The sequence below is a fragment of the Xyrauchen texanus genome, chromosome 7 (assembly GCF_025860055.1).
Source record: "Xyrauchen texanus isolate HMW12.3.18 chromosome 7, RBS_HiC_50CHRs, whole genome shotgun sequence".
Lineage (NCBI taxonomy): Eukaryota > Metazoa > Chordata > Actinopteri > Cypriniformes > Catostomidae > Xyrauchen > Xyrauchen texanus.
In genome coordinates, this window is record NC_068282.1 from 6188349 (window position 1) to 6260437 (window position 72089).

The 72089-nt window shown below is 38.9% G+C and overlaps 2 protein-coding genes across 2 annotated transcripts; both read right to left on the bottom strand.

The window, feature by feature from the left end:
* Positions 1-6023: 6023 nt before the first annotated feature.
* Positions 6024-16401, bottom strand: LOC127646700 (growth/differentiation factor 5-like). Its single transcript, XM_052130519.1, has 2 exons — positions 15424-16401; positions 6024-10802 (listed from the first exon to the last, which is right to left on the bottom strand). The coding sequence occupies exons 1-2, from the start codon at positions 16115-16117 to the stop codon at positions 9940-9942; spliced, it is 1557 nt and encodes a 518-aa protein (XP_051986479.1). The 5' UTR covers positions 16118-16401; the 3' UTR covers positions 6024-9939.
* A 15964-nt stretch (positions 16402-32365) lies between these two features.
* On the bottom strand, positions 32366-45002 carry LOC127647067 (syndecan-4-like). Its single transcript, XM_052131142.1, has 4 exons — positions 44808-45002; positions 34699-34899; positions 33907-34105; positions 32366-32835 (listed from the first exon to the last, which is right to left on the bottom strand). The coding sequence occupies exons 1-4, from the start codon at positions 44871-44873 to the stop codon at positions 32675-32677; spliced, it is 627 nt and encodes a 208-aa protein (XP_051987102.1). The 5' UTR covers positions 44874-45002; the 3' UTR covers positions 32366-32674.
* Positions 45003-72089: the final 27087 nt, after the last annotated feature.

Below are 72089 nucleotides of genomic sequence, written 5' to 3' on the forward strand. Positions count from 1 at the left end.
AGGGGTTAAAGGGAAACGAGAACTGGCTTGACAATATTAATTATAGTTTAATATATCTAAATATCGATACAAAAAACAGTGAGTATTTTAACATTTACGGATTGGCCCCGCCCTCCGCCCTGCCACAGGGGCCAATCCGTAAATGTTAAAATACTCACTGTTTTTAAAGTATAGCCACAAGATGGAGACAATATACATGTTAACATGATTTTAGCATGATCAAATCACTTACTAACCACATCTGTAAAGTTATATCCAATTGTCCAAAGCTTTGGTTTCATGACAACTTAACACAATAAACCTTATAACCCTAAAACGAACGCAGAAATTACGATTTAAAGAACATTTCAGCTCAAATACCACTCGAGTTTTAACAGAAGAATCTAAGTGCTTTTATCCATTTATAAACGTTACATTACTGCCTTTAAAACCCTCAACAATTGGCCCCATTCACTTACTTTGTAAGTGCCTGTGACGAGACAGGCGGAGAATGAGGATCTAGACGCAGCGGTTTATTCAAAAACATAAAGAAAAACTCAGAAATAAGCAAACAGGGGAGACCTGGCACAGAGCCTCAAAACATGCAAGAACTAACACAGGAGACAGGGAAACCAAGGACTTAAATACAGAAAGGAACAAACAAGGAAATAAGGAACACCTGGATGAAATAATCAGGGAATGAGAACTAATCAGGGGAAAACCAATCATAAAATGAAACTACAAAGTACTACAAAAACCAAACAGGAAACAGGAACTAAACTAAACTTCAAAATAACAGCACAAAAACAAAAGACAACAGAGAACATGACAGAGCCCCCGCTTTGAGCGGATTCCAGATGCTCCAAAAAGCACAAAAAAACAAACAAACAAATTGTCCAAGGGGGCACAAGGGGCAAACATGCAGTTCAAGGGGGCACAAGGGGAAAACAGGCAGTCCAAGGGGGCACAAGGGGAAAACAGGCAGTCCAAGGGGGTCCAAGGGGGCACAAGGGGCAGACAGGCAGTCCAAGGGGGCACAAGGGGCTGGGAGGCGGCCACAGGACAGGAACTGGGTCAGGGGGCCTGGGAGGAGGCCACAGGACGGGGACTGGGTCAGGGGACCTGGGAGGAGGCCACAGGACAGGGACCGGGTCAGGAGGCCTGGGAGGAGGCCACAGGTCGGGAACAGGGTCAGGGGGCCTGGGAGGAGGCCACAGGACTGGAATGGGGTCAGGAGGCCTGGGAGGAGGCCACAGGACTGGAACAGGGTCAGGGGGCCTGGGAGGAGGCCACAGGACTGGAACAGGGTCAGGAGGCCTGGGAGGAGGCCACAGGACAGGGACCGGGTCAGGAGGCCTGGGAGGAGGCCACAGGACAGGGGCCGGGTCAGGGGGCCTGGGAGGAGGACACAGGACAGAGGCCGGGTCAGGGGGACTGGGAGGAGGCCACAGGTCAGGAACAGGGTCAGGGGGCCTGGGAGGCGGAACCGTGGAAGGCCCTGGAGGCGGAGCCGTGGGGGGCTCGGGAGGCGGAGCCGTGGGGGCTCGGGAGGCGGAGCCGTGGTAGGCTCGGGAGGCGGAGGCTCGGGAGGCGGAGCCGTGGGAGGCTCGGGAGGCAGAGCTGAGGGAGGTGGCGCCGTGGGAGGCTCGGGAGGCAGAGCTGAGGGAGGTGGCGCCGTAGGAGGCTCTAGAAGCGGAGCCCAGGAAGGCTCGGGAGGCGGAGCTGAGGGAGGTGGTGCCGTAGGAGGCTCTAGAGGCGGAGCCATGGAAGGCTCGGGGGGCGGAGCTGAGGGAGGTGGCACCGTAGGAGGCTCTAGAAGCAGAGCCCTGGAAGGCTCTGGAGGTGGAGCCGTAGGAGGTGGAGCCGTGGAAGGCTCAGGAATTGAAGCCATGGGAGGCTTGAGGGGCGAAGCCCTGGGATGCTCAAGGGGTGGAGCCCTGGGAGGTAGAGCCATGGAAGGCTCTAGAGGCGGAGCCCTGGAAGGCTCAGGAGACAGAGCCGAGGGAGGCAGAGCTGTGGGAGGCTCGGGAGGAGGAGCCCTGGAAGACTCGAGAGACTTGAGAGGCGGAGCCCTGGAAGGCTCGAGAGGCGGAGCCCTGGAAGGCTCGAGAGGCTCGAGAGGAGGAGCCCAGGAAGGCTCGAGAGGCTCGAGAGGAGGAGCCCTGGGAGGCTCGAGAGACTTGGGAGGCGGAGCCCTGGAAGGCTCGGGAGGCTCGAGAGGCGGAGCCCTGGGAGGCTCGGGAGGCGCTGGCTCTTGGACAGTCGAGGCTACAGGCGCTGGCTCTGGGACAGTCGAGGCGTAGGCTCTGGCTCGCTGATCGTGGCAGGCGTAGGCTCTGGCTCGCTGACCGTGGCAGGCGTAGGCTCTGGCTCGCTGACCGTGGCAGGCGTAGGCTCTGGCTCGCTGACCGTGGCAGGCGTAGGCTCTGGCTCGCTGACCGTGGCAGGCGTAGGCTCTGGCTCGCTGACCGTGGCAGGCGGAGACTGGGAAGCAGAAGTTTTTCCTCTTCTCCTCCTCCTCCTCCTCCGAGCGAATGGAGCTGGCAATGCTGGCTCGGTGGCCGTGGGCTCTGGCTCGCTGACCGTGGCAGGCGTGGGCGTTGGCTCGTTGGCCGTGGCAGGCATAGGGGGACGAGCCATGGAAGTCTGGGGGGTGACCTCAGTGGGAGGAGATGATAAACCCTCCTCCTCTACACCCACAGTGAACGGCGAACCGCTCACTCGTAGAGTCTCCTCCACAAACTCAAGGAGCGTCCAGTGGGGTTCCGCCGGAGGCAACAGCTCCTTTAGTGAACTACAGAGACCTGCTCTGAAGAAAACCACCAAGGAAAATTCTGGGTAGTCCACTAAATTTGCCAGATCTAAAAACTCACAAACGTGAACCTCAATTGGACGGTCCTCTTGCCTGAGGAGGAGAATTCTGACAGCTGCTAGACCCATAATGGTTGGTTAGTTCTTCTGTGATGAGACAGGTGGAGAATGAGGATCTAGACGCAGCGGTTTATTCAAAAACATAAAGAAAAACTCAGAAACAAGCAAACAGGGGAAACCTGGCACAGAGCATCAAAACATGCAAGAACTAACACAGGAGACAGGGAAACCAAGGACTTAAATACAGAAAGGAACAAACAAGGGACTAAGGAACACCTGGGTGAAATAATCAGGGAATGAGAACTAATCAGGGGAAAACCAATCATAAAATGAAACTACAAAGGACTACAAAAACCAAACAGGAAACAGGAACTAAACTAAACTTCAAAATAACAGCACAAAAACAAAAGACAACAGAGAACATGACAGTGCCTCACTGTAACCTTGATTTTGGCTTTTTTTTAAAGAAAAGGAGGGACGAGTCAAAATACTTTTTGTGGTAATCAACATTATACCACAAATGCTATCGATTGAGCTCAACTTGTATTGAGCCAAGAATATTCCTTTAATTGGCTATTTTAAACATACAATTACCTGGCTAGTTCCATTTTATTATTTGTATTCATCATTGTGTTACCTCCTGTCCACAACCCAGTCAAAACAGATCTGAGACCTACCAGTTAAGAACCACAGCTTGGAACATCCTCTCTCAGTCTTGTACCATGAGCAGATGTGTGCTAAAGCCTGAAGTATCGCCGCTAATTTGTCTAGTCATGACAGATCTCTGCATGGTGTTCCGATGTCATTTAGTTATAGAAAATAGGAGGAGGCAGATAAAATCATCTCCTTCTGATGGAATGCATTGTTGCATGGAACCAGCTGCCAAATCTAGTGATGGAAGTCATGCAAATATGCATGCTATTGATCTATCAGGCTCTTCATGTATTCTCAAAACCAGATCTCTACGATGGGGGGAGGGGAGGGGGAGAGGTATCGTCCAATCTGCAGAATATCAGCACTGCAATGTGCAGACAATGTGTGTGGTTACAGATCGACATAGGTAGATTTTTGCCCATTACCCTGATTTTGTGTTGCATGTAAAGAGAGACGTAGCAAGGTAATCTGGGCCCCCCTGACTATATATTGCTCTGGGCCACTTTCCTATTTAAAAATACAGTTTAGAATTTGTTGTGGGGCCCCCTATACCTTTGGGAGCCTAGAATCGTTACCGCTTTTCACCCCACTTGCCATGGCCCTGCATGTAAACACCTTACCGGTGTCCTTACTGGCTTATCCAATGTGTGCAAGAGTTGTCACAGACAACAGGCATGCCTCTTCACTGGTTGACTTCAGAAACAGAGAATAACTTGATTATTTCAAATCTCATGTAAATGCGTTTCTCTTGCTTTGTCTAATTTTTGTAATCAGCTAATTTTTGGGAGTTATTGTCTGCATATTGGTGTGCATGTGTATTGGCTCATTGAATCATGCCCGCTAATAGGGACATCTATTTAGAATTTTTGTCTAAATTACCACGCGATTTAGGGATTCGTATACAAATTTGCTATAACAAAGCGATTTAATTGTAAGTACGCTTGACAACACCACACATCTGAATATGTGCCCAGTTAAAACGCTCTTCTCCACCATTTGAAGTATTTCTACTGCCATTATCACTAGAAACATCCCTTTTAAATTAAATACATTAAAGAGTTTTCTGCCAGCCTTCGTTCAGGGGTAATAGCGCAAAGTTAAGCGCTGACATTTTTTAATCCTGTGCATTCTATGAGACTGATTTGCATAGAAAGAAGGCCTGTTTACCCAGAAACGACTGAAAATGACTTCATTTAAATAGCACTATATGGCTCATTCTGTATAGCATCTGTTTAAGTGAGAGATGAAAAAGACGAGGGGTTTTGCACTGAAGTACTGTGCGTTAAAGTAGCACAAGTGTTGATTTCGCCCCTCTGTGTGTTCACTTAGGTCCTGTAAAGCAAGTATTTCCTCCTAGTAACACGGTAGGATGTCAGGAAGTAGTTTGGGTCGTGAACTTGCTGAGAAAATAACTTTTTATGGTACTGAAATCAATAGTATCCTATATTGGATTCGAATAGAACATTTTTGAGAATGTGCAGTTCACAAGCTCCAGAATTCGTGTGTGTCAGTGTTAACTTTCCCTCTTGAGTTTTATAACCTTGTTAAACTTATCATTTTCCCCCCATCTAGAACAAATTGATCCTAAAATCATTGTTTTTCCTTGATCACTACTTTCCTGTTGTCCTTACATCTTTAATTTCTTTTTCCAATACATATTAGCCAGCTATATGATAGAATTGCAAAGACATCTGTCAAGGAAATATAAGATTGCGTTTGGTCAAAGTCAAGGTTTCCTTGCCAGAGCTGATAACAAGCCAACAAAAATGTTAAGCCTGAAAGACAGAGGGAAAGGAAAGATTATGGTTTAGGAAACACGCTCTCCGTACTAAGCCACAGGAACTCTATAAAAGTGAGAGAGTGTAAAAGACGTTGTGAGTGACTATTGGCCAGTGTTAATACAGACATGTTTTTGTCAGTTTTCCCAAAGTATCATTGTGAAATCTGCACAGGGTAATGGGTGGGCAATTAAAGTTGTATTCAATTAGCTCCACGGGTTAAAACTACCCCGGAATCCAAGCGAGCAGGTGGTTCTGCTTACATGTGGAAACACAACACGTCTCTGTATAACTGTGTGATCCTGTACAATCTGATCTAGTTTGACACTTTGCCACAAACCAGGGCCATGTACAGTGACAACCGAAACCTAATCCTACAAACAGTTCATGTTTCTGCTTAGACAGACATTTTAATATTATGAAAGAAGAAATTCCATACAGTTCATGGTTTAAGCAATAAGGCATGAGAGGCCGTGCTATATTGAGGATATAATCAAAGAACAGTGTTAGACAGGACACATAATGGACCTCTTCAGCCGTGATAAAATTCACAATATCAAGTCCTTATTGCTTTCAATTAAGAGACTACATATTAAGAATTTTACAGACTTAATATTTCATTAAAACAATGTTTTATTAAGTCAGTTTTACACTTTAAATAGTGTAAAATTATATTAATGTTTGACAACACATACTGTATATAGTATCACTGGTCATATAGTATACTAGTCCATACAGTGATATTTAAATATTTTTACCCAATATGATATAAACATTATTTGGCAAACATATCAAATTTAAAAGTTATATTTCCTTATTTAAATCAAACACTCAATTACATAATTTAGAGATAGAGAATATAGGCTAACAATGTGAACTATACCTTTTATAGTTTTCTGCACATTACATACTGTAGACCACATCTAAAGCATATTTGTGTCAGTATTTGGATGCTGTTTTCAATTGTTTTCTGTGTAAACATGCGCTAGACGGACTACTTTGACTGTTGCTTATTGTCGCAATGTTTTTATGTTAGGGTCATGCACAAAAGCAGCATGTTTTAGGCGCATGTCAAGAAAATTTTAACTTTTAAAAACGTATTTTGAGACACATGCGTTCTGTTCTTATAGTTGTGCTGCTTCTATCTTTTTAGCGCAATAATGCGGCGTTCGGTCAGAATTCTGACAAAATCAACGAATTATCATCATCGCCATTTCTCATTGTCTCGCGGGCCTTGGCACATTTATTCCAATTATGTGTTCGGACACTTTTAACTCTTGAACAACCAGTGTTTGGTAAGTTACTCTAAAAAAGTTATTAATTACTAACTACTAATTACATCCTCTACAGTGCAATTCGATTACTGTACTAAAGTAATGCCTTACTCTGAAAAGTAATTGCATTACTTATTATTAATTACTTTCTAAAACCCTGATCAACCTCAACCAGATGAAAAATGTAAGGATAGACATGAAACTGTTCTTTTAATTCTTTCAAATAAATCAAATCAATTCAAAAAAATGCATTCAATTGGAAAACATATATTTTAACAGTAGATGTTAAATTAAAATTTGTAAATACTCACTGTTTGTTCTAGAGTCTATGCAGTATTTTACACAATTACATCAGATGTAACTGTAATTAAATTACTAAAAAATTAAGAGTAACCCTTACCTTACTTTTTTCAATGAAAACGTAATTAAATTACAGTAATTCATTACTTAGTAATGCATTACACCCAACACTGTGAACAACTAAAGAATTAACCTGAAAAGTTTAGACATAAATCGTCAAAATTGCTTTAAATCATGTTTAAAAATCAACTGGGATTTTGTAATGTGTATTTTAAGCTTTAATACCTCAAACAACACCCAGATACGAGATTCTAACTTTAGTGCCTTACCTCACATAAGCAAACTTTAGTGCCTTACCTCACATAAAGCACATAGCAAGAGCTCCTTCTAATCATGTGCGCGAAGATGCAGGTGCACACAGACACAACCAATCACACACATTCATGACATCATGTAAAACCATGCACAATTATGAATAATGCATCACACATATAACTCCCATAAGAACTCCCAGAACTGAACATTCAATTATATCAACACATCATTCTGTAAATAAAACAATCATGCGATAAATGTCTTATTTTGCATTTCCATCAAATTGTAAAATCTGTAAATACTTTTCTTATGCATAGAAATTAATTGTAAACTCTCCAAATGACTCTTTAAATGCACAGAAAAAAAAAAAAATCCAACATAATACACAGTGATATTCACAATATATAGTATGCACGTCTGGAATGCTGCATTAACCAATCAGCATCCAGGACTGAAACGATACATTTCATAAAATCTAATTGAGATGGGGTGCAGTGAATCATATGCATGTGCGATATTCAAGTTCTTCAGTTGCATAAAATCAAACAGAGAAACAGTTTTAAAAGTAATTTCACCATATTTTTATTTAAGAAAATGTTTGATACTTTAACTGACGAATTTCAAGAAGTTCTGCTTAGAAGTTTGGTTGTCGAATACCTCAAAATAGCATAAGTAAACCAGATTGAGCAGCGCTACTCCTTCATGCACTGTAACACCACATTCCAACCAGCCGAGATAAGAACAAATTTCAGGCGACAAAGCTAAAATCTATAACATGTTAATCTATTTTTGCCCTTACCAAGTGTGACAAGAGACAAGACATTTTGTATGTCACTAAGTTTCTATTTCTGTGGCGTTGCTCCGAGTAGCTCCGCCCACAGTTAAATGTCATTAGTCCAAAATTCTACTCCATATAACTGTACAATAAACATCAAATAAGTTCTAATTAGCTGTGCTTTTGTCACATGACACCACATTTTTCTTGTCAGTTGGAGAGATAAAATACTACTACTTGTTGCATCATGCCTGGTTAGGACAATGTGTAATGTCTCTTCACAAAAGCACCATTATACAAGCAAAGCCTAAATTTGCAGTCATTTTAATTTTATGCAAAGAAAAATCATTGCTTTTCTGGGTCCATTTGTTTATAGTGAGTATTGACTGCCAGTAGCTAACATTGCAAAGATTCTTAGGTTTAAAGCTTATTTTTATTTACAAGTAAATTATCTCTGAAAGTGCTGACATAATCAAATGTGCTATAGCTGTTGAATTACACATGCACCATTTAAATGCCAGGAAATGGCCATTTACATTTCAATAACTGTTCTACTGTTAACTTATGCAACCTAAAGGGAGTAACCTTGAACTGGATCATCACAGAAAATACAGATGTTCGCTAGCCTTCATTCCAACAGTTAAAGTCAACATGAAAGGGCATTCGCAACCCTGGACTTGATTTTATCCATGGGGAAATTATTGGAGGGTGAAATGGAGGAAATAGAAATGGAGCCAGAAGTGAATGCATTTGAAACACCACTGGCATCCACTTTTGGCTTTTTGACCGTACATGGAGGCTAAAGATCAAGTTCAACCTCGAGAGAATTTCAATGTATACCAATTGTAACACTTCTTTAAATCTATCATTATTTGCTATCATTGAAGTAACCTTTAATATAAGTAAATTCAAAGATTTAAGAGATTCATTTCAAATAGGGAGCAAGTTATTACATTATGATGAAAGATGATGAAGAGAAACAGCTGTTTTTTCTTTGGCATAATGTGCACTAATGGGTCACGCACAATAAGGCAGGACCATGCATTAATAAATCAATTGGTTACTTTAAAGGTAGAGTTCAAATTCATTAGATGATCAAATTGTATGGCCGTTCAACCAATAGCAACATTTAAAACAAAAAGGAAAAACTAAATATAAACATACAGTATTTACTTAGCATTGAACTACATGACATTTAGCTCAATAAAGACAACAATAACACATATTCATATATCGACAAGACATTTTAAATCAAGTTCTGTTAACACTTAGAAAACAAGAATATGCTTCTGTTTAGCAGCTAATAATTTGAGGACATTATAAAATCATGTAACTGTTCACCTCTAGTGATGAGTAACGGTGTACTTTCATCAGCAATAGTTCACAAATCTCTCATTTTTTGCCTCCAGACATCTCAAGATAAGGGATTTCAGGAGCCATTAACTAATCTGTGGTTTACATGAATTTTTGAAGAACAAGACATCTATATTTTCATTGGCACATCGACACAGGTTTGTTTAAACAAAGAGATAAAAATGCAATGTCAAAGCAACAGTGTCTGTACATTTGCTCAGAGTCATTTTATGAACCTCCAGAGGTTAATGAGAAAGCGACATGGCTTCTCTAAGCTGTTTGGAGGTTTCATAGACATTGGTTTTTAATGGACCAACAAACAGGGAGATGTTCCCTTGAGTTTTTGCATTGTCTCTCTAGCTCGTCGAATGTCCTTCGGAATGTTTGACAACAAAGGTCTGGAATTTCTGAGGGCTCCTTTGGAAAGTCAAAGACATCAATGGTTTCTGTTTCAACTTTGTGCTTAAAGCTATGCTTAATTTTTGAAAGTCTGCAGAACTTTTCCTAGTTCGATTTTCTTTTCATGTTCCCGTAGCTCAACTGGAAGACTAGCAACACAAGGTCATGGGTTTGATTCCCAGGAAACACACACGTAATGATAAACTGTTTACCTTCAATGCACTGTGCTGAAAATGTTTCGCTACCTACAACCACAACTCTCAACCACCATGTCCTCATACTGTTTGTAGACCACATTATTGGCTGAGTCAATGTAGAGAATACTGATTGGACTAAGTCTGGTTGGGACACAGCAAGTAGGAGGTGTGGACCTGGGATCCATGGAGTTCATGAGAGTCTGGATGATGGCGTGATTCGTAGGCTCCAAATGGGAACGGATTGGAAAGTCGCAGAGGCCATCACAGTGGAAGGCCTCGTACTCTAGAGGAGCGATGATCCAGTCGTCCCAGCCCATTTCCTTGAAGTTGACATGTAGCTGTTTGCGGTTGCACCGCTGTTTGGGGTTCTTGGGCAATTTTTTGTCACGTGACAACGGTGCTCGACGCATCCTACGTTGAGTAATGAGGTACTCATAGACGGTCTTGTTGTCGTGCCCTGAACGTGCTTTGATCTCATTGTAGAAGAGCCCTTGCTTTTTCGTACGCCCAAACACCACAAAAAAGGCCTTCTCCTTAGTAGTTCTTTCAAACCGACTCAAGCCGAGCAATCTCAAGTCAAGTGGTCGGCCTTGATTGACAGCATCAAGCTCAAAGCAAAGCTGAGAGGTGTTTCTAAAGTTCTTGAACACTTTCCAGATGTCAAACACTTCCCAGTACGGAGCGCTGTGTTGATCAATAGGCCGAGACTGGAGCATTATGGGTCTGTGCTTACCTGTGGCACAGGAGTATAGTTTTAAAAAAGCCACACCCTCTGCAAATGTGTTTTTACGAGAGTCCACAATTTTCTTTCTAAGGATGCGTAGCTCTGCACCCAACAAACCCTCCTTCTCCATGGAGCTGATGTTGAAGAGGTACTTCTGACGTCGCAGTTGGGTCACATGGTCATCTGCAAAAGTCAAGGTCAAAGTTCAATAGGAATAGTCTGTATATTGTGAACTGATGACAATATGATGACAAAATACATTTCTAGTGCTTTATTGGTTAAGCAAATTATTAACCTGCACTTTAATTATTTGAAAAGTAATGTATTACCATGATTTTTAGATTTGATCTGATGATATTTTTTGGACAGGTTACTAAGCTAATATATATATTTTAATATTATTGTAATTAAAAAAAACATTTTTTACAAATGCCAAATGCCATGTTTTTTTTGGACAGGTACTATGGTAAAACCAAGATTTTTGGACATGGTAATCTGTTAACACCATGTTTTTGGACAGGTACCATGTTAATATCATATTTCATGTGCCATGGTAATACCACATATTTGGGCATAGTACCATAGTATTGCCATGCTTTTGAACATACTGTACAACATGGTAATATCATGATGTTTGGACATGTACCATGATAATACCATTTTTTTGGACATAGTACCATGGTAATACAAAGTTTTTTGAACATGCACCATGGTATTACCATGTTTTTGTAAATAATATTGTGGTATTACCATGTTTTCGGACATGGTACCATGGTATTACCAAGTTTTTGGACATTTACCATGGTAAAACCATAATTTTGGGACATGGTGATCTGTTAACACCATGTTTTTGGACAAGTTACTATTCTATTACCATGTTTTTTAAGCAGGTACTGTGGTAATATCATATTTTAAGGACATGTGCCATTTTAATACCACATTTTTGGACATGGTACCATGGTATTAACATGTTTTTTGAACATACTGTATACCATGGTAATACCATGATGTTTGGACATGTACCATGATAATACAATGTTCTTGTACATGGTACCACAGTAAAACCATTAATTTTGGATGTAATATTCTGGTACTACCATGGTACAGTGTTAACGTTTTTGGACAATGTACCATGGTATTACCATATTTTTGACATGTCACCATGGTAATACCATAATGTTCGGAAATGCTTTGGTTTTTGGACATGTTTAACCATGTTTAATCTTGGAGTACCATGTAAATACATTCAGTACCATTGTGTATATCAAAGTACTATAGTATTACCATCTGATACATCACCGTACCATGGTACTGTCACAGTGCTTTTCTGTAAAGGAAGATTTGTGTCATTTTTAAATTGAGTAAAATAAAAAATGTATTCATCACTCTGATCTCTTCTTAAAACAAATCAGCTATACTTTTGCTTTAGGGGTTACAAGGAAAGATCACACATTTTGTTTGTGTGCTTTCTTTCAGCATGCAATGCAATATGAAAGCAGTGCAATGTAAAAATCAAAGGTTTCATTTTATCCAAGAACAGTTTGCTTTCAAAAGTCTATTGAAACCAGACAACCTCGGCCTAGAGACCACAACATACTGTAAACACAGCATTATTATCAACCTGCAGCTATTTACCAGTGGGCCTACCACCATGACATATGGCTTTGACTAACATAGGCTGGAAAAGACCGTCTGAGCTGCATGGAGAGGGGCAGAAAGAGTGCAGTTGATTAGCTGTGTGTTTGTGTGTGTGTGTGTGCGTGCGTGGGTGCATGTGTGCGTGTTTTTGTGATTTCTGAGGACAATTTTGTAAGTTACAAACTGGTAATTACAAGGTTATTATGCTATAAATGTGATTTATGAGGACATTTATAGTGTCCCCATAATTCAAATCGCTTAAAAATCATACTAAACAATGTTTTATTGAAAATGTAAAAATGCAGAAAGTTTTCTGTGATGATTAGGTTTAGGGGTTGTGTTAGGTTTAGAGGATAGAATCTATAGTTTATACAGTATAAAAGTCATTATGTCTATGGAAAGTCCTCATAATGTGTGTGTGTGTACAGATGCGCTGAAGAATTTTGTACTTAGTCCACCCAAAAATGAACAATTCTGTCATCATTTACTCAGCATCACGCCAATTCCAAACCCAAATTACCTTCTTTTTCCGTGGAACACAAAAAGAGATGTTTTGTATGTCCAGGTCTAAACAATGAAGGTGAATAGGTACCGTGACAATCAAGCTCCAAAAAAGGACACTAAAACACCATTAAAGAAGTCTATATGACTCTCAGATCTCATTCGTGCTTGGGAACATTAAAAAAATAATGCCTCAATACACTGCCCCAGGTCAAAAATCTTTGATTCTCAGGTGTCTTGTGACAGATCGCTTTGAATATGCACAACTGAAAATGAGATTGTAGGGCTTCTGTGGAGGATAAGATTATTAATGACCAATGACTTCAATTTCACACACAGCTATTGTATGGCTTTAGAAGACTTGGAATAATGCACACGAGTCACATTGGCTACTTTTACGGTGCTTTTTTGTCATTTTTTGCCCTTGATAGCCCCAGTAACCATTTACTTGAATTTTATCGAAAACAACAGCGTGGACATTCTGCTAAATTTCTCATTTTGTGTTAAAACAGAGTAAAGAAAATAATACAGGTTTGGAATAACATAAGAGTAAAAAAAATCGTCAAATTAAGTATATTTGTGGGTGAACTATTCCTTTGAGTGAGCGAAACATTATATGCATTTCATATAGCTGCCTGCAGATGATGAGGTAACTACAGTACAAATCTGCAAAGAGCATTTTACACAAGGTGCAAATCAAAAAGAGCTAAACATATTAAACCACGCTGTTATAAAACTGATTTATAAAAAAGAAAAAAAGGATGCCAGATGCATTTTGACACAGTTGGTTTGGGATAGAGACCTGGATAAAAACGTTGTTGTGCTGAATAACTAGTGTGTCATGCCTTACTAAACAAGAATAACATGTTTTCCAAATAGATATCCACTGATTTCTCATTTGTATAAACTCAAAAGGACAATTTAATATAAATGTAATACACTTCAAATGCGTGACAGCAGTTTCTTGCAGTGTGATGTTCCAAAGATACTTCATCTCATTTTAGAACCATTGTGTAGTCATTATACATGCAGTTTTTATGACCTCATATTAATTGAGAGACTCAGTGGAATATTTTGACATGACAAAATTAATTTGTCACATTGCAGGAGTTTTTCACTTCAAAATAGCTAAACAATGATGAAAAATGGCGAGTTACAGCACCTGAAATATTCACTTTCAGAAGTTCATACTTACTCATTCTTTATAATTAATATTTTGCACACATTAAAACAAAAGTCAAGTCATCAAAACTATGAAATGACACAAATGGAATATGGGAATTACATGTACAGTATGTAGTAACTGCATTTTTAGTTTTATATAAAATCAAAACCAGGGTCAGAAATGAACAGGGACTTTTGGCAAAAATGCCACTAAAAGTGACAAAAATTCCCCCAAAGTTCAAAACGTGAAAGAAAAAAAAAAAAAATCACATAATGAGATCTTTTGTGTTTTATTTGTAACAGCATATATATTTCCTAATTTCTGATTCTAGGCTCAGGTATAAATGTTAGTGCATATCTTAGATGTTAGATGTTAGATAGGACTATAATTACTCAGATAGAGAATTTAGGTTAATAAATTGATTAAACTGAAGGATTTGACATTATTGATATATTTTATATCACAGGCTTTCATAATGGTAAAAACAAATGCCCTGGAAACTCAAATCAAGGGAGAAAATATTGCCCCAATGTTAATAAATAATTTCATTTTTGACACTGATCAATACGATCTTATAATCACTGAGCACTTTTATTTGTGCAATTATCTAATCAGCCAATTGTGAGGCAGCAGTGCAATGTGTAAAATCATGCAGATACGGATCAGACGCTTCAGTTAATGTTCACATGAACCATCAGAATGGGGAAAAATGTGATCTCAGTGATTTCGACCGTGGCATGATTGTTGGTGCCAGACGGGCTGGTTTGAGTATTTCTGTAACTGTTGATCACCTAGAATTTTCATACACAACAGTCTCAGAATGGTGCCAAAAACAAAAAAGCATTCAGTGAGTGACAGTTCTGTGGCCAGAAACGCCTTGTTGATGAGAGAGAGGTCAACAGAGGATGACCAGACTGGTTCGAGCTGACAGAAATGCTACGGTAACTCAAATAACCGCTCTGTACAATTGTAGTGAGCAGAATAGCATCTCAGAATGCACAACACGTCGAACCTTGAAGTGGATGGGCTACAACAACAGAAGACCGTGATGGGCACTTTATTAGGACAATAGTGTTCCTAATAAAGTGCTTAGTGAGTGTATATTTGACTTTCTTCAGAGTAGCCCCCTTTGATTACAGCTTTGCACACTCTTTTTATTTTCTCTAGCAATTTTATGAGGTGCGTTCTGAGGTGGTTTTCAAACAGTAGGAGTTCCCATATGAGGGGTACTTGTTGGCTGTTTTTCTTCCAACTCATACATATAAAGAAAAATAAAAGGAATGTAAATGTGGAAATTGTAAATAAATTCATACACAGGCACTATTTATATTTATCGAAAAAAGTCATATCAATTCATTAAGCATACTGTGAGCCTTTCCAAAAAAAAAAAAATTATAAATCTGTTGGTTTACTTAAAAATAGCTATGTATGCAACATAGGTCTGACAGTGGTTAATGACTCATGAATAAACACAAATATATAAATACGTTTATACCATACCATGTCCTCTGTCTACAAAACTAGTGATGGTGTTGGCCATCCCAGCCTCGTGCAGGACACTAGTATTGACCTCTCCACTGGTCAGTGACCAGTACAGGGACAGCATGTAGTCATGTGGCGTCACCAAGGGGTGTTTGGGCGCCTCGCTCCCATCCAACTTCACTGGTGCTTTCGCTCTCAGCTGCGCCGGAGCCGGTGCGACAATTTTCATCATCCCTGTTTTGGGTTGTCCTGCCCTTATCGCCGAAAGCACCGCGGATTTTTGCGTAGAACCCGCATTTCCTTTATTGTGTCCTGGTTGGTGTTGGATGCTGGAAGAGGATGCCGCGCCGGGTGCAACCCGCGCCGCATCCTTGGGTTGCCAAGAGCGCAGGGGCTCCCTGGAACCTAAATTGACAGATACCGTGGCACGGCCGCTTTGTGCATTTGTTACTGGTTTGGCCTCTCCCTTAATCGGAGGTGGCCCAGCCCTGATTCGAGAAATCTTCGCGTTGACAGATGGCTTTCCTGGCGTCGTCCCGTTGCGCGCCACCGTTACCCGTGAAGCGCTTGGGTTGAGTTTGTCCGCTCCGGTGTTTCGGTGTCCGGAACGCTGCGCCGCCACTCCGGTAAGAGAGAGCGCTTGCGGAATAAAGTCTAGGTATAAAAGAGTCCAGCAGCCGAATAAAAGAGGGAGACTAGTCAAAACTTTCATCCTCTGATCTTCCTTGGAGTTTTTGTAATGGAGAAATGAACGACAGCTCTACCATGAACGGGTTTGTAGAAGTCAAAATTGAGATTCGGAAATCCCTGATCAATTATTCTGTGCAAACCATTGCTATGAGCCGCGTTCGTCAGAATCATAGTGATCCAGCTTGGTCCGGTGCGCAGATCCAAGAGTGCATTCACAAAAGCTCTGTGGCTCACCTTGATGTCCAGCGGTTCTGCTTGATATCTTATGAGAGACTTGTTTAAATCCAACTTTATCCAAGAGGGAAGGATGGCGTAATGCTCGCTCTCTCTCTCCTCCTCTCTCAGACCTTAAATATCGTCCAGTGAAAACAGCGCGCGCGCACTCACAGAAATGTGCAGGTGCTTGAATTGTGCGCAAACCTGAGCGCAGGAACTGTAAACGGAATTCCAGCACAAAGCAGCTTAATTACTCTCTGATGTCATGCTGTCCAGATTTATTGAAGTGCAATATTTCTTCTTAAAGCATGACTCACTGAATACATAAAACCAGAAAGCTTTTGTATGAGGTCACTTCAATGAAGCTTAGTTAGGGTCCTCGCTATATAAGCCAAGTGTTAGATCTGATATGCTAATTAAATTGTATTTGTTATGCAAATCAAGGGATAGTTCACCCAAAAATGAAAATGCTCTGATCATTTACTCACCCTCATGCCATCACATATGTGTATGACTTTCTTTCTTCTGCTTAACAGAAATGAAGATTTTTATAAGAATATTTTAGCTGTTATTGCTTTCAATGCACGTGAATGGTGGCTAGACCTTTCCGAATGTGAAAGTGAAAGTGGAGATTTATAGTAAGAAAGGATTGAAATATTGATCTGTTTCTCACCCAAAGTGATTGCTTTTTAAGTAATATAGCTCTGGAAAAAATGAAGAGACCACTGCACAATTATCAGTTTTTCTGAATTTACAATTTATAGGTATGTGTTTGAGTAAAATTAAAATTTTTATTTTATTCTAGAAAGTACTGACAACATTTCTCCTAAATTCCAAATATTTTCATTTAGAGCATTTATTTACAGAAAAAGACAACTAGTAAAAATAACAAAAAAAAAAATGCAGTTTTTTCAGATCTCGAATAATGCAAATCAATATTTGGTGGAATAACCCTGATTTTCAATCACAGCTTTCATGCGTCTAGGCATGCACTCCACCAGTCATTCACACTGCTGTTGGTTGACTTTATGCCACTCCTGGCGCAAAAAATTCAAGCAGCTCAGTTTTGTTTGATGGCCATACATTCACTCTTGATCACATTCATGCATTTGGCTGACGCTTTTATCCAAAGTGACTTAAAGTGCACTTATTACAGGGACAATCCCCCTGGAGCAACCTGGAGTTAAGTGCCTTGCTCATGGACACAATAGTGGTGGCTGTGGGGCTCAAACCAGGATCCTTCTGATTACCAGATTACCAGTTATGGTGCTTAGACCACTACACCACCACCACTCCCATGGTTCCAGAGGTTTTTAAAGGGTTCAGTTCTGGAGATTGGGGTGGCCATGACAGGGTCTTCATCTGGTGCACATCCATCCACACCTTGATTGACCTGGCTGTGTGGTATGGAGCATTGCTCTGCTGGAAAACCAATCCTCAGTTGGGGAACATTGTCAGAGCAGAAGAAAGCAAGTTTTCTTCCAGGATAACATTCTACATGGCTTGATTCATGCAATCCTTCACAAAGACGAATTGCCAGATTCCAGCCTTGCTAAAGCACCCCCAGATCATCACCGATCCTCCACAAAATTTCACAGTGGATGCAAGACACTGTGGCTTGAAGGCCTCTCCAGGTCTCCGTCTAAATATTAGATGACCATGTGGAGGATCGGTGATTGATGGGGGTGCTTCACCAAATATTAATTTCTGAACTTTAAAACATAAGTATTGTGTTGTTTAAAAATGAATATAAACTTGTTTTCTTTGCATTATTCGAGGTCTGAAAACACTGGATCTTTATTGCTATTTTGTGGTGGTGGAGTGGTGGTGGCGTTGTGGCTAAAGCACAGGGCTGTTAATCAGAAGGTCGCTGGTCCGAACCCCACGGCCACCACCATTGTGCCCTTGAGCAAGGCACTTAACTCCAGGTTGCACTGTAAGTCGCTTTGCATAAAAGTGTCTGCCAAATGTGTAAATGTAAATTTTGAACAGTTGTCATTTTCTGCAAATAAATGCTCTAAATAAAAATATTTTTATTTGGAATTTAGGAGAAATGTTGTCAGTACTTTATAAAATAAAACAAAAATGTTCATTTTACTCAAACACATACCTATAAATTGTAAATCCAGAAAAACTGATGATGTTGCAGTGGTCTCTCAATTTTTTTCCAGAGCTGTGTATTAAACCACTGTCATATGGATTACATTTGTGCTGCCTTTATGTGCTTTTTGGAGCTTCAAAGTTCTGGCCACCATTCACTTGCATTGTAAGGACCTACAGAGCTGACATATTCTTCTAGAAACATTTCAGATAAAAATAAGTTTATATATAATGTTCAGAATGAATATAAGACATATTTGGACACTTTTTGGATGTCAAATGTTCACAGAACATGTCCATAGTTACTGTGATGAACAACACCTGTGGTTACTCTGCTAAGACACACAAGAGTGAAAAGGTATTGCACAATTATTTTCCAGAGCCACTTGATTTATTATTTTGTACCATTCGCATTGAAATAGCTTAAGGGTCAAAATACTGTATGATGGAGGATATTTTGAGGACATTTTTACTAAATATCAGCACTTTTGTTGCCCCGTTGATCCAGTCAGATTAAATGACCGGTACCGCTGTATAAAACCCATTTGAAATTCAGTTGATATATCATTAAAATATCATCACATCAGTCTAAATTCAGTTTATAACGGACAGATTTGGGGTTTTCTGGACGTAAAAATTGGCAATGCACTCGTTTTCTCCGGAATCTGACCATAGGTTCATATTTAAACCTTCTCCCGTGGAGAAACAGTTTATTTCCACATGTCAAATATATAGACTAATGCTTTGTTAGACTCCCACACAACCCCATTGCCACTGCAAACACCGAATCTGAACATAAAATCCACCTCCGTAGACAAACAGAAAAAGAACGGTAAGTGTTTGTGTGATAAAGAGATGGTTTCTAAGCAGCCTTGAGATGAGTGCTCACATTTTGGACTGCACAGGTGAAATTCAGGACGCACACATAAACATGCTCATCCAAGGGTGAAAACCTCAGTGTTGGCCAGCAAACTGGCACTCTTAACGGTGAACGCAGCACATTTTTTCAACTGTCCGAGATGTATCCTTGCCTCAGGATGTTTTCAGAAGGATGGAGGATCCATGACTTGTGGTTTACCCCACACCTCAGTAGTATGGATCCCACCTGACAGGAAATGGTCTAAAAACTTTGGCTAACGTTATGCAACAACAACACACAAAAAAAACGTTATTGGAACATCACTATACAATTATACAGTAAGTATTCACAAAACATCATGGAGGATCTAAGGGGGTGCTGGTGCCCACCTGGATTTACATTTATGCATTTGGCAGATGCTTTTATCCAAAGCAACTTACAGAGCCCTTATTACAGGGACAATCCCACCGGAGCAACCTGGAGTTAAGAGCCTTGCTCAAGGACACAATGGTGGTAGCCGTGGGGATCGAACCAGCGACCGTCTGAACAGTTCTGATTAACAGAATGTGCTTCAGCCCACTACACCACCACTCTATTTGCCTCGAATCCCCCATAAACCTCTGATGCCCCCACGCTGACTGACAGTGAAACAAACAAGGGGCACTCCACCTCCCGGATTGACACAGAAACAAACAACATTGCCCCCCAGACAAAAATACAAGTGCCCCACCAAAGACTGCATCATAGCTATCCTTCCCCAAGAAGGCAATTCCATTGGAAATGCTAATCCAAGATGGCGGATGAAGCGAGAGGTTATTACATTATACATATATTATAAACCATACAATATCAATAAAAATGGTTTAAAAGGATAGAAAACTGAGTATTTACCCAACATATGTGTGCGATATATATAACTACACTCAGATTATTGCATTGTTGATCGCATCACATGTACTGAAATCAATTATGAGCAACGTCTCTCGTAATTAAGATTTCTTGACAAGATTGTCTTTGACCGTGCATCCAAAACCACGTATTGTCAGAGTATGTACTGACAATAGGAGTGCTGGTGGTGGTGTAGTGGGCTAAAGCACATAACTGGTAATCAGAAGGTCACTGTTCGATCCCCACAGCCACCACCATTGTGTCCTTGAGCAAGGCTCTTAACTCCAGGTTGCTCTGGGGGGATTGTCCCTGTAATAAGGGCTCTGTAAGTTGCTTTGGATAAAAGCGTCTGCCAAATGCATAAATGTAAATGTACTGTATTTGATGAAGGATGCACTTCTTAAAACAGTACGTTCTTTAGGTATGAATATATTCGCAGTTCTCCACCGTTCTTTTAAGTTCAGCAGTTAAACGTGATGTTTCCTTCGCTCCCGCGTGTTTATTGGATCAAAAAGTGTCCAGTTGATCAACACTTCAGAATCTCGCCGGAAATAGTAGGTCATCCGGGCGTTTCTCGCTTACTGTTTTATGAATTCTGAGGATTCGGACATACTACTCCATTGGCATACTGTATTCGGCATACTATATAGTAGGGAAGTATGGATATTCGGACACAGCGTTATAGTGAAAGTACAGTTTCAGGAATTTAATGCTAACCTTTAAAGTCACATTCATAACGTTTACAGACATTTGAAAGAACATACATTTATTTTCTGAGGACCACCAGGAACATATGTGTGGATATACATACAGTATTTGACTTCCTCCAGCCCAAGTCCTCCAAATCGCCATGCTGTGCTTGTACCTTTGTGTGGAGAAATGTGCTGTCTCAGTGTTAACCGTTGCAAAACCACAGACATTTCTCAGATGCAATCGTGGACAAACTACATAAAAAGGGCTCTTGTTCTAGCGGAGAAGCCAGAGTTTTGACGTCTTCTGGTTGGATACATGCCTAGTGGTATGTGCTCCAACTTTGTCTATCATATCTTGTCATAACTGACAAGAAAACCAACAATACAGGATTTGTGAAATTCATCCCAAACAGTTATTACATTATGACATAATCGTTGTCATTAACATTATACACAGAAAGGGTTTATCTGTTTGGATATTGCCACCCTAAATATGACAGTATTGGTTCATTTGAACAAAACACAACCAATGAACTGTCATGACTTTTCTAGGTGATTTATTTTCAGTAAGGTTTTATTTGTAATTATTTAATAAAGATTGAGAGTCTATGCAGACAATTTTAAGTTCACTTTAGACATGTCCAGAACTTTACCTTGATTTTTAAAGATTTCATGACAAAATTTCCATGACTTTTCCAGGCCTGAAAATAATTCTTGTAAAATTGTATGATATTTCCAAGCATTCGATGCCCGTGGAAACCCTTTATTAATATTTTCATTGCCTGTACATCCATATTTTCAATTGCAGCTTGTACTTGTCATTAAGTAATATTTACTGCGGAAGCCCTGAACCACAAGGTTTGTCTCAGTTCGTAAAATTTTCGTCGTAATTTTTTTTCTGTCTTCAAATTTTTTTTTCTCATCAAAATTTTTTTTCTCTCTTAAATATATTTTTTTCTCTTCAGAAAATATTTTTTTTTTCTTTCTTAAATTTTTTTTTTCACTCTTATTATGTTTTTTCTTTTCTCTTTCTTTTTGACAGGTAAGTTACTCTCTAAACCCTTTAGGTAGAATGTGAGTAGTGAAGGGTTTCTTACACAATGATATGGAACTCTTCACTTCTGCAGTAGACAGTGTGTGTCAAAAGCATAGACAACTTGTTATATTCAAATATATTATTATAATTACATTTCACCATGAAATTCTGCACATGACATATGTGAGCAAGCATTATAAGCATAATATTACATGTTTACTGATAGTGGCACCAGGTGGCCAAGGTTGGTACCGCAAAAGAAACAAAAAAAAAAAATAATTTTGAAGAAAGAAACAAAACTTTTTTTTTTGAAGAGAGAAAATAAACATAATTTGTTTGAAGAGAAAATAAATTTTAAGAGAGAAAATATATTTTTGAAGAGAGAAAAAAAATTAAGGCGGTTCAGGGCTTCCGTATACACATAAAACGTATTCAAGTTGTAGAAGGACTTTTTGTAGTGGCAGGCTGAAGTGTGAAATGCAACACTGCCCTCGTTAGGATAATTTTAGATAGAAAGAAAGAAAGAAAGAAAGAAAGAAAGAAAGACTAATTTTAACACCAGTTTATCACAGCCTTTACTAACTGAGTGACTTTTAAATAAGTATGACATGGAAATGACTGCTCCAACCATAAACAAACAAAATATCTGGAATATGTGGCCATTGGATACATTTTATGTTGAGTGAACAAACAACCATCTGGGAGAAAACCCGGAACTTTTGACAACTTCCCAGTGTGATAACTTGCCCCGATATCCCCTAAAGCTATTTCCACTACGCCTCCGGAAAAATGCCTCTGGAATCTACGCCCCTGTGGCCAACATATGTGACAACTTACCCCAAATAGAAATGTGGCAATTTGTCCAGAGCATACAGTTTTATATTTTGTCTTAAATCTACCCTCATTATATAGTTGACCTTTGCCTCAATATGGGTTAGTGTGGTTATATTCTGTTTATTTTATTTAAAAACATTTAAAAATGATGATATTTAAAGGTGCTGTAAGCTATTTTTTTCATGGAAAGGTAAATCCATGAAAGCTTACTACCATTTTTATGCCATGTTGTCAGTTGAGGGCGCTATTTTGCTACTGTTGTTTTTACAACCGTTGCTGCCCTCAATGAAGCTCATTGGAGTTTGGGGTTTTGGAAAGAAGGGGCATGACTATTCCTGTCTCATGTTGAATGGATGAAATCGCTTTCAGATCCATTAAAATATTTAGTTTGGAATATAGATTTAACACAGAAACATTCTAATTTTAAACCAACGCAGAAAACCTCTGCTAGCGAAAACTCGTTTTTGGAATTGGAATTTTGACTTAAAACCTAATAGTTACTGAGATCCTTGTGATACCTTTCCAATGTGACAACAAGCCCCGGTCCCCCCTATACTTATGCTACTTTCAGAACACCATTTATTTTCATAAACCATTTTAACTGAGATGATCTCAGTCAGTCACAATATTTCTCTGGATACAGCAGGTTTTAATAGATTTTATGAAAATATGCAGCTATGTCATTTTAGCGTAAAGCATGTTTACCATGGTAAATATTTGCAAAGTAAAGTGTTATAAATAATGTGTTCTTCTAAATAAGTCTATCTAGCAAGTCAGTCCACTGTCGGTTATGTTTGGAACGCCCTCGGGAGACTATTCCAGTCATGCCAGTGCAGCTCCTATCTACTTGAATGGGGAAAAACCAAAATCTACAAAACGGTTGGTCAGGATTACGATCAAAGAATACATTTCAAATCAGCAATAAAATCTGACAATACTGGAATCATAAATTGTGATTCTTTACCTCACGTTAAAAGGGGGGGGGGAACGCAGCTTGTTTAACTAATGCGCATGCGCGTTTATGAGTTGATTGACAGGCAATGTCTTTATCTGAAAGGTGATTGGCTCTTTTTACTGTAGATTTCATAAGCTCAAGGCGGGACTGTAAGGCAGGACTTCCTTTCTACATCCGTTGACAGCTGGGTGCTCAGAGCTCCTTGATTGAGCCAGAGATCATAGATGGGCCACTTCTGTTAAAATTAATAGGAGAAATTTGAACGCCCAACCATAGAGATCTGAGTGCCCAACGGTCAACGGATGTAGAAATTAAGTTAAAAGAGCCAATCACCTTTTATACAGACATCATCTGTCAATCAACTCTACAGCCTGCAAAGGCATTAACTGTACAATTTTTTGTGACATTTTTTTTTTTTTTTTTTAGCATAATATGAGGTAAACAATCGCAATTAATGATACCTGAATTGTCACGTTTCGTTGAACATTTTTATTAGATCGTCTTCCTGACCAATCGTTTTTAAAGATGTTGGTCTTCAAGCTGCTCTGTCATGACTGGAAATAATCCCCCGAGAGCGTTCCAAAAATGACCGACAGTGGACTGACTTGCTAGAGAGACTTTGGTTGAGCGTTCCAATTTCTCCCATTAATTTGATTAGAAGTGGGCCATCTCAGCTAAATATCTCTGGTTCTATTACCACGCACCAAGATAAATAACATTAAACCATCTAGATTAGCTTTTTTTTTTTTTAATCATGCCACTTTACAAAAATATTTACCGAGATGACCTGTTTATTTTTCTAATTGCCTTCAAAAGGCAGCAGGTGGCAGCATGGAGTAGCTGTTAGCTTATATCCACCCCATTTTCAAGTGCTCTTTTTAATTATTATTATTATTATTATTACGCTCAGAAACATTACAATTTAACATAGCCAGGGGTACAGCAAAAATAGCACAAGCAACAAAAACATCAAAAAACCCACAGCCATATTACACAAAAATCGCATATGTATTATGGAATCTATGCAATGCTCCATTTCCTTAAGCACAACAGACAAAAGAGGCTTCTGATTGGTAAATTTGCATATATTTATATGATATTTAATTAATATAATTTTCAAGTGCTCTCTACACCCACAGAAAAGAGTTAATTAATGCACACTTAAAGGAATAGTATGCACAAAAGACATTTATTCACCTTCATATTGTTCCAAACCCATTTTATATTCTTCACTTTAACACAAAAAGAAGATATTTTGGTGAATGTGCAGGGATGGAAAAGGGCTATAGAGCTAAACAAAAGTATCATAAAAGTGATCCATATGACTAAAGCGCTATATTCCAATAGCTTTGTTTGAGGAACACAGTAAAAGTGTGAGTAAATGATGACAGAATTGTAATTTTTAGGATTTGAGCCTACTTATGTACTGTCTTATCACAAAATCATCACAGTGCTGTATCTGAACAGCTCGTTGTAGCTCTTGAATGTATTTCATTGTTCAAGGTTTTTTTGGCCAATATGTCTTGCACAATACTGGTAATCAGTGACTTCACCCGATGAAGTGATTCTGAAATAACAGAACGATTGCTGATTAAACTAGAACAGAACGGAAATGATTCACTATAACATTTTGTTTCTTGTCAGGGACCTTATGTTTTAGTGTGTGGAAATGTAAGACCAATACATCATTCATAACAAATACATTTTACCTTATGATATTTCACCTGCAGTACTTAAAGGGGCAGTTCACCCCAAAGATGCCGTGACAAACTATGCCATGGAAGTGAATGGTGTCTGGGACTAACATTGTGCCTAACATTCCTTTTTGTGTTCCATGGAATGAAAAAAGTGCTACAGGTGTGGAACAACATAAAAGAAGGTAAATTATGTCAGAAATGATTTCAGGTTATCTGTCCCTTTAAGGTGCATAAAGCCATGCTTGTATGATTAAACTCTGCAATCTTATCTTTATTTGCCTTGCATGTCTGCCTTGCCTGCCTGACTCAGTTCCTTGTATAGAGATCATAAACAGAAATAAGATTCACGTCTCTCCCTGCTAAATACAGGTTTCCAATATTTAAAATGTTCACTTGGTGATACATTTTAAGCAAATGTTGCTCTATTAAAATACATGTCTCTCAAGTATAAATGTAGATTAAAGAAAGGTTTGCAAAAACTGCTTTGTGTCAAGAAGTAAAAGAACATTTCAAGTGTTTATATATTAATAGGCCTTGGTTTTATCAGGTCAAAGCACTAATTCAAAGCAATGGCATACCATCTTCTCAGATGTTTCTCTTTGCGGCCTATAGAGTTTACTGTGAAGAAATATTTTACATTTATGCATTTGGCAGATGCTTTTATCCAAAGCTACTAAAAGGGTATATACTGTATCAGTTTATTTGTTCCTTGGGAATTTAACCATTGAACCCATGAGCTTTGTGTTGCAAGCAAAATGTGCCACCAGTTGCACTACAGGAAATGAGAAACTGTAAATACATATGGCAATTTATTTCCTGAGAGCCAATTTAAATACGTTTTACAAATGTTGTCATTGTGTAAAAAACCTGGGCTATACTTGAAAGTGAAAAGGCACCATTCATATGCCAATAAGTCATCAGTTTGATCCATTGACTTGTTTTTCTGGCATGCAAATGTGTACCAGGAAATGCGTGTGTTAATAATAAACACATTATGAGAAAAGCTCATACACAGTGCACTTAAATATTCCATTCAAACTTAACCATGACACTAAGCCTGAGGCATACCTTTTTCCCAACAGATAAAAGATTCATGGAAAATTTGCACTGTATTGATATGCTTTCACTACTATGTCACTGGACTTTTGCAATCATTTAGCAATTTCCACATGCAGGAGATATTTAATCAAGGGCGTAGATTCGGCTGGAACTTTGAGGGGGTTGCAATGTGAAGCATTTACATGTTTCCATTGATAATGAAATCTACGTCCCTGCATTTAATCATATCTAGGCCTATGTATAAACTTAGTAATAAATGTAGAGATGACCTTTTAAATTTGTTTTCCCAAATGTCTTATATTAGGGAAGTCTTTTACGTAAACGAATTTCCCTCATTTATCAGGGCTGTTCATCTTTTTCATGTCTACCAAAGACAGATCAGAAGAGATGGACCACTGGTATTAAAACTAATGGGACAAATTGGAACGGCCAACGGATGTAGCAAAGGAAGTCCCGCCTTAAAGAGTAAAAGTCCCAAGTAAAAGAGCCAATCACCTTCAAATCAACTCGAGATTGTGCATGCGCATTAGCTGACCCAGCCTGAGAAATAGCTTCTTTTTTTTGTGTGTGATCTGAGGTAAAGAAGCACACTTTATGATAGTATTGTTGTCAGATTGTATTGCTGATTTTAAAAGTATGAACAAATTTTGACAATGTTTAGAAGTATATTAGCATATACTGTAAATTAACAAAGCTATGTACTAAATGCAACTAAGATTTCATCTATCAAAACATTTTCTATTTTTAACCTTCAGTCCTAAAAGAAAACAGCATCTCCGTTCTTCTGGCATGCCCGTTTGTTTTGCTAGCAGAACAGGCAGGCGACAGCATGCTAGATAATGCACACAGCTGGCTGAAAGTTATTTCTCTGGGGCTGGAATTCCCCTATAACAAAGCTAATTGGATTACATATTAAAGATGTCCTCGTTATTTAGAGTTAATCAATCATAAGTGAAAATGCGGAACTATTTTAGCAAGAACTGTGTGAACAACAAGCACACCAAACACTAACTCCAGCTGAATAACTAATAAAGTTAGCATTCAAACTTTGTTGTAATAAGCTGTGCTTCCATTGTTGTCCAAACTGATTTTTGAAAGCCCTACACAGTATTCAAGGCCAATAAATACTCTATGTATACACCCAAATGATTATTTATGTATTTATTTTGTTGCATGGAACACTGTAGAGCATCAGCCTGATGGGGGCGCACGAGGGATAAAGGCGGCCAGTGACGCCAGTTCGAGAGAGAATTACAGGAGTATTACAATTACTATGTGTGTTTATGTTTGTGTGTTTTTTGGTTCGGTTTATTATTAAAAATATTATTTATATTGTCAAGCCGGTTCTCGCCTCCTCCTTTCCCTTAACCTGCTTTACACTGGTGCCGAAACCCGTGAAGGAGGAGGGATGCCCGTTGAGGAGTCTTCGACACTGCCGTCCACCCAGGGGAATGCCGCTGCCATCCGCCTGGGGACTGAGTAGCCCGATCGCCCGTACGCGGAGAAAGGCCGCCGTCCACGAGGCAAGTGAGGACTGGACTCCCCGACCACCTGGAGTGAAGGAGCCGCTGCCAGGGGCGGAGGAGTGCCCTGCTGTCCCCCAGAAACGCAGAGGGGTCGAGAGGACCGCCGTCCGTGAGGTGACCGCCTGGAGCCGCTGCAAGGGGCTGAGGAGAGTCCCCATGGGGGTCGGTCTGACTCCGGTCTGCCCGGGGAGGAGCAGCTGCCGTCTGCCTGAGATGGTGGAGGAGTGATTGGGGACCACGTGACGGTGCATCAGAGAACCGGTGAGTGAGTTTTTTCTCTCTCTCCTCTCTCTCTGTCGCTCTGTGTTGGCTTTTCCCTCGCTTGTTTTGTTGTTGTTTTTGCCATCATGTCTCCTCCCAGGTCGAGCAAGGCGGGGATGACCCGCCGGCAGACTGGGAGCAAGGCACTGTTTTTCTGTCCAGCTTAACTTTGGGGCTGGGGCTGGGTGTATCTGGTCCTCTTACCCTCATTGCCTAAAGCTTGGCTGCAGCATTAAGGGCTGAACAACGTTTGCGCAATACCTCAGGTTCAGGGGAGGCTGAAATGTTGAGACAGACGGTGGGCCTTTGGATTTCCGGGTAACTCTTGAACAGGTTTCACCACTTGAGTCCACATCTGTTGTAGAGGTGGTTTGACCCTTCTTGTTGGACCTCCCCTTTTGCCTCTTGCTAGTCTCATCATTTTTAGTAATTTTGCCATCTTTTGCCAGTTTCCTTTGGGCTGATCTTGTTATACATCTATTTTTGCAACAAGAGTCTGAATAAGAGGAGGAGGAGGAAGAAGAGTTTGACTGGTGTTTTTGGGCAGGAGTTTCCACTGTTTTCTCATTTTCAGACTTCATATCCTTCCATTTCCTTTTTGTTGGCCTAATACCCTCTCCGGCCTTTTTGATCTTGTTCCATAGGAAGATATAGAAGATGGGGAAGAGGAGTGAACTGACTCCTGGCTACTTTGCCTACCGATGCTTCGTTTTTTGGCCAAAATTCTGGTCTCTTTGTCTTTTCTATGACTGTCCTCCTCTGATGGTTTATCAGGTTCATTACTCTTAAGAGCATGGGTCACAATATTGAAGACTGAGACGATATCCATTTTGCCGAAAACTGTCAAGCCATATAACCGGCTAACATTCCTGTTGCTGTATTTATCAAAGGCTGCCGGGTGTCAGCGGGGGCAGAGCACAGATTTTCATGGCTGGTTAAAAGGAAATGCCAGTGGATTGCTCGTGCCACAATGTTGCCAAGTGCCCTCAAAACACAGAAATGAGAGCACGAGGTCAAGGGAACCTGTCCAATCTTAATTCACCGATTCTCTGATGAGCCGTCACGTGGTCCCTGATCACTCCTTCACCATCTCAGGCAGACGGTAGCCGCTCCTTCCAGGGCAGACCAGAGTAAGACTGACCCCCAGCGGACAGAACACCCCTCTGCGTTCTCGGTGACCCATGGGGACTCTCCTCTGGCCCTGGCAGTGGCCCAAAAAATCTTATTTGAGCTTGTGCATATTTAAACTTGGTGTGTTGGTTACGAGAAATAATACCCTATCAAAGGTTCTTTGCAGCACTTTAGGCTCAAGCATCCTGCCTATTATCAAGAGCCATTTTAACTACATAAGGTTCTTCTTCGGAAATTAAGAATTCTTGATGTTACATTATACATTTTTCAGAATGCGGTGACCGTAGTTCAAAAGTTCTGCTACTTAAATTTGTTTGTTCTGACCGATATTCAAATCACTGCCCCCCAGTGGCTAAAGTTGGAAATGCTGTTGAACGTATGGGCACATGTGAGCTCCAGCTTCTTGTGTCCACAAAGTGGTGCCAAAGCCAGTTGAATTTCTATTTCTAGTTGTAAGTGATGTAAAACAGTAAATAGGAATGCATATTTTCATTAATTCTACCCCCTTTCCCAAGAACCAACACTAAACCTATCTGTCAGTAGAGTAAAAATGTACGTTAAAGGGATAGTTTACCCAAAAATTCCAATTCTCTCATAATTTTACCTTCTAGATACTAGAACCCAAATTTCGCAAGTAACTTGTGCAACATGCTAGAAGTAGCACTGAAAAGGTGAAGCAAAAATGTCTTATGTGGGATGGAACAATGTCATTTTGTGGTGCTTCTATGACACATTGGGGCTCACATTTCGAATCGCATGTGCAACCCTCTATCAGTTGAACTACTGTGCAGTTTGATCACACTTAAACAAGCTTGTAAATGTAGTTCGTTATGTAACGCAAATGTTAACATGACTCACACACTATGGTAAAGTGTTTCTATGTCATAAGATATTATTGTGAGAGGAACAGAGCGAAAAGTGTTTATGAACTGATAATCGGCCATTTTACTGGTGATTTGTTTGAGAGTCATTGTTGTTTAAGTGCCTCTAGTGTTTAACTGACAAGGACATTGCGGTGTTATGTACAGCAGGTCACAAAAATAATTTTGCAAAATGTAGTTATTGTAACATGATTCTTTGACCAAGTTGCAAATGCCACTGGGGGAGAAATAAAGGCAACTTTCAAACCAGTCGAATTTAACAAAATCCTCCCTCACATAATCTCCTCTATTGATTTCATTCTAGCTAGGACTTTTTAATTAGTACAATTAAGTACAATCTAATGTGAATACTTGTTTACTTTCACTCAAGTATGCTTTTGGCTAGATACTTGGACTTTTAATGGAGTAAAAATTTCACTCATTATCCATACTTTCACTCAAGTATAATTTTGGAGAACTTTACACCCCTGGCAGTTTGTGATCTGAAACATCTGATCTCATCCTTAAATTCAAATTCAAGCCCATCAGTAAATCAGTATGCTTCCCAATTCAAACATCCTCCTTTGCAACCCTATATTTCCAGTTTCAGATAATTTCTACCATTCAGGTGTACTTTTGGTCAAGTTCACCCAAAATTAAACTTCTAGCATAATTTACTCACCCTCATGTTGTTCCAAACCCGTATCGCTTCATTTCTTTGATGGAACACAAAAAGGGATGTTGGGCACAATGTTAGCTTCAGTCGCCATTAACTTTCATTGTCATAGCATCTTTTTTTCAATACAAAAAGTGTTAATGTGATTGTGACTTATTCTGCCTCTCATTTTGGGTTCTGCAGAAGGAAAGTAATACGGGTTTGAAACATGAATTTTGTTCAGAATTTCAGAAAATTTCAATAATGTTTCATCTGACTTTTTAATAAGGAAGAAAACTTAGGAACATCATTAATGTCAACATATCTGAAGATTTTAACGGAAAAGCACACAAGAACTCTTCAGATGGTTATGTGCATAAAATAGCTTTATTTTCAACAGATCAGAGCCTGCATGTAGAAATCAATGATTCATTGACTTCTCCATTACATCAGTGATTTTTATCTGGATGTGACCAAAGCAGCAGATTTGTATTATTTTTCACCATGCATGCAACACATGGCTTATTCACATCCCACTTAACTACTCCAGAATATCCTTCTAAAAAACATAAATAGATTCAGCTTAAAAAAAGAAAGGTCTAAAAGGAAATAGAAACTCTTTAAAAAAAAATCTGTTTTGAAAGACTAACAGCCTTTGAACTTTTGCACTACAATGTATATTTAAAAAAAAAAAAAAAAGTGATCACATATACAACAGCTGAAAGGGGGAAAAAGCCCCAACCTGAAGGCAGGCAATACAATGACAAGAAAAAAACAAAAAAAAACAAACACACAACATCTAAAAAAAATAAAACAAATAGAACACTGAAAAGAAACAAAAATGTTAGTACTAGCATTGGTCATTGTTTTTGAACAGATACAGACACAACTGTGTTTCACATGTTTGTCAAAAAAAAGCAAATACCGGGATGAATTATACGAAAATTAAACATTGATTTTGGCATTTAAATATTTGGTAAATAAAAAGGCTGTCAAGAAATGGCTTATGGCCAAGTACCAACATTTAACATTTTATATACACACAGATCCCTGGATGTTCAACGCCAGTTTGCGGTACATTGATTTTCAATCAACGGCAAAATCTGTACCAGATAAAGTAGCTTAGCTGACAGTCAAGCAGCACTGTAGTGGATCTAGTCTCTGAAGGAACTTTTATAAAAACACCACAGCCATTACATACGGATATGTGGAATGAACATTATCCTCCAACGCCATGTTCGAAAAAGATATACATTAGGATAGCACATCGATTTCAAATGTTGCACTCCGTAGCAAAACAAAGAATTTCGTTTTAAAGATAGACTGCATGCCCACAATTTGGTTCCATCTCTGATGTTTAAGATTTACAGCACACATATTTAAAAACAAAGACATTTTAAATGTAAAAAGGCTACAGTAACCGCCTCTCTAGGTGGTTAAAATTGTCCATTGATGATCAGAAGCCTATAACCTCTGAAAGCGCCATTGCACCTTGTAGTGTAAAAAAAAAAAAAAAAAAAATGGATGCAATTGGCCACATGATAAAAGGCAATAAATTGAGGAAGTGAAAACAAAAAGACAGTCATCTTCTGAATTGAGCAGTTTGCAAACAGCCACAGTCCTCTCCAAGTCACTTTTCATGACTTATGAGATTTCAATGCAAATGTCCAGTCAGTAATTATTCCTGTGAGGTCCTTCTGTGTTGTCGTGGTATGTGAGAGGTTGGTGGCGACCCGTCGGGCTGAGGCAATGTGTGAGCTTATAGTTCAAAAGAGAGAGAGAGACGGAGCGAGTGTGTTTGCATGTATGCTCATGCATAGATTTCTGTGGTGGGAGCTTTCTTGTAGATGGGTGTCTTAACGAGGTCGAAACTTCCTTCATCATTTTTCTTAATGCGGAGAACGAAGTGGACGAGGAGGACGATGAGGAGTATGGCGAAGACGAGACCAACTGCTGCTCCAGCAATAACCGCTACAAAACAGAAACAGAAATGTGAGGGAGGCGTAACCAAACTACAATCTGCTTCATGCTTTGATTTTGTTAATATACAGTGGGCCCCAAAAAGTGTTTGGACATTTACACCACATATGAATGTCACTGCATTAGATAATGAAAATTAAAAACTAAGTAATTCATTTTATAGAAAGAAAACACAAGAACACACGAGAACACTTTAACATCGTGTGAGCCTGCAACCACAAGTAAATGCATTTCTATATTTACGGTGCATTTTCACATTGAGAATCAATGGGTTCATCCAAAAGATGAAAAAGTTCTGTTCTGAGACCAGGGCAGACAGATAGCACACTGGAGGTTAAGTCATTCACTATATTGGAAGGGAGCATCCTATAGCCTTCTAAGCAGCTAAGTGCATTCACTCCTAAAATCTGATCAAAAGTTTAGTTTCAGGCTGCAGATGATGTTTGGACCACTCAACATGTTTGGCAGAAATGGGACAATGGTAATTAATTACGAATTATGATAATTTCAAATGTAATGTCTCAAAAACATGAATACCAACACTCCTTAGTATTATTTAAAATTGTACCACTTAGTCCCGCTGTCCACATATGTGGACATTTTTTTTAGGAAAACTATTGGCTCTAGAATTTATTTTTGCATGTTTATTAGGTGCTACTAGTAGCAAATGGAAAATGTACACAGCAGTCACGCTCTGGGATCAGGATTTAAGCAAAACATTTTACAAACCAAAGTTTGTTTGGTTTTAAATGAGAAAAACAACTGATATATGGTTCAAAATGAACACCAAGTATTTGGACACATTGTGGTTGTCCATTGTTATTGTGATGAACTACACCTGTGGTTACTCTGCTAGGTCATCTGTGTGAACTTGAGGGGAACTGACTTGGGACCAGTTGGTTAAGTTATTTTTCCAAGAAAGTACAAAAATGGCTCAGAAAATGTAAGTTAGTTCTGAGAAAAGGCCTTTATACAGTGTCCAAATACTCTTGAGGCCACTGTAATACTGATCATTTGTTTGTAAATTGTTAGCTGTATGAAAACTTTAAACTGTGTCCTTACCTGCAAGCACTTCTGTGTTGTTGAAGAAGCTCTCCTCTCCAGCATGAGACATGAGCACATTACTGGTTTGAGACTCGTCTTGGTTTGGTACTTTACGCAAGACAACCTCATTGTCCTGGATCAGAACCTCATCATCAATGGTGGGCTTTGGGGGAACTGGAAGCTCCAGATTAGGGATCCAGTTATCGAGGTCCACAATCTGACAAGAGGAGGATATGTTCACGACAAAGCTTGATGCACAGGTTACGGTCTAACTTTTAAACTGTGTACAGACTGCTTGGTACTGATATTTTGGCAATGCCTTTAAAAACAGCCAATAGGTGATTCTCAAGAAACTAATCAAGAAAATCATATTTAACCCCATATTTTTAGGGCACTTAAGCATACATTTCTCCCCAATTCTCATTTCCGTAACGTGGACGTGACCGGACGTTTTTACCTTTACTTTTCCAGTTATTTTCCTTGATGATTCTCATTACTGTAATGGTCAAATTTGACTATTATGTCTAAAGATTATGCAGTTTGATTATTTTCAAAGATTATAGTAATGGTAAAGACAATTCCAATGGAATACTACTATGATGTATAAATACTTCAAAAAATGTAAATAATAATTTTTGCATTGCAAATTGGGAGCTCAAATGTGCAAAACTGTCATGAAAATTGTCATTAAATTGCATTCTGTAGATCCACTACAAAAACACTATTCTTAATTCATATTTTTGTCTTGTTGCCAGTAAAAATGTGTTTTTCTTCATTATTATTATTATTATTATTATTAGAGTTAATTACCTTGATTTCTGGGATTAACTCGGTGTCTCCAGAGCCTGACATGTCATCATCATCATCCTCATCTTCATCAAAGCCATCCTCATCATCAGTTGTGGGGTTTATGCCAGTGAACTGAAAATCTCCGTTCAGAGTGTCACCGGACGCCTCGAGATCCTCATGGGGCTTGTTTTTTAGAGGTACCCATGTTTCCGTTTCTCGTACCTGCAAACACATGGAAAACAATTAGGTTACACCCTGTGAACATATGCTTAAACGGCAATGAATATTTAAAGGCTTATTTATCCAATTCTCATAGTTTGCATCTCTCTCAAGAGCAATCCAGGGAGGGTTCGAGCCAGTAATCAAGTCTCGGACAGGTGGCCATTTATATTTTTGCAAGAGGTCCAAACATTAAAAACAAATAAAAATATTCAAGAACAACATGACGCAACCACGCAGCATTTGGCACCATGTTCTAAGGGAAAAACATCAATTTTCACACACTAACATGACTCACCTATCCGCTTACATGTTTGAACCTGGTGACTTAATTCACACCAGGGTTCGGCAAAATTCGGAATGTAGGAGTTGGCTCCCTTTCAACTGATGAATTGAATAAATTGCTATTTAAAGAGCCAACAAATGAAGTTCCCATCTTGTAAGGCTGCTGCTACATGTTACACACACTTCGGAATTTCCTTTTTGCTGATTTGACTAAAAACAGTAAATGTACACACACACCTTATAGTACTCCCTTGGTTCGGAATTTCCTTTTTGCTGATTGCACACACACACACACACACACACACACACACACACACACACACACACACACACACACACACACACACACACACACACACACACACACACACACACACACACACACACACACACTTCGGAATTTCCTTTTTGCTGATTTTACTAAAAACAGTAAATGTGCTTAAACACAAAATCTTAATGGTTATAAAATGTAGGCTTAAATTTTATTTATACAAAATATAAATTTAATATTTTTTTGTATTGATTTGAGGTTTAATATAGCCAAGACATTTCCTTGAAAGGTTTTGTGAGAATTACCCAAAGTTATAGGCAAAGGCCTATTAATTTCATTCTATTTTAATATCCAAAATTTTAATTCGGACCACAATTGTGCAATGCAAATTCAGGAATTAAAATTGAAAAAGATACTCAATTCAGTTCTGAATAGTGCAAACCCTGATTAACACACTTTTGTACATTATATTTTGTACCGCTATGTTATAGCAGCGAGTCAGATTTAGCAAGTTACCGCAGGTTTGCGTGTATTGTGTAAACCAATGAAAGAATTCATCAGACAGGAGCTGAGGGTCTTTGTCTCGCTCTCCTGCTCGCTGTCAAAAACAGATTTATCAAACAGGACTCAAAGTTGCACAAACCGGGAAAATCACAAACATTCTTACTGCACAGGTGCGTACTCTTGCCAACTAACATTAAGTAACCACCCTTGACAAATGTCAAACATTACACACAATGATCTGTCAGCCCACAGGCGAACACAATATGGTTAGCACAGCGACAAACTTGATGCTTTAGTCGCTCAAGGGAGTTTTTTTTATTATTATTTTTGTTAAATGAGACCAGAATAAAGACCAGGGGGTCCAACTCATTTTCCAGGAAAACTAGGATTATGCAAACTCCACATGAAACTGCAAGTCATCTCTAGCTTGCTGGTTTTCAAAGATAAGAAAAAGGGAGAGTGAGAAAAAGGGAGAGAAAGACAGAAACCACAAGAGGGTGTGGGTCGAGAGACCGACATAGCTTATGGTTTTCGGCCTTAAAATGCCATAAAACCCCACTCCAAAATCCCCCTACATTAAGAATCGCTCAGCTCCGAGGAAATAAAAGCGTATGAAAAAAGTATAGCGGATGCCCACTGACAGTGATGTGACTGAAAACCGTGGTTCTTTTAAACTAATGGTTAAATTCTCATAAGCAACCCCTTCTTAGCAAAGGTATTACCCACTTGAAAAGATTTAAAAGGAATCCCACAAACCAAACACTATAGACTGAACTGGACTATTAAAGTAAGTCCCCCACAATTCTCAAAGCGCATGAAATAAATGTTAATTTCCCCATCAACAACACTGCAAAACCAGAAAAACCCCCATCAACATTTAAAAGAAACATGATCAAGTGTATTGTGACCAAAGTGCCAATATCTAACAAATTCGACAACACAAGAAAAGGGTTTACCTTAGATTTGAAATCTACTGTTCTACTCTGCTTTTGACGTCAAAACGTAAACCGGTATGCGCGCAACTCCTGCTCATATTGGATAAGTCGTAAAAATGCTGGTAAAAGGTTTTTCACATGCAGCGCAAAAATCGATAAAGGAAAGCCAATTAAAGCATTTTTATAACTTTACACGTTGTTGACTTAAGCAGGACATGAATGTGGATGTAAAAAGCTCAATGTGTCAAAAACGATATTTCATAAGGAACACTTATAACATTTGTTTAATAAGTGGCAGTAGCTCTTTAGAAATGCAAGCAGTTATACACAATTTTTAGCTCTCAAATCTCTTTTGCACATGCAAATATTCAAACTAGCATTGACAGAACACATCGCACAAGGTTCCACATCAGTATTTGATTAAAAACATTTTTCAGTTTCCTAACATCCTTGTTTTCCAAAATATGCAATAACGGGGAGCGTTTTCAAAATGCCGTTCTACATTTACATTTATTATTTTGGCAGGCGCTTTTATCCAAAGCGACTTACAAAAGACGAGACGCTCACATTATAATTAATGATGAGGTCTACACTGAATGTGTCAGTCAAGTCATGCCGAAAGTAGACCGATGCCTCGTTACATTAACACATTCATCTTAAAAAATTATTTTACCTACCTAATATCATGTGTGCATCAAAGCCAGCTCATGATATTTTTTGGTCTCTGATCTAATCATTTTGTTTCGAACCATATCTACAGTTTTTTGCAATAACTTCACTTGAAAATAAAGTAGGATACAAGTTTTTCTGAAATATAGCTCAAGTCTGATGGTCCGTTTGCCCTACACATCAATTAGGACGTTTTTTTCCCCCTGACGAATCCAGTGCAGACAGTCTCAATCAGTTGCGGTGTGTTGCATCAGTTGTAGACAAGGTGGAAGCCATCATATTGCTTCAGGAAGACCTATTTGGATTAGATGTATTTGAAAATACAATATTTGTATTTTAAATCTAGCACACAAATTGTATGGTACTTCCCTGGTGCTTTTTAAAAGCTTGACAGCCTCTATAGTTACTATATAACCCATTTATATTGTACAGAAAAGAGTAGCCCTATTATTAGATCTTTTTTTTTTACAGAAGTCAGAGAATCAAACATGTTTGGAACAACAGTGAGGGTGAGTAAACCGCGACAACTTTAGATAAATTTATTTTCTGAAATAGTTTTGCGTGAACTATCAAAAAACATGATATTTGTAGTGATAATATGGGAAAATGAAAACCATTGTAATAAAGACCATAATTTTTTACCATTTATTCAGTTATCTATGGTTTTATTCATTAACATGAACTAACAATGAATAAAACTTTTACAGCATTTACTAATCTTGGTTATTGTTAATTTCAACATATAGGCTACTAGCACATTTTTAAAAATAAGAGTTGTAGATTTTAACATTAGTTTTTTGATAAACTAACATTAACAAAAGATCAATAAATACTGTGAAAAAATTCTGTTCATTGTTAGTTAATGATACCTAATGCATTTACAACTGTTAACAAATGTAACCTTACAATAAAGAGCTATCAATATAGTAGACTGTTGTATCCATAGTTTTTGCTTTCCTATATTATGATGATTTTATTACGAATATCAAGGTTACAATACTTTTATTTTATTAGTAAAACCATTGTAAATATATTGTGAGGGCACACAAAACTATTTCAGAAAAAAAAAAATGTCCTGCCCTGTCCTCTATGGGGTACCGTACTTTAAGGATCCCATATAATAGGTTTACTAATGGCACTTTTCCACTGCACGTTACAGTTCGACTCGGCTCGCATTACTTTTCTGAGCTTGCTTTTGCACTGCGGTTTAGTGCCGCCTCAACGTGGGTGGGATTATAGGCAGATCGTCATAGTTGCGCTGCCTCTACTGCAGTGACATCTTAAACGTGACAAAACAATAAACATTAACTCAACCACTAGCTGTTAGCTACTTCCCATTGCTCGCCAGTCTAGATAGGAGTCCGTTTGGTCAAACTACTTCCACTTTTCCTTGATGGTTCTGTAGTCACTTTTACATTTTACTTTACTCCTACACTGTTGGTAGGTCCTGTGGTAGCAGTGTGTGGCCAACAGCTGAGACACTTCCTGAAGTGATCCTCGGACCAATCAGTGATCTGCAGGGTTTTCATGTCACATTTTGTATCGGCTTGGCTCGCAACCTCGTCTGAGGTGGTACTAAAAAAATTTTTTTTTAAAAAGTACCAGGTACTATGCACAGTGGAAAACCCCCAAAAAGCAAGCAGAGTCGATTCGAATTGTATCATGCTGTGGAAAATCCCCATAAGGCATAGTAGCTCTTTCAAATGAAAAGATTGCACATGCATGTACATGTCTACAGGTATGAATATGCGCTAGTGCTCACTGAAATCTCCAGGCCCATCTCAAAGTTAACTGTATAGCCAAGGAGTGACTGAAGCAAAGCCTGTGCAAATTTTCCAGCTTACTAAACTAGGTTTCAGTCAAGACTAGCAAAGCTGGGAGTAAATCAGACCATCTGCTGACAAATGGGCAGACATCTGTTCAAGTGAGTCACAATGGGAGAGGGAAAGAGAACCAATCGCAATCAGTGACTGATTCATTACTGTGGTGAACCACACATAGCTTGTCTTTGGTGATCAGCGGATTAATGAATGTTTGGAGTTTAACGGACAATATTTAAATAACTTTGACCGTTTCAAATCTCAGTTTTGTGATAACGACGTCGGTGACCCTGACGTTTACATGAGTGACGCTTGTGATCATCTCCTTGCTGTCCTTTCAGGTCAAAACAAATTGCAGACTTAGTCCTCAACACAAAGCCATCTATCAGTCCCAGCAATCTGATTTACTCGTGCATTGTGTCATCTGATCTCCTCGGGAGATATACAGTACATTTCTCACCCAGCACAGGAGGAACATTCTGCTTCACAATCACAAACACTCACAGGACAGCAGAATTCCAGATTCCTTCCACCTTCATTGGAACTATTTATAGCAGTTTTCCCCACACACCCAGTTCTATCTCACTGAAAGACTCACCTTCCTGGTAAGGGAGACGTCATTGTTCAATCACACTCCAATTTCTCACTCGAACACCTGTTCACTGCCCTGAAGCATTAGTGCGTGTGAGGAAACAAGATGGATCTCTTCCTTAAAGACCTTCAAATCAACCAAACCAAACAAAAAGGACCATTTAGCCTCTTTCTCTCCCACAGGAAGTATGATCGTCCTTTCCTGCTATTTGTCAGTAGCTTATTAATGAAGCTTCTCACAATTACACCTTTTTAATACACAATGAGCCATTCTGAATGTGCCAAACAATCAGTTGTGTTATAGCAGTTATACAATCTTTTCAGAGCTTTCCTGACAGGTTAAAACCTGAACTTAATATTTAAAGAGATTGAATTAAGCCATGTTTAATTGACTAGGATTGTTGAAAGTACAAGGGTCATAAAACTGCCATTAATAAGCCTATATTAGGCTGGAGTTAGTATCATAAAGTACAATGGATTTCAAAAACTGACACCATCTATAATGGGGAATCTAAAAAAAACAAACAAAAAAAAAAAACAAAACACACCGCCACGATTTACTCCATTGTGACATTAACTTCATGAAATAAAGCACATTTCCCAATTACTGTAATGTAAAATCCTTTTTTGTATTACTGTAGCCTAATAATGAAAATAATTCTGTCTGGACACAATGATTAAAATGAAAAATACATTAAACTTCATGATATGTTTTGTACTGAATTTTAAAACCTTTCAAGAAAATGACTGCGTCCTATTTTATACCAGAATCTAAAAAAGGTACAAAAGAGATATATATATAACACAAAATATACATGTTGTGCTTCAGTGCACTTTAAACCCTATTAATTTAGCAGAACTCAAGAATTTTAGGCAATCGGTTACATTATTTATAAGTTCCAAGTCAATAGAACTTTCAGATCTGTATTTTTTTACTACGGCAACTCGGATAACCGCTCCTTACAATTGTGGTGAGAAGAATATAAATCTCAGAATGCCATTCTGAGATGCGGGTTGGTGCCGTTTTGGTGGCATGAAGGGAAAGAGAATTCAAGCCTTCACCTCCAAAACTAGACCACTATTGTGCAGAAAAAGAGCAAGACCGATGACAATAATATAGAACATAACCTGGGATACTGCAAGTTAGTGGTCAATTATTAGATGTGAAAAAATGCACTGGACATCAATGGTGTGTTTAGACTGACTTTGGTCTGGAGACCTGAAGAAAACACCCAGACGGGTGTTTATTTGAAGAATGGGTATTTTCAGGAGTACACACATTGGCACACCAGGAAAAGACAAAAGGTATGATGGAAATGTCATTGCTTAGGGGGAGGCTTTAGTAAACACTGAAAACTTGCTAGGAGTATATAAAAAGGCAATTTAGATAGACAAACCCAAAATACAAAGGCTGTTATCACAAGTCAACAAATCAATCAATTACTCAATTACATTACACCTCTATTAGTACAGCACTACTAAAGTTGTTGCACCCACTCCACCTTAAGTAGAAGAAAACTAAAACTCAAGCAAGTGGATGTCATTATGAAGGACAGCTGGTGGCTGGCAATCAACAATTCCAAGTAAAGCCTGGATAGCATGTGGTTAATGGCACCACAAGCAAAAGAAGAGGAACTGCGACGGATGTGGTCTGTTAAATTACTCTAAAACACATAGGGTTCCCTTTATATGGCCTCAAGATATTCCTTTGCACTTGCAAACATCAGCTTTCTTGCAAAGGCCATTCCATTCTTCAAATAAACTCATTGAGAGACATAACACAAGTTGCTGTCACTAAGAATTTTTAAGTAGGAATAAATGCATTCTTAACAGTTTTCACCAAAGCAGCAAATAAAACCTTTTTAACTCTGTGCCAACACTCCATCCTCAAAAGCAATTTACTTGGCCAGTGGACAGCAATGCAGAAATCATTATTACATCCTGGTATAAGTATTCATCACAATCAGTCTTTAAGCTGCCATTCAGATCAGCCCTACACCCCAAAAATAATTGAATAAATAACAGAAAGCCTTTTTGTATGCAAATCACCCAATATCTAATTCATAACTCTAACATTAGCTGGACATCTTACATAGTCATTAGATGGCCAATACATGTACAATACTTCCAAGAACATATGGAGAGGAGGGATCCCATTTGGAGAAAGTGTGTTGGAAAGACAGATGGAATTAGAGTTCAATCTTATCTACAACTAGACAGAATATATTTTGCTTTAAAATGGTCTTGAGTTACTACTACTACTACAATGACTGTGTATCATTACATAAGTATAGGCTAAATAGTGTGACATGTTCTCAAAACAAACAAAAATGGAGTAGTGATACAATGTTAAAAGTACAATTCTAATATAACAGAAACCAAGGCCAAATAGAGAGAAAAGTGAACAACTTGAGGATTTAAATTAATATTTCAGGTTCATAACAAGTTGAGCTCAATCTACAGCATTTTTTTTTTTTGGGCATAATGTTGACTATAGGGCTGCACGATTCGGACAAGTCATATTGTGATTATATTGAAAAATATCGTGATTTCAACTGAGATAAAAAAATAAATAAATAAACATAGTAAGTGAATACTTTATCAAAATTTGGTAATGTTTTGACCATGTAATGTCTACTGCCAATAAAAAGGCTACTCTTTGAGTTCACACTTGAGTCCTCTTAAAAATAACTAAACTTGGACCTTTTCACTTCAGCCACATCCAAATAAATAAAACAGTGAAACAACAAGAAAAACAAAAACTGTCTTTGCACTCATATTGTACCTGATTTTGTCCAATTTGTGATAGGGTCACAGCTTGCCACTAATCATTATTTTTGGAACCCAGTCAACTTGAATATTATATCATTGTAATATTATATTGATTATTATTATTATTATAAAATAGCAATACATTTCAGAAATATTAGGCTACGTAGTAGTTCAGGGCTGGGTATTACCTGGAACCTCATGATACGTACTGCAATCCACATATCACGATTCGATATACTGAGAAACATCACGATAGCATGATTAGATGGCGAATCAATTCCAATTTCAATTTCAATTCCAATGCATTTGGGTACATTTAAATGATATACTGATGTCTGACGAAGAACATGCAGCTCGAAATATCACATGTGTGTCTCTTTGAGCTCATTCAATTAATTTGAAGTAACGGTGTTCAAACTTTGTTGGGTGTGTTCAAATAATATGAATACACAAACAGTTGAATATAAATATTGATACAAGATCATGAGAAAAAGAAATTTCAATATTTTATTGTATCGACACCGCCCTAATGTAGGATTACCATAATAAAACCTTAACTCTCATGGAACATTGCGTTTACATACATATGGTTTACTTTTTGTGGCTATACTTTTGAAACGGTCAGTATTTTAACATTTACAGATTGGCACTATTCACTTCCACTAGAAGTCTCTCACTAGAACCTACATGTTTGCTTTAAAGAAAAGGAGTGACAAGTTGAAATTAATTTTTGGGGCAATCAATATTGTTCCACAAATGCCGTTGATTGAGCTTAACTTGTATTGAACCCAGAATGTTCCTTTAAGTGACTGTGTGTCATGTTGAATTTAAGCAACACTCTTGTCCAGTGGTTGAAGTGAAGAGACTTGGATGAAAGAGACAGACCTTTTAAACCCACCGAAGTGTGTGAAACCCCAAAAGAAGGCTGGTCAAGGTCAGGAGGGGTCACATTCCTCAGGAAAAGCAAAAGAATGGAGATTGAGGGGGATGAAAGCAACACAGACACTTCTGCGTGATTCCAAGGAATGTTGCGGCCTTCTCTGCCTCGAAGGACCAGGGGTTTGGTGTGTGCGAGCTTGTTCCCAAATTGCCTCCTGAGATGAATTTGATCAAATCAAACAGTCTGGTGTACTAAGAGGCCAGCTATTTCTCAGATGCATTGCTGAACTCATGTTGTAGCACTGCATAGGAGAATATTACACATTCAAACCCTCAACAGACAAGGTCAAGAGACATTTCTCAAATTCTACATCTGTTTGTATTGAGATGTGAATAGATATTGAGGTATCTGACAATACCTTTCCAAAGATCTGTGTGAGAAACGACTGTTTTGGCTCAGAGCATTTGCATGACTGACTGGTCATGCACACTGGGTGGCATTTGCCTTCTAATGCAGCCCTGCTCCCCACTTGCCGGCTGCAAGACATCTGCACCCAGCTATTCTTTTGAATTATGAAAGATCTGCCCAGCACACAGCTGTGGCATCTTAAATCACAGGTGTTTCACTGGGTGATTGCATATAGTGCATCGGTGGAAAAGTAAACTTCATAGACTGAAACATAAGTGGAATGGATCCAGTCTAATTCAAATATAGCTAGTTATCACTGCAGAGCAAAGAGTGTCACATAAAAGCCAATCATTCGATTACTCAACACATAGGAATGAGCAAGACAAGCTGGGTGCCAAAAGCCGCGAAACTCACGTTTTAAAATATATAAATAACTTACATTGAAAGCCAGAGTTGTGTATCCATATGATTGTCTAATCTTAACAGCGTTTTAAAGATACTTTTCCCTTAATGACAACTGATCCTAAGAATACTTGGTAAAGTTAAAGAACATCATTTAACGTGCTCGTTTTGTTGAAATTGTTGTTTTATCAAGTCTGTTGTCAGAGGGCTAACGCATTCGATAACACCTCATCAGCTTTACTTGACTGCAGTTTACCCATTAAGACATAACCCAATTTTTTCTTTAACTGGGTTTATAAAAACAAGTAGCACACATTTCAACCCTTTATATCTTAATTTCCCTTGAATGTAATAAAACTTTGCTCGTCACTTACCGATTCTGCGAAGACAGCCACCGCGGACAAAACCAACATGAGGTAAACTTTCATCATCTTTTTCATCAACTAAACCCCACACTGACTAACGTTGTTGATAGATTCCAAAGTGAATTACTCAAAGCAAAATTGTTGGTCCTTGTTTTGTTAGTCCTCTCTAACGACGTCCTCTCTTTCATGTGTAACGTGTGATCACAGGGTTTATATAGGCTATTCCACCAGCCTTTACTGCGGCACATGACCAATCATGAATTCTAATGACGTAGTTGCGGAAACTCCGAGAGCACAACAGGCTTTCAAATATAATTTCGAGTCTATAGAAATCGAATGTGATCAAAACAAACACGAAGGCCATCAAATTATGTTTTGATTAAGATTCGTTAATACGAATTTTAGGCGGTTTAAGCAACTATGTATACTTAATCCTAAGTATTTAAAAAAAAACAAAAGTACTTTGAAAAGTTCACATGGTTCGTGTCCTTACTTTGTATCCATCAATTATAATTATCAATAGATGGATTATACAATAGATCAATACATTAAGCATGAACGGTTGATTTAATAGGTTGGAAAACGAAAACATGCGTTCAGGGAATGTTTCAATGACCAAAACTTCCGGGATTTTTCTGAAAGTAGGCTACTTCCCCTTTCCCCTCAAGAGCTGGAAAACGTAAACCAGTTAACGTTCCGCATTTCATGTCTTTGTTATTTCGAAACTCATGATCTCTTATGTCAAGTTCATTCAGGTTTTGCTTGTATTGCATCATGGATTAAACGGTTTGCATTTCCACAAAATGAGGCGTCACTGTGCTGCTTAACCAATCATAATAACAGGAAAATGTATGAATAACACTGTTATCTTTAACACTTCTATTCTAGCATGACTTTTAACTGGAAATCACTTTTACATGTCACAACTTGAAGAGAGAGTAGCCTAGCTCTAGTCTCCAGTCCACTTTATTCAACCAAACCATCACAATTTTTGTAGAAACAAAATATGTTACTCTAACGGTGGTTAGAAAGAAACAGTGGTTATCACTGGTTATAATTCATTATTAATAGTAACAAGGCTTAAAGTAAAGCAAATCATACAATGTTCATCAGGGTTTTATCTAACAAACCTTGTCACTAATGCATGTATCTGAATGTTCATTGCATACTACTGTGTGTTTGGAATTACCTTGTTGGCAAATTACTGAGTCAAAGGTAAGTGTTTTACTTGACCGGCAAATGAACTTGATTCTGATTCCAAACTTGTCAGATGAGGAATAGTGATTGGATAAGTACATTGCATTGGCACCACCTAAATTGTCATGATGTATTCTGGACCTGAGCACCACTTCGAAAAGATGATATATACAATACAATCCCCAAACTCTGCATCTTTCATTACTATTAAATGGCACTGAAATAATATCTATAAACAACATAAATAGCTACATTCATGAACTTCTACATAAATTCTGTTGAAATGTTTTGAAACCAGAAATGTTCTTTTCTCATCTATGCGTAATGGAAATAATTCAGCAGCCACATCAGATGGCCTATAAAATAGCAGAACTGTCTCATAAGCTTAATGTTGAAACAAAGTTGTAAAATGCAACAGCTGCGTATCTGACCAGACTCTTCTCCTGAGGTCACAAACTGTCCTATATTATGAAGTGAGAGAAGAGTTTGAGCTAATTTCAGCCTTGATTTGTTTAGTCTCACTCTGAGTACATTTTAAAAAACATGATGGAGGGTTTCTGCTCTAGGAATGCCGTGGAGTCTGCAAACACCTGTTGACTTAATGATGAAGAGAGCATGAGATGTTTACCTGTTGGGGAAAAAAAATAAAATAATGTTCAGTTTAAAATAGCCTAAATCAAATAACTCCGGTTGTCACTGAAAAAGTAAATATAGCAGAAAAGATTTAGTACATTCTACATTAAATAAAGTGCAAACTTGAAAATATTAAGTAAACTCTACATTTGTACTATATTAAAACGTAAAAAAAGAATGGTCTAGCTTATAAATAAATATTATTCAAGATTGTTTGTTATTTTAAAATGCGCAATCATGCATCAATCCTGAAGTAGAAAACCTTTTTATATACCAGGGGACGGCAACCTGCCATTGTAATTTTCCTGGTCAATGGCTGTGCCGACTTTTTTTTCCTGTTTTGCCGTTTTCTGATTTTATTGTTTATTTTTCATAAAAAATTATATTATCAGCATAACAGTTTGAGTGAAAAATTTGGGCAAAACATGAGGATTATGATTTAATCATGACCCTGCATGTGAATTTTCACAGAGCATCTTGTGAAAGTGCTTTAATTAAAGAAAACATGTCCTTTTGTACAAAATGAGAAAAAGTTAATGTCTCAAATTTGCTTTGATTACTGATCACTAAATTGTGTGGAATCTTAAATATTTCTTATGTTATGTCATACTACATTTTACTAAATCACACAGAGCTGGGTAATCAATAGCACGCAAGCAACAGCGAGAGAAAAGAAGGCTATTTTATTTATAAGAAGTTTTTCGCACCTGCATTCCAGTCTACATCTTGGTGAAATCCTTCCACATGATCACGCAGCATATTTTCATCAGCTGAATGGGAGGATAAACACTATTGAAGTGTGACAAGATCTGCACTTTGTGCAAGGCATTCGAGCATGTGGGGAGTATCCCGTGCGTGATATGTTATGGCCTCGTGGCAGACGTATGCAAGTTGCTGCATGTAAAACAACTACACATCTCGTTTTACCACCCCAAGATGGACGGATTAGTGGAGTGTTTCAGCCAGACCCTAAAACAAACGCTGACGCGAGTGGTAACTGAGGATGGGCACGATTGGGACCTCATGATACAATAAGTGCTGTTCGGCATCAGGGAGGTCACCCAGGCATTCACTGGGTTCATGCCCTTTGAGTTACTGTTTGCACGCCAGCCCCGGGGCCTGCTAGACATCGCCCGGGAGGCCTGGGAGCGACAGCCCTTGCCGCACTGAACAGTGATTGAGCATATGCGTGAGATGAGGGAGAGGATCGACAAAGTGATGTCCCTGGTGTCAAACATCTGGCGGAGGCACAACGGGCTCAGCAACGTATATACGACCACCCTGCCCAAGCTCATGAATTTCACCCCAGAGACTGGGTCCTAGTGATGATTATCTGTGCCATGTACAATTACGGCACCCTCCGCTTCTGTAACGACTTCTGGAAATTGAATTAAGTTCACAGCTTTGATGGATACCCCATGCTCCAAGTGGCTGGGCCGAGTGTGACGTATATCAATCCTGGACCTTACCTAAGGATACTGGCAAGTGCCCCTAGCCCCATTGTCCAAGGAAAAAAGGCATTTAGCACCCCTAGTGGCCACTGGCAGTACCGGGTGCTACCCTTCGGACTACATGGGGCAGCCGCCACCTTCCAGCGTATGATGGATATCCTGAGACCACACCAGGCATACATGGTGGCTTACCTGGACGATGTAGTGATTCACTCGGAGTGGTGGGAGGACCAACTAGACTGACCGCGGAGGGTGCTGACCAAACTGAGAAAAGCTAGACTCAACGCCAACCCAAAGAAGTGCCACCTAGGAGTATCAGAGACACGCTACCTGGGCTCTCAGATCAGAAGAGGTCTGATCATGCCCTAGGAACACAAGGTGAAGGCAGTAAGCTAATTTAGCCAACCAACAATTAAAACCCAGGAAGGTGCATTCCTTGGGTTTGCAGGGTATTACCAATGCTTCATACCTAACTTCTCTATAGCCTATCCCCTAACAGACCTGACCAAGAAGGAGCAGCCTGAGAAGGTGCACTGAAGCCAGCCTAGAGATGAGCCTTCCAGAAGCTGAAGAACACCCTGGCCTCAGCTCCAGTCTTACACACCCACCAGCTGCCTCTTTCTGCAACAAATAGATGCCTCGTATACAGGCTTGGGAGCCGTCTTGTCACAGGCCCAAGAGGGAGAGGAACACCCCTTAGTGTTCATACGCTGGAAGCAAAGGACTCTAATGCCTGGATTGCATTTGGACCTATCATGGAGTGTCTGACATGACCACTGTGGTAGTGACCACTTCCCAATCATTGTAACCATCAAAGGAAGAGAGGTAGAAACAAAGATGGCAAATTAAAAAAGATATTTTGTTTCAGTTTCAAACCCTCTGTTATGAGAGGCTTGCACAGTTTCCAGAAGACAGCCCTGATGCTATGCAGAAGTTTACTAAAACGCTTATAGCTATAGCTAATGATACAATCCCAAGAACATCTTTAAATATGACACATAGGCGACTTCCATGGTTTGATAATAAATGTAAGGAAACCATAAAGAAGAAAGCTGAAAGGATTTTCTTTAGACACTCGTCAACTGAAAATCTTATCAAACTCAAGATGTGTAGAGCACGAGCAAGAAGAATCATGAAGTTAAAAAGAAAGCTGGAGAAGATTTGTTTACAACTTGACAACAAGTACTTCAAACCAAATATGGAACTTGATACAGGTAATGAAGGGAAAAACAATGGCCCTCATATACAACACATCAAACAGCATGGTACACTCCTGACGTCAAAACAAGAAATTGCAAACATTTTAGCAAGAACTTTCAAAAGAAATTCATCTATATAGAACGGTCTTCCTGCTTTTCGAATATTTCATGCTCAACAAGAAAAAGAGAAGATTAACTTTGGCTCCAGCAATGCAGAGCCCTACAACCAACCCTTCTCCATGGAAGAGCTACAGCAAGCTAAAAAAACACACGACACAGCTGTTGGACCAGATCATGTCCACTATCAATTCTTAAAGAATCTACCCCACCTCTTTCTGAAAATGCTTCTTACAATTTTCAACTCCATCTGGATATTCAGAAAAATCCCACCTGTTTGGCATGAAGCAGGAATAATACCCATTCCAAAGCTAGGAAAAGACCATAGTGTTCCCATAAATTATCGCCCTATAGCCTTAACCAGCTGCTTATGTAAAACAATGGAGAAGATGGTCAATGATTGCTTGGTCTGGGTACTGGAATCTGCCCAATGTGGTTTCAGGAAAGGTAGAAGCACTACAGATCATCTGTTTGTATTGAAAACTATATTCATGATGCTTTTATTAGAAAGGAGAATGCTGTAGCTGTCTTCTTTGATCTGGAGAAAGCCTACAACATGACATGGAAACATGGCATTTTAAAGGATTTGTATGTGATGAAATTTTAGAGGTCACCTGCCAATCTTCATTTACATTTTGTTTTAATCAATGAGACTTTTTAGAGTAAAGATAGCAAACACCTTGTCCAATCTACATAAACAATAACTTGGTGTACCTCAAGGTAGTATTCTATCAGTAACTCTCTTTAGTATTAAAATAAACAGCATTGCGAAAGTCATTATTTCAAAGTCACTGCTCTCTCCCACCTGGAAAAAAGGAACACATATGTGAGAATGCTGTTTGAAGACTACAGCTCAGCATTCAACACCACAGTGCCCTCCAAGCTTGATAATAAACTCCGGGCTCTGGGCTTAAACAGCTCGCTGTGCAGCTGGATCCTGGACTTCCTGTCAGGCAGACATCAGGTGGTTAGAATGGGCAGCAACATCTCCTCATCACTGACCCTCAACACTGGAGCCCCGCTGGGCTGTGTTCTCAGCCCACTCCTGTATTCCCTGTACACACATGACTGCGTGGCAACACATAGCTCCAATGCCATAATTAAGTTTGCAGACGATACGACGGTGGTAGGTCTGATAACTGACAATGATGGAACAGCCTACAGAGAGTAGGCACAACCTCTCCCTCAACGTCAGTAAGACCAAGGAGCTTATAGTGGACTTCAGGAGGAAAGACAGAGAACACAACCCCATCACCATTAATGGAGCACCGGTGGAGAGAGTCAGCAGCTTCAAGTTCCTCGGTGTCCACATCACTGAGGAACTCACATGGTCCGTCCACACTGAGGCCATTGTGAAGAAGGCTCACCAGTGCCTCTTCTTCCTGAGACGGCTGAGGAAGTTTGGAATGAACCACCACATCCTCATACGGTTCTACACCAGCACTGTAGAGAGCATCCTGACTGGCTGCATCACTGCCTGGTACGGCAATAGCACCGCCCACAACCTCAAAGCCCTACAAAGAGTGGTGCGATCTGCCAGACACATCATCGGAGGTGAGCTTCCCTCCCTCCAGGACATATATACCAGGCAGTGTGTGAAAAAAGCTCGGAGGATCATCAGACTCCAGTCACCTGAGCCATGGGCTGCTCTCACTGTTACCATCAGGCAGGTGGTATCGCGGCATCAGGACCCGCACCAGCCGATTACATGACAGCTTCTTCCTCCAAGCAATCAGACTTTTGAACACTTGATCTCTCACGATCAATATACATCAGCACTGCACTTTATTAATCTTATTATCTCACACTGGACTGTCATAATTATATTCTCTTTACAATACAACATACTGTATATTTTTTATACACTGTATATACTTTTACTTTATTGTATGTGCACTCTATATTGTGTGTATTGTTTACTGTACATTGTACATTATTATTGTGTTGTGTAATTATGTGTACATTAGATATGTAAATTTTTGTTGTAAATTGGTATATGTCTCGTCACTGTCATGAATGCTATGTTGCTCGGAACTGCACACAAGACTTTCACCCACTGTTGCACTTGTGCATATGGTCGTGTGACAATAAAGTGATTTGATTTAGTTCTGATGTTCATTGTAGTTTATATGTAGACAACATTTGCATTTGGTACAAAAGCAAATACATGCATCCTATCGAGCAACTGAAGATAAACAAATTGCACTCCTGGTCAACTCAGAATGGTTTCTAGTTCTCACAAACAAAAACTGTCTATGCATTTCTGTCAGCTCCCTTCATTGCACAACGAACCATCAACTTTGAGTCCCCATCAAAGAAATTAAAGAGAACAGGTTCCTTGGCATGAACTTTGATAGCAAGCTGTCTTTTATCCCTCATATTAAATTATTGAAAAATAAATGTTTTAAAGCTATGAAAGTTTTAAAGGTTTTATCCAAAACCAAATGGGGAGCAGACCGTTCAGCTCTAATGAATCTGTACAGAACCTTGATTTGCCCAAAGCTGGACTAGGGAAGCATCATTTATGGATCAGACAGGAGATCATGTATACGACTTCTAGATACTGTTCACCACCAAGGTATTCAACTGGCCTTAGGAGCATACAGGACATCACCAATTCAAAGTTTATATGTGGAAGCCAATGAACCTTCCTTAGAAATCAGATGCCTAAATCTGACCCTACAATATGCAATCAAACTGAAAACAAATAGGCCTAAAGAAAATCCAACCTATCCAGTATTTTTCTCAATTCAACTTTCAATACTTTATGAAAGAAAACCAAGTCTCATTTGTCCATTTGGCCTACATGTAAAAACCCATCTGGAGAATCTGAAAGTGGACCTAAACATTCTGGAGCAGACACATTTTGAGACCCATGGCATCTCAAAAAGCCCAAAAATCCATCTGGATTTAACGAGAAAACAAAAATCTTAAACTCATCTGAATGAATTTTACCAACAATTCCTGGATATAAGAGCAGTGTTCAACATATCCCAATATAAACAGATGGATCCAAATCTGTAAATGAAGTGGCAGCAGCCTTTGCAACAAGTCAACGGTGTCAAGGCATCTGCATACCCGACCAAAGTTCAGTTTTTACTGCAGAAGCAAATGCTTTATTACTAGCACTGAAGTTCATTGAGAAATCATTTTTAATGATACCTGATTCTAAATCATGTGTGGAAGCATTGGAGTCTATAAGTACCGATCACCCAACAATCGTGAAGATTTTTAACAAAGTGTCATCTATGGAAATGAACAAGCAGATACAGCAGCCAAAGAAGCATTATCCTCACAACCAGTGAAATGCTCTATTCCATTCACAGACCTAAAACCAACATTAAACATGAAAACAAAATGGCAGTCAGAATGGTATCGATGTTTAACCAACAAATTACGGGAAATAAATCCAGTTGTTGGGACATGACACATATTCCCTTTTAATAATCTTTGGGATCAAGTAACTTAAACTCGATGCCGGATAGGATGTGCAAAGCTCACACACCAATTTTTACTATCTGGAGAAAATTCACCAAAGTGCCCATCCTGTCAGAGCCCACTATCAATTAAACATGTCTTACTGGACTGTAACGCTTCTCCACACTTGAGGAACCTGCATCTGTTGACATTTTGAGAAGGCTTTTAACCAAGTAAATCCAAATGTAGTTTTAAGGTTTTTAGAAAAGATCTTAAACACCTTTTTTAGTTTTACTCTTAAAAAAATAAACTGGCTCTCACCATGAATATAGCCATAGAAGCTGTGGCATTAAAACAGGAAAGAAAGAAAAAGAAAGAAAACACTCTGCTTAAGCATGAGGAAGGATTACATCAAGATTTAGATTGGAATGCAGATGCAGAATTTATATAAATAAAATAGTCTACTCCTCTCTCGACATTGTTGGCCTGCCACTTATTACCCCTACACATACCAATGCTGGCACGTGTGCCATAGGTTGCCGACCCCTGTTATATATTGTATATTTGCTCATTTGAGAACATTTCACAGGTTAATAAATAAGTAAATTCAAAGCTGGTGTTCCTAGCATGCACAGGGCGTGAATAATTAGAGCTTGCATGGTTTCACTGTTTATTTACCTAGTTTTTATTGTTGATTTGGCCTTTAAGTTTGTAATTCTAGTTTTGTGCAGTCTGAAGTTCATTTTCTACACAAAATGACCTGTTCATGATAAAAAAAAAAAAAAAAACACCTTTTGACTGTTAACACCGTCGTGTTTTGGACTCCAAGTGTTGAGGGTATTTAGTTTTTATTGCCTGTAATGCAAGGTGATGTTGTCCAATAAACTACATGGCATGTATAACACTTCCCTGTGGAAAACTTCAGTATGTCTATGGTACATGATTAAACGTGCTTATAAAGGAATTCCAATAATACGTTCATTAAAATTTTACTAAATATTCATTTTATAAGTAAAAGATTTATAAGTAAAGCAGTATGTTTTAAGTTACATTTTCTCACTTTAATCAAAATTATGTCATGAAGATTTTCCACACAGTTTTCTAAGTAAATTTTAATGGTATAAAATTAAGTAAAATCTACTTAGAAAAACTGTTTGAAGAAAAAAAAAAAGTGCAAAATACAAAAAATCTTACTAGTCATTTTTTTTTTTCAGTGTAGTGAGGACACAGATGGGGAAAACATTGTGTTCATGAACACACAACCATTGGTCACTCCTAACATATAACTTAGTTAGAACTTTGTACTAAAGAAACAATATTACCCTGTTTATTTCAAAGAGATATGCTTATTATAATCTGGCATAAAAGAACCATGCAGTTATACAAGGTCGATATACATTGACTGAGCATTTTATTAGGAACATCTGTACACCAACAAATTCATGCGATTATCTAATCAGCCAGTTGTGAGACAGCAGTGCAGTGCATAAAATCATTCAGATATGGGTCAGGAGCTTCAGTTAATGTTGACCTCAACCATTAGATTGGGGGGAAAAATGTGATCTCAGTGATTTCGGCCGTGGCATTATTGTTGGTGCCAAGTGGGCTGGTTTGAGTATTTCTGTAACTGCTGATCTCCTGGGATTTTCATGCACAACAGTCTCTAGAGTTTACTCAGAATGGTGCCAAAAACAAAAAACATCCAGTTAGCAGCAGTTCTGCCCAATAAAGTGCTCAGTGAGGTAGTAGTATGATGCAAAAACAAAATCTTGGTATTGTTGCAACAGTCTAATGACAACTTGTGATAATTCGTACAAGGTAGCATAATCAAAGATATTAAAAGATACTTTTAGATCAATCAATCAAACAATTTCAGATCGATACAATACAGGCATCACATTTTTGTTTGCCTCCTATCCAACACTGTGTTTTAAGAAATGAAAAGTTTTGGTTACTCGTTTCATTTTTATTTATGCAATACAAATGACTGATGAATAACCTGTAACACGCTTAACTTGTCTCGTACAAAACCCCAATGTTTTCTTTGTTCTGTGGAACGCAACAGTTAGACTTTATGGTTACGTTCAGGTTTTGTTAGCAGTTAAACCTGGAAAAATCGTAAATAAAATCATCTGTTGGTTATTTTTCTCTATGGGAGTAAAAGTCATGAGCCAACTCGATTTCTTACCATTACAAACTTGTTGTACTATTATTATGACTTGTCATGAGCTGGTAGCCTGCGGTATTCATTTTCAGACATTTCATAACACCATCACTTTCAGTAACATTGTATTTTGCTGTTTTTTTCCAAGCAGATCAGACCAGTTACACCACCATCCATCCTCTCCTTTATCTTTAACCTACTGCAAGCTTGAGTGAGGCATATTTAATTTCACAGTTGTCAGCGTTGCTATTATGCCTGCGTTGATAATAATTCCAAGAACAACCATGGAAAAGTTTAGGCAGAGGCAGTAAACACTGTAGCCTGGATCAGCTCATTTAAGGCATTTGCGGCAATCAAATCCATATGGTGTATATTAGAGAGAGCTGGCTGGCTCAGTACTGCTGTACGCTGGCCTGCTCCACATCCCGCCTCGACTTTCACTCAGTTATAGTCTGCCTTTTGTCTCCATGTAAAAAGCAAATTCCACCCAACCTCTGACATAGTCTGACACACATTCCAATTCTAGCACAACAATGGAGGCCTTTGTGCCTGCGCCCAGTATGTATGTGTGTGTGTGTGTTTGCTTTTCTTTTTTTTTATTACTCTCTTGGATGGGCTGAAATATTTAATAATTTTCTCTAGCCATATTTTCTGGTATTTGTGTGATCTCACAAACTGTGCTTTTAGTCAACCCCTGTCCTTATATAAAAAACACAAAACGTAAGACATTTATTACTGTTTAAGATGGGGGGGGGCGCTATTGGGACATTTTGTCTCACAAAAAGTAAGATGCATGTTAAATGATTTTTTTTCTATGTTCAATAGATTTAAGGTATATTTTTTTTATATTTATTTATATTATTATAGAAAAATTATTATAGAAAACATATCAATTATTTGGACTCTTTTCTTTCTTTCTTTCTTTCTTAAACAAGCCTTTACATTTTTTCTCCAAGTTTCAATTACAATATCATGACATTTTTGATTTTATAGCTGTTGTGAAGACAAGAGAACACAATAAAACCACACTGATACGTTCAGCCAAGGGTCAACTATAATATAACAATGTTTCATAATTGTTTACAGTTTAAATCAAGCTGAAAACATACAATAGACATTTTAATGACAGGTTCCCATTCTGAAAACTTACCCCATGGTGTGACAACATGCCCTATAATTAAGACATGTTGTCACATATAAAGTAAGATGTGTGTTAAATGACCTTTAACTTTATTCCTAGGCAATACTGGTGGAAATGTTCGATAGCTTTAGCTTTAATGTATATTTATTTATATTGACAAAATTATGAATTATTTGAACTTTCTTTTCTTTTTAGACTTTTCAAGTAGTGAAAAGTGTATATGGTATACACTTCTAACTAATTTCAGATATGATGTCCTTGCAAGACATCTAGATAGCAGGCTATCAGTACAGGTGTGTGTAGGTGTAACATTCTTACGTTCACAATCAATCTAATCTCTTTCTCCTGAGGAGGTGTTAGATATAATGTTTGTGCTTGCTATTGCTTTTGTAAACTACTCATTATGAAGTCATTAGCCTCATCACATAAACATGCCCAGAAGATACTTGAACATGAAAAGCGATACAATCATTCTGAAGATGGCTACATAAATTATGTTAATGTCTTCAGCAGTCGTATTGGTGTCCTGGCTTTGTGTCATTTGTTTGTTTTTCTTTATCTGACTAAATCAGTTAACAGGTCTCCAACCCACATTCCACATTCATTTACATAATCAACTTGTTAATCACCCAAGATGTGAGGGAATGGACTGTGTTGAAAGTTGTTGCTAAATAAGGATTCATGTAATAGTTAAACATATTTAAATGTTTAAAGATGAATGATGAGTTGTTAATGGGCCCAGGCAGAATCTGCAAGGTAAAGTGTGTCGTTTTTTGATGTTATTTACTTCTATACCTTCTTAACACGCAGAGACAATTATAAGTAAGACATTTGTAGGTTAAGTTCTCTGAAAAGTGAAAAACTGTGGCTCTGTGGTATTATCAAAACATCGCTCTGTTTGTTCAAGCAATGGCTTGAGTTTGGGGCGGGGCCATCGTTCTGACCAATAACAAATGGGGTGGAATCTTGTTTGAAAACAGTTATTATCAAGCAGTTTTGTTTGGTGACACCAGTGGCACAGAATTTGCAAACTTCCCCCTTTAAATGCAGTGAAAATATATGGTAAATTTAATTAACTGGTTTGATTTAAAGGTGCTGTAAGTGATTTTGTTCATGGAAAGTTGTGCAAAAACTGTTCCTACTACCTGAGAGATATTACTGAAATAAGTGTTGTGAGATATCTCACCGGTCTCTGTGACAGCTCTAGACTCTGTAAACGGCAAACAAAAATGTGGCTGTGGACCGCAGACAATGATGCTTTTGACCTGTCAATCATTTAGCATGTTCTCATAGTGTTGTAGTTGCAGCAAATTATTGAAACCTACTGACATTTTTAAGCCATGTTGTTCATGACAGTTGTGGGTTGAAGGTGCTATCCCCCAGAGACCGAGCTTGGTTACTGCAATTAAACAATACATATTCTTTATTAAACTGTATCACAACAATGAATTTGTTGGGGGAAAATAGCATATTGAATGTCACAGCTTGCTAAAGTCGCACAAGCCACCTCAAAGCAAAATGTGCTTAAAAAACTAAATTTTCTCAGATTTCTAAGATTTTTATAATCAGGTGCTTCCTAAAAACAATGTTCAAAGAGGTAAAAAGAAAACATATCACTAATATCTATGCTTCGGTCTCTGAGTGTTAAAGGTTACATCATGTAGAAATAGCTCCGAAAGGTGACAATTGCAGGTAAATGTGTTAAATGGAGCTGAGACAACCACACTTTTTTTGGTAGCTGAAAACATAATCAAATTAGCTGTAGGCTATAGCCTTTAGCCTCTTTGTTAGAGCACCTGCCTCCCATGCCGGAGACCTAGGTTCGAGTCCCGCACGGAGCGGGTAGAACAAGAGCGTCACATTGGTGCCGTGACCCGGATGGGAGTGAGGTTTAGGGGGGGTGAGTGTAACGGCAGCCAGCTGGTAGAGAGCTGTGCATTGTGTAAACCTCACTCTTCTGACCTCAAGAGATGCACTAGCGACTGACGCTAGAGGCTGTAGCCTTTAGCCTCCTTGTTAGAGCACCCACCTCCCACACCGCAGACCTAGGTTCGAGTCCCGTACGGAGCGGGTAGAACAAGAGCGTTACATATGTAATCAGCCAATCGTGTGGCAGCAGTGCAAAACAATCACGCAGATACGGGTCAGGAGCTTCAGTTAATGTTTACATCAACCATCAGAATGGGGAAACATTTTTATCTTAGTGATTTCGACCGTGGTATGATTGTTGGTGTCAGATGGGCTGGTTTGAGTATTTCTGTAACTGCTGATCTCCTGGGATTTTCACACACAACACTCTCTAGAATTTACTCAGAATGGTGCCAAAAAAAAAAAAACATCCAGTGACTGGCAGTTCTGCGGATAAAAACACATTGTTGATGAGAGAGATCAACAGAGAATGGCCAGACTGATTTGAAATGACAGAAAGGCTATGGCAACTCAGATAGCCACTCTGTAAAATTGTGGTCAGCAGCATCTCAGAATGCACAACACGTTGAACCTTGAGGCAGATGGGCTGAAACAGCAGAAGACCATGTCTGGAACTATATTACGACCACAGTCTTCCAAAAAAAAGTGATCAGTGAGTGTATTAAATAACTAATAACTGAAGAACTTTGTAAATAGCAGGCTTTCCAATTTGTCATAAATCTGCCAAACATTCTGTGGAGTTCTGCAGGAGTATATGTGGCTCTATTATCATCTGCTTTCCATGGAAAGAATCGTAAGCGTTAATTTTTTTCCCCTTGAATATAAATATGTGTATGACACATGCTTTTGCTTTTTACTCTGAATTCACTTCTCCTCTTTATAACTGCACACACAAACAAACACACCCTCTTCTTTTACTGTGATATCACTATACACCACCTATTTTGCACTGAACTTTGGACAAGATCTTCCAGTACTCTCAGTCTAATCCTTGTCTATCTCTCTGTAAGTATCTCATTGTGTTTTCGTTGTTTACGCTCTCCATTTCCAAATCACTCTCTTTTGCTTCAACCTTATGGAAAAAAACAAACATAAAAGCTGTAGAAGGTCATGTTCTGTAACCATGATCCATAAAATCAGTACACACAACAGCTTAATTTCACCCCCACCACCCAATGTCTGCCTACTATGCGGTCAAACCATATATAGCAGAGTACATGGTAGTTCTCTTTACAAACACGTGCTAAAAGTCACAAAGACGTCAGTTCTTCCTGTATATACAAACTGGAATTTAAGAGGAAGCACAAAGGGGTTAAACAGCAGGGGAAGATGTGTGTTTGATTGCTGTGTGATGGAGGAATCGGTTTGGAATTTCCTGCTGAAAATGTTACATATACGTCATTGGTCAGCCATAGTTTACGTGCACAGCCAGCCTTAGAACAGCCTGATGGGATGATATTAACAAATAAATGATTAGTCACAGTATTTCACAGGAATGGAATTCAAGATCAACATTCTGTGTAGCTCTTTTAAAAGGACAGTTCACCCAAAAATGAAACGTACTCACCCTCATGTTGTACGAAACCTGACTTTCTTTCTTTCATGGAAAAGATGCAATGAAAGTGACTGGGGCTACCGTTCTGCCTAACATCTCCTTTGTGATCCACTGAAGAAAGAATATCATACAGGTTTGGAACCGCATGAGGGTGAGTGTGTAATGACAGAAATAAATTGAATGTATTAAAACTATCATATGTCATGTATGAAGACAGGTTTTAAGCTAGGAATGGCATAATAATAATAATAATAATAAAAAACTTTTATATATCAAATTATTCACTTAACTTATTCATATAGTGTCCAATTCCCTTATTATAAATAGTACATATAATAATATATAATAAATAATTAATGCTATAATTAAAAAATAAAAAATAACTTATTTAAACATATTTAAATATAATATTATAATTATATATGATGTAAAAAAATATAATATATGCCAAAGTTGAATACTTAATGTTAGGGGGTATGAAAAATCTGTGCATTTCTCAGTAATCTGAGTAATTATGAGTAATAGTAACACTAATGCTGCTGATACATTTATTATGAAAAATACTACACTACGAGTGTAGTGTCTGAAAAGTGCTATATAAATGTAACTGTGGCAGGGCGGAGGGCGGGGCCAGGTCGTGATCATACACACCCGGTCCCTTATCAGGCAAATTAAGCCTCCGAGAGGGATAAAGGCCGATGACAGACGGTGGTGCGACGAGAGAGAGATAGTTTACGGACATGTCCGTCGTGTGTGTGTTTGTCTTCTGTTTAAGTTTTATATTAAACCATTATTTATATTGAAAAGCCGGTTCTCGCCTCCTCCTTTCCATTGATTCCTTTACACTGGTGCCGAAACCAGGGAAGGAGGAGGGATGCCCGTCGCGGAGTCCCCGACACTGCCGTCCATCCAGGGGAGCGCCGCTGCCATCCACCGGAGGATTGTGGGGACTGGACTCCCGACCGCCTGGAGCGATGGAGCCGCTGCCAGGGGTGGAGGAGAGCCCTGCCATCCCCCAGAAACGCGGAGCGGTAGGGTCGCTGCCAGGGGCGGAGGAGTGTCCCCACGAGTCGCCAAGAATGTGGAGGGGCGTTCTGACCGCCGGGGGTCGTGAGTCTGACTGCGGTCCGCCCGGGGAGAAGCGGCTGTCGTCTGCCTGAGAGGGTGGAGGAGGGATCGAGGACCATGCGACGGTGTATCGGAGAACCGGCGAGTAGTTTTCTTTTTTCTTTCATCTCTCTCTCCTCTCTCTCACTGCCGCTCTGCGTTGGCCTTTTCCCTCTCGTTTAAATGTTAGTGTTTTTTTGGGGTGGTACAACACTGTTACAGGAAGTACCCCCTCATTTTAATTATTTCTGTTTCCCTCCCCTTGTCCCCTCCCTCGTCCAGGTAGATGGGGATGACCTGCTGCCAGACTAGGCTTAAAAGCACGTCCTCCCCCAGGGAAAGGGGGTGTACGTCAGGCCGGGGGCTCCCCAGCCTGAGAACGAGGGAGGAATGTGGCAGGGTGGAGGGCCGGGCCGGGTCGTGATCATACACACCCGGTCCCTTATCAGGCAAATTAAGCCTCCGATAGGGATAAAGACCGATGACAGACGGTGGAGCGATGAGAGAGAGATAGTTTACGGACATGTCCGTCATGTGTGTGTGTGTTTGTCTTCTGTTTAAGTTTTATATTAAACCATTATTTATATTGAAAAGCCAGTTCTCGCCTCCTCCTTTCCATTGATCCCTTTACAGTAACGTTCATTTATTCATTCATTCAGAGACTCAGGGTGTGGAGTTCATGTGGAGAAGTTTTTGTTTTTTGTCATACTACTTCACATTTCCCTGGAAGACTAGCTGCGACTGCCTTTGTTTGATAAAAATTATGATGAGGATCATTTTACAAGTTCCGAGTGTTTATATGCCTAGGAGACAATATAGACACTTAACACTTCTCCTTGCTGTAACACCTTCCCATTGCTTTGCTCTCGGCCAGGTGTGACATTTCAACTTACAATGAATGTCTCTATTGTACAAGCCACATGATTCTTTTAGGGGACATAATATAATCTGTTTACTCCTACATTACTGGGTATAAAACTGAATCTAGGTTTTTTGGCGAAAGGTCAGCTTGTGGCAAGATACATTTCTGTTCTGCTTTTTGGTGGTAAGGAGACAACATGTGCACTGTGTATTTTAATAACAGTAAAATTACTTTATGGTGCACTTTCTTAATAGCCTAATACTAAGAGTTTTGCTTTTCATTAGAGGTGTTTGCAAAGGCAAGCATCTCTATTACTTTTGCACATATTAAGGGTTGGGGATTTAAACAAACCAAAAAGAATAAGTATTAACCTTCTGCGTGTTTAATACACTACGTATTAAACTCCTGCTTATTTGTGCTGTTACTTTAAGCGATCAGGGAGACAGAAAAAACTGTTGAAAAAAAATACCATAGACTTACATTTAAAAAAAATAGGGGCTAAAAATGGCTTAAGGTACAAAAAATGTTTTGCAGAATGTAACCAAAAATCGGAACAGAGTGATTTTCAATTGTTCCAGAGTGAAAACTTCATCTTAAAATGCTGGTAACCAATTATAACCAGTTAATTGTGTCCAATATTTTGTCCTTGCCCAAGTCCTTGTGGTGGCATAGTGACTAGAGGAACAATCTCAGTTGCCTCCGTGTCTGAGACCATCAATCCACACGTTCTCACAAGGCTTGTTGAGGGCATTACCGCGGAGACGTAGTGCATGTGGAAGCTTCAATCTATTCTCCGCAGCATCCACGCGCAACTCATCACGCGCCCCACTGAGAGCGAGAACCACATTATAGCCACCACAAGGAGGTTACCCCATGTGAGTCTACCCACCCTAGCAACCAGGCAAATTGGTTGCTAAGGAAGCCTGACTCAGCATGCCCTGGATTTGAACTTGCAACTCCAGGTGTGGTAGTCAGCGTCTTTACTTGCTGAGCTACCCAGGCCACCTTCTTTTATTTTATTCTAACTGGTAAACTTTTGGACAAAAAATGACCAAAAATGAAAAACATTTTGTTTTTAGACCCTGTTTAAAAGGAGCACCAGACATATTTAGTGATGAAAAAAAATCGAATTTGATTTTGAATCCTGAGAGAGGGACCATAATATGTAGTAAATAAACAATTCAAAACAGACACTGTGGAAAAGGAAGAGTAGGGAGTATTCTTTCATGCGCTAGAGTTAGCTCAAAAACACACAAACTCTCTCTTTAAAAGGTGTCTGATCCTGAAAAAATATTTTTAAGGTTCACATAAAAATCTCCATCCTAAAATCAAAGTCTGTCATTTTCATCAACTAAGGTGTGTTAACTTCTTAAATAGATGTTAGCATTTAGCGTCCTGCAAACAAGCGTCTTAACTGGTTAGCAAGTATAGATACAAATACATGCACAAACTCTCTTTTCAAAGGGCGTCTCATCCTGAAATAAATTATTTTAAGGTCCACATAAAAATCACCATCATAAAATCTAAGTCCATACTTTTCATCAACTGAGGTGTGTTTACTTCTTAAATAGCTATTAGCATTTAGCGGCCTGCAAACTAGCATCTTAGTCACCTAGTACAGCAGGTTCAAGTTTATGTTTTAATTGAAGAAATGTTTGAGTTCAAATTGTTTTCTCAATTTAATTCTGAGAAGCAAATGTAATATTTGTTATTGTTTTTCTTTTTGAATTAAATTGCCAATTCTTTTTTCGATTATTATATATATTTCCTTTTGTATATATATACACCGATTAGCAACAACATTAAAACCACCTGCCTGGTCCGCTTATTATTGATGTTGATGATATTCTTCTCACCACAATTGTACAGAGTGGTTATCTGAGTTACTGTAGACTTTGTAAGTTCAAACCATCCAGTCAGGGGCAGTTCTGTAGATGTAAAAGTCTTGTTGATGAGAGAGGTAAACAAAGAATGGCCAGACAAAGTCTATGGTATCTCAGATAAACGCTCTGTACAATTGTAGTGAGAAGAATAGCATCTCAGAATTAAAAATGCATTACAAGGAGCTTTTTGAAAGGACCTACTACACAATGGCAGTACAGTGTGTACTTAATATAAATTAAACTGGCTTTATGTTTAGGTAAACCAGGACAAATGCTATTTGTAGGGCATGCTGAGTAAATATGTAGTCATTTAATCATATAAATCAATATGGAGTAGAATTAAATGACCAAACCACCTTCCTAAATCTGATGCTTAGAATAAAGGAAAATATTGATTTATTACAAGTATTTGAGGGTTGTAAATGTAGCATTTCTGAGAACAAAAAATAGAGTGGGTTTTTAAGAAATATTTTAAGTACTAATTTAAGTTTACTTCAGATTTTAAGTTTAAGTTACATTACAAAAGTTACATTCAACTAGATTTTTACATTTTCTAAAAGAAATGCAAGTGGTGCATGCCCAGGTTTGTGGGTGGTTGCCAGGGTGTTGTTATTTGGTTGCCAAGATGTTCTGAGTGGCCTTAGCTTATTGAAATACTGTTGCTATGGTGTTTTGGATGCCCTTAAAAAAATGCACTTCATGTGGTCTAAATTAACTGGTTTAATTGAAGTTTTAAATATTATTTAATCAACCTGACATCAGGTTACATCAACAAAACAAAATTGTAAGGGTACGATCAAGTGGGAATAGCCCCCTCTTTTTGTCCCCCAGAAATGCTGTATAATAGCACCAAACAAACAACATGATTTGAGATATTATTCATGTTTATAGCACAAATTGTGCTGGAAAGTTATGCACTAGAGTTTAATGCTTAGGGTTAATCCTAAATATGAGCACAAGTAAAAGTAATTACCTTACTAAGCACCACTAATAATAAAAAGAGACATCTTACAATGTTTAGATGGACATACTGACCCAGGCTACCTTTTCCCATGGTATGCGATACACAGTCATATGGAAGCATTTAAGGCAACACAGCTAAAGCGAGGTCCTGTCACCACTCAAAGCACAGCCACACACATAGGGGCATGATCTTAGCAACTAGGGGTCAAAGGCCAGCAGAGATGAGGGAGACTAGATAGATCCAGATCTCAAACTTCTAAAATGCTCTGATTAGTTCTGGTGTGTGTGTGTCATTTCCCCTTTTTGTACTTGCTGACTGTAATGTTGTGACGAGGGGGGAGCGTGGCCGGGCCATGATGACTCACGCCTGGTGCTGAGTTTAATAATCAGCGTTAGAGAGATAAGGGGGCCCGGAGACGCCAGTTGGAGAGAGAGAGAGAGATGCACATACATTTTATGTTATGTTTGAGTTCAGTTTGTTATTAAAGTTTTACGTTGACTGTTCAGCTGGTTCCCGCCTCCTCCTTGCCTGTCTTAAGAACCTCCTTACATTGGCGCTGATACCCAGGAAGGAGGAGGGTTGCGCTGTTGTGGAGTCCTCGCCACTGCCGTCCGCCGGGAAGTGGAGGAGCCACTGATGTCTGACAGGGACATTCTTTCTCTCCCGCTCGCGCTTTTAATCTTCCCTCTACCTCTCCTCTTCTCTCTTAGTTTCCCAGGAGGTGGGGAAGGCCGGCTAAACGAAGGACGGCCGAAAGGGTAAGACCTCCCCTTTCGGCCGGGGGGGGTTCAGGCTGTAGGTCTCCCAGCTGGTTCCCGCCTCCTCCTCCTTCTTATACTTAATATCTTGTGCAATTTAAAATTAAGTTATATTGTTTTAAAGATGTTCTTTATCTTTACATTTTATCTTTCAGATTTAGACTACTACCTCTACAACCATACCCATTTGAAAATTATTTCATTTGCACATGTGTGTGTGTGTGTGTGTGGGGGGTGGGGGGAGGTAACAGAGTGTGTGTGTGCACATGTTTATACTACATTGTGGGGACCAAATGTCTATGAATGTTGATTTAGATTGACATGATTTCTGACCAGACTGTTCACATTGCAAAAATAAATATGTACCCAATATAATCCCATAAATGAATGTGGCCAAATTTAGTGTCTAGGACAGTCTACGACAACTGTGCTCTCACGCCCCCTTTGTCATATCTTTTAATGCCTCAATAAAATGACCCTAAATCATCATTGGTTGAATTCTCATCATCAAGCAATCTGTGCAGCCACCTTCAAAAAATAAAAATTATAATCTTCTTCAGGCAAAAAGACTGCGGGTGAAGTCTCCCAAGGGAACGCAACCCCACCAGAATGGAACAACGACATTCCCTCTCCTGAGTCTGTGATTCAATGTGCAGAGAATTCAAGTACAAACATTCCTGCACACAAAGCCAAAGCCAGGAGGGACAGGAACGGGGGGTGAGGGTATGGCAGGTAAGGCGACAAGTCTGAACAAAACCAGAACAATTGCATTACTGGAACCAGGCAGTCCACAAAGTTTATGAGTGACAACAACATGTTCCCCTTGGCTCACTCTTAAACCATCCATAACTGAAATACACAAACAAACAATGATTTAGCGCAGAGATTTTTTAAGTGTTAAGGAGGAACTGGAACAGTTAAGCCGATAAAGAGCAAAATTTGATCATTACTCACAGGAAGAAACAGAATCTCTTTGATAAAACCAAATAAACTGACCTATGGTGTCCGGCCCCCGCATTAATATTAAAGTGAGTGTTTCCTCTAATAATATATCAACAATTGTCTCATTTTGTGTGTATTTTTATTTCCCCTAAGGAATTTGAGTCCATAAGTCAATACTTAAATGTAACTCCATAAAGTCTCCTGAAAGAGTAACCTTTTTGCAATAACATCATGCTTTGGTTAACAACAAAAAGCATACAAAACAACAACCACCACAAAAATGACTAACATATGTTCAGGTTACATGCTCTCCCAGCAGAATTCCCTCTGTTTTTTTAAGGTTTTTTTTTTTTCATTCTGTTCCACAAAAGACTTGATTATTAGGCAAACTGGTTAGCTGGGCAGCTTTTGTTGACTGGCAACATCTAAGAGACTCTTTTGTGTGTTTCCATAGCTTAACTTGGTATGCTTTGATGCAGTTGCCCTTTTGTAAAAATCCATACAACCTTACAAGTCATTCTCTCAGGGGCAGGAGAGAGATAGAATTGAAATCAGTAAACCGTGTAAAAAAGGGGAAAAACTGGGAGGCTATGTCGAATTCGATGACTTCTTATGTCTAACTACAAAGCTGTGCTGCTAGTCAACATTTATCAGTAGTGAAAAGGGAATGATAGGTTTATGTTACAGGTAAGTGAGATGATGTGACATTTAAAACACATGCAGTGTTATTTACTGATGTGTAGTCTCTGTGGCGTGAGGTTTGAACACAAGGTATGCCACCTCGGAATGTCCTTCAGGCTGAAACTCTCTGACAGGGACAAAGACATCTGACTTGCCCATGTGCTCCGAGCTAGAGAAAGTAAACAGGGGACTATTTTAAAGTCAGGTGAACAACATATTTAACTTACTCTCAAATTTGTACTTACTCTTTTGTGTAACTTCTACCTAAGAGAGGAGGTCTCGTAAATCTAACAGAGAAGGAGTCAAGAACCTCCAAGACTCAAATAAGTGTACGCACATGCAAGCTTACGTACCGGTATGTGCACGTGTAAACATGTAAATTAATATTTAGACATGCTATACAAACCCATGTGTTCAACATTTAAAGTCACTATTTTTACATTTTATCTTTCAGATTTAGGCTACTACCTCTACAACCCATACCCATTTGAAAATAATTTCATTTGCACATTCATATAGTGTGTGTGTGTGTTTGTGTGAGTGTGCACACGTTTATACTACATTGTGGGGACCAAATGTCCCCACAAGGATAGTAAAACCTGAGATCACCTACCTTGTGGGGCCCTGCTAGCAGTCCCCATGAGGGAATAGTTTTTTTAAACATACTAAATTATGTTTTTTGAAAATGTAAACATGCAAAAAGGTTTCTGTGAGGGTTAGGTTTAGGGTAAATACATTTTCATTAGGTCTGTATAAAATCCATAACATTTCTGGAAGTCTATGGAGAGTCCTCACAATTATATAAAAACAAGCTTATATGTGTGTGTGTGTGTGTGTGTGTGTGTGTGTGTGTGTGCGCGCATCTGGGCAATAACAATGTGATATCTGATGGGATCAACTAATACCATGGTACTTTGGTATACAATTACCATATTTATGTACATTCTGTATTTGCATGGTGCTTCAAAGTACTTCAAAGTATACCATGTTACTACCATGGTAAATTGATATATGATTACCATATTCATATACCATTGTATTTACATGGTGCTTCAAGGTAATTCATAATTAATTACCATGGTACTTCACTATATCATTACCTTCATATAGCTTACCATTGTATTAACATAGTGCGTCCAGGAAATGTCTAAAAAGACACGGTAATGCCATGGTATATTTTATGTGTTTTCGTGTAAGGTAATACGTGTTTTGATGCTCTTACGTGTTTTGATGCTCTTTTGGTTGGAAAATATATTTACCAGCAGAAGTCGGTTTACACGCTGTAAACGTGTTGAACTTTATAAAGATTTATTCATCATTGGCAAACGTAGTTAAACGTTTCATTTGCAGGTTTGGTTTTGATTTTATATCCACTGCAACCAGCGTTATCTTTATTTTGTTTGTTATAAAATACTCAGTGTAGCGTGAGATTATTCCCAAGTGAGAGCGCGCACAAATGATTAAGCAGCGCAAGCTTTCGGAGTCATTCAGATTGAATCGCAAACCGATTCAGACTGCTTTCCTGCCTCGTGAGACCAATTCATTTTAAAGAACTGACTCAGATGAGCGATTCATTTGTGATAGGACATCTTTTATAAGAACAATAAACTAAATCTATCAACAGCATTACACCGTGTCCTAACTACACGCGACGCGATAAAATTCCAGCGACAGCAAGTGTGTCTGTCCACACTAGACGCGACGCGACTGTGAGACGCCACACGTCAATCAAAAATCACAGCCATTCAGAACAGCGTGTGGGCGGAGTCTCTCTGTGAAAGCGCACTGCTGGCCCGCACTCGCATTGGAAATGGTTTGCACAGCTCGGACTACTGTCATTGTCATTGCGACTCCCCACCCTGCCTGTATTTCAGTAGATTGTCTGGAATGACACCCCTGGATACAGGGACACAAATCGTCATGATAAAGCGGAATTTGTTTTACACAGGTTGATGTGTCATTAGTAGCCTACTATAGCTAAATGCTACATTCATTCATTCATTCGCTGTAGATGAAAGTCTAAACTTAACTTACCATGTGTATTCAATGCTTCAGCTATACTTCTCCAGACGGAATCCTTTTTCCTGATGTCTTTGTGGAATTTATCGTAGAGAATTGAATGCCTTTGAACTTCGACAATCAGTTCCTCGTCGTCCATGTTTGATGATTAAATATTCATGACACGCAGAACTTCCATCCAATGAGATCTCTGTGTGGGCGGATCTGTCAGCCGTGACGTCGCAGAAATAGGAACCGTTTCTAAATTAGAAACTTTGCGTGTCGCCGTTGCGTCTGGTTAGGACAAAAACTCTGATTAACATGGAAAAGATACCTTTTATCGCGTGTCGCAGGCGTCGCTTCGCGTGTACTTAGGACACGGTGTCAGTTTTTCAGTCAACACGAAAACATTTAATAATTGTATACATAAAATAATTGTATTTTATCCGGAAAATAATCATAATCATAAAAATATAGGTGGGGAAGAACACTATCGCCTAGCTATAATTCTGTGATCAGTTGTTCTCATGTTTCTGTCATTTTTAATGCTACATTAGTATGTAACAACAATTGTTTACGCCCACATCGCCCGCAAAGAGTCATGGGATGCCCCTTGTGGTATTGTTGAGAATGCAGCAACACAAAATCGGGCTTGCGTAGCTAGAAGCATCTGCGTTCACATGCTTGCGTAGAGTATGTTTCTGCATTAACATATACCCAATTCCCACTACTTAGTAAGTCCTCCATGCTTCTCTCTGCGATCCAAGCACAACTTACCACGCACCCCATTGACAGTGAGAACCACTAAGGGAGGTTAGCCCATGTGAACCCTTCCTAGCAACTGGGCCAATTTGTTGCTTAGGAGACCTGGCTGGAGTCACTCAGCACCCCCTGGATACGAACTCGGGACCCCAGGGGTGGTAGTTAACATTAGTACTCACTGAGCTACCATTTGTACAGATTAGTACTCACTTGTCGGCCATTTTTGGAACAATCTGGTGCAGCTATTTTTTATGTAAACTAGCAGCATGAAAGTGCAGCTCCTGTCTACTTGAATGGGGAAATCTCCAAATCTGTTGGTCAAGATTACAAAGAACATATTGCTGAATCAACAGTAATATATTACAACAATGGTAAATGAATTACCATTAATAAATTGTGCTTCTTTACCTTTAAATGTCTGTATCTTAAAAGTGATTGTCTTGTAGGTTACCTGTAACTACTGTAAATTGACTACCTTTTCTCCATCCTCCATATTGGCTGTTCGAATTCCTTCAATTCATTTTAATACAAGTGCTCTGTCCAGGGCTAAATAGTCTCTGGACCAAGAACACCCAATCCAAAAAGATGCCAACTAGTTTTGTAATTATCACCTTTAATAAAGTGAAAATAGGCTGTGGTCTTGTCTGAGAACATAAGCTGAGTAATTCATACCAAGACACTGAGTAATAAGTCCCAGACTCTGACCAAGGCCAACTTTATGTAATTTCAAAGGTCTCAAGACTAAGAACACTAGATTAAGTCTTACACTAATCTTAAAGTATAAACATAATTGCTTCATGGGAATGCTCTGCAGATTAAGAGGTTTGTGTGATGTTTTGGTAGCTAAAGAGATTTCTATATGTAGTTCACAGAGATCTTGATCAAACATTTATTCAATTATCATTCTCAACAGATGACATTTTATACTGTGTATTAATATCCATGTGGACTTTGTTTAATCAGGTATAAAGAATGTGTTAAACAGCATGGAACAGAGAGAATGTGGAGTGAATGCAGAGATTGAAAAGCACAGTAGTGCGACCTAGTGGCCATTAAAGGAACAACATTACAATTACCCCAGAAGTACAGTATACATATACTGCATATTTCTCGAAAATTACACAATCACGCAAAACTGGTTAAGCATTCGTCGGGGATTCGTTACAACGACTTGCATCGTTTATTCATGGCGTGTATGATTTAAAAATGCATGGCATCTTAACACATTTTTAATTAATTAGCATAAAACAAGCCACAAAAGGTGTCATTAGTTGACTGTCATATATAACAAATTAATGTTATTAAAATAAAGTACAGCAGTTTAAATATTTTTGCTAAATCATTCGTTTCCATCGTCTTTCCTTTCGACACACCCCATCTCGGCAACTCGTGTATCATTCCCTCGTGCTTGATCGTTCAAATGCTCAGAAATCGTAAGTAGGCTACGACATTTCCGACTCCACTTGAACGGCACATTAAAAGTAAAGTAATTAAGCAATTAGTAAAGTAATCTGATTACATTAGAAATAATTATAAATTTGTAGTGGATTACTATTTTTAAGTAACTTACCCAACACTGTTCCTACATTATATGTACATAGAAATATACACACTACCAGTTCAACGTTTGGACACACTTGACTGAATTTATGTTTCTCATTATCTAAAATATTTTTGGCTAAGGCTTATGGTTAAAAGTAAAAGCAGCTACATAATTCCCCACTTTGTTGTTTTATACTTTTCACTGTTATTCTAATAAATAAAAACAATGCATTTTTTTATTTGGACTGGCAGTGTAAAGTTGAATTCAGAAGTTTACATACACTTAGGCTGAAGTCATTAAAACTATTTTTTTTTAACCACTCCACAGATTTAATATTCGCAAACTATAGTTTTGGCATGACACAAGTCATTTTTCCAACAATTGTTTACAGACAGATTGTTTAACTTTTAATTGACTATATCACAATTCCAGTGGGTCAGAAGTTAACTGTGCCTTTAAACGGCTTGGAAAATTCCAGAAAATTATGTATTTAGACAATTATCTTCTGATATGATGTGTACTGAATTGGAGGTGAAAGTATTTTAAGGCCTACTTTCAAACTCAGAGCCTCTTTGCTTGACATCATTGGAAAATCAAAAGAACACAGTCAAGACCTCAGAAAAACAATTGTGGACCTCCACAAGTCTGGTTCATCCTTGGGAGCAATTTCCAAATGTCTGAAGGTACCACATTCATCTGTACAAAACAAAATATGCAAGTATGAACACCATGTGACCACGCTGCCATCATACCACTTAGGAAGGAGATGCATTCTGTTTCGTAGAGATGAATGTAGTTTGGTGCGAAAAGTGCAAATCAATCCCAGAACAACAGCAAAGAACCTTGTGAAGATGTTGGAGGAAACAGGTAGACAAGTATCTATATCCACAGTAAATTTAGTCCTATATCGACATAATCTGAAAGGCTGCTCAGTAAGGAAGAAGCCACTGCTACAAAACTCCATTACAAAATCCAGACTACAGTTTGG

What these genes read in the sequence shown, in the direction of transcription:
- LOC127646700 (XM_052130519.1), bottom strand. Translation starts at nt 16,117, where the DNA reads ATGAAAGTTTTGACTAGTCTCCCTCTTTTATTCGGCTGCTGGACTCTT. An exon ending in TTTTGTAGACAGAGGACATG is followed by an intron (nt 10,803 to 15,423) that starts GTATGGTATAAA and finishes TGACTTTTGCAG; the next exon opens with ATGACCATGTGACCCAACTG.
- LOC127647067 (XM_052131142.1), bottom strand. Translation starts at nt 44,873, where the DNA reads ATGAAAAAGATGATGAAAGTTTACCTCATGTTGGTTTTGTCCGCGGTG. An exon ending in TGGCTGTCTTCGCAGAATCG is followed by an intron (nt 34,900 to 44,807) that starts GTAAGTGACGAG and finishes ATGTGTTTGCAG; the next exon opens with GTACGAGAAACGGAAACATG. An exon ending in AGTTAATCCCAGAAATCAAG is followed by an intron (nt 34,106 to 34,698) that starts GTAATTAACTCT and finishes TCCTCTTGTCAG; the next exon opens with ATTGTGGACCTCGATAACTG.